The following is a 72,089-nucleotide window of genomic DNA, read 5'->3' on the forward strand; positions in this document are numbered from 1 at the left end:
CGACACACACGTGATTCAGTTTACAAAGTAGTGCTTTGCTTTTCTGTTCTTTCGTTGGAAACTTGTTCCTGTGCAGTTCAGTCCGATATATCACTTTTCCTTTTTCCTGTTATAATAATTGAACGTGCGACACATATGTGAATTAGTTTACAAAGTTGGGCTTTGCGTTTCTGTTCTTTCGATGGAAACTTTTTTCTGTGCCATACAGTGCAATATTACACTTTTCAGTTTTCCTGTTATAATAATTGAACGGGCGACACGTATGTGAATTAGTTTACAAAGTTGTGCTTTGCCTTTCTGTTCTTTCGATGGAAACTTGTTTCTGTGCCGTACAGTGCGAGATAACACTTTTCAGTTTTCCTGTATTCGAAATTGAGCGAGCGACACACACGTGATTCAGTTTACAAAGTAGTGCTTTGCTTTTCTGTTCTTTCGTTGGAAACTTGTTCCTGTGCAGTTCAGTGCGATATATCACTTTTCAGTTTTCCTGTTATAATAATTGAACGGGCGACACGTATGTGAATTAGTTTACAAAGTTGTGCTTTGCGTTTCTGTTCTTTCGATGGAAACATGTTTCTGTGCCGTACAGTGCGAGATAACACTTTTCAGTTTTCTTGTATTCCAAATTGAGCGAGCGACACACACGTGATTCTGTTTACAAAGTAGTACTTTGCTTTTCTGTTCTTTCGTTGAAAACTTGTTCCTGTGCAGTTCAGTGCGAGATTACACTTTTCAGTTTTCCTGTTATAATAATTGAACGGGCGACACATATGTGAATTAGTTTACCAAGTTGTGCTTTGCGTTTCCGTTCTTTCGATGGAAACTTGTTTCTGTGCCGTACAGTGCGAGATAACACTTTTCAGTTTTCCTGTATTCCAAATTGAGCGAGCGACACACACGTGATTCAGTTTACAAAGTAGTGCTTTGCTTTTCTGTTCTTTCGTTGGAAACTTGTTCCTGTGCTGTTCAGTGCGATATATCACTTTTCAGTTTTCGTGTTATAATAATTGAACGGGCGACACATATATGAATTAGTTTACAAAGTTGGGCTTTGCGTTTCTGTTCTTTAGATGGAAACTTGTTTCTGTGCCATACACTGCAATATTACACTTTTCAGTTTTCCTGTTATAATAATTGAACGGGCGACACGTAAAGAATTAGTTTACAAAGTTGTGCTTTGCCTTTCTGTTCTTTCGATGGAAACTTGTTTCTGTGCCGTACAGTGCGAGATAACACTTTTCAGTTTTCCTGTATTCCAAATCGAGCGAGCGACACACACGTGATTCAGTTTACAAAGTAGTACTTTGCTTTTCTGTTCTTTCGTTGGAAACTTGTTCCTGTGCAGTTCAGTGCGAGATTACACTTTTCAGTTTTCCTGCTATAATAATTGAACGGGCGACACATATGTGAATTAGTTTACAAAGTTGTGCTTTGCGTTTCTGTTCTTTCGATGGAAACTTGTTTCTGTGCCGTACAGTGCGAGATAACACTTTTCAGTTTTCCTGTATTCCAAATTGAGAGAGCGACACACACGTGATTCAGTTTACAAAGTAGTGCTTTGCTTTTCTGTTCTTTCCTTGGAAACTTGTTCCTGTGCAGTTCACTGCGATATATCACTTTTCAGTTTTACTGTTATAATAATTGAACGGGCGACACATATGTGACTTAGTTTACAAAGTTGTGCTTTGCGTTTCTGTTCTTTTGATGGAAACTTGTTTCTGTGCGATACAGTGCGAGATAACACTTTTCAGTTTTCCTGTTATAATAATTGAACGGGCGACACGTATGTGAATTAGTTAACAAAGTTGTGCTTTGCGTTTCTGTTCTTTCGATAGAAACTTGTTTCTGTGCCGTACAGTGCGAGATAACACTTTTCAGTTTTCCTCTATTCCTAATTGAGCGAGCGACACACACGTGATTCAGTTTACAAAGTAGTGCTTTGCTTTTCTGTTCTTTCGTTGGAAACTTGTTTCTGTGCAGTTCAGTCCGATATATCACTTTTCAGTTTTCCTGTTATAATAATTGAACGGGCGACACATATGTGAATTAGTTTACAAAGTTGGGCTTTGCGTTTCTGTTATTTCGATGGAAACTTATTTCTGTGCCATACACTGCGAGATAACACTTTTCAGTTTTCCTGTATTCCAAATTGAGCGAGCGACACACACGTGATTCAGTTTACAAAGTAGTGGTTTGCTTTTCTGTTCTTTCGTTGGAAACTTGTTCCTGTGCAGTTCAGTGCGATATATCACTTTTCAGTTTTCCTGTTACAATAATTGAACGGGCGACACATATGTGAATTAGTTTGTGAACTAGTTTACAAAGTTGTGCTTTGCGTTTCTGTTCTTTCGATGGAAACTTGTTTCTGTGCCGTACAGTGCGAGATAACACTTTTCAGTTTTCCTGTAGTCCAAATTGAGCGAGCGACACACACGTGATTCAGTTTACAAAAGAGTGCTTTGCTTTTCTGTTCTTTCGTTGGAAACTTGTTCCTGTGCAGTTCAGTGGGAGATTACACTTTTCAGTTTTCCTGTTATAATAATTGAACGGGCGACACATATGTGAATTAGTTTACAAACTTGGGCTTTGCGTTTCTGTTCTTTCGATGGAAACTTGTTTCTGTGCCGTACAGTGCGAGATAACACTTTTCAGTTTCCTGTATTCCAAATTGAGCGAGCGACACACACGTGATTCAGTTTACAAAGTAGTGCTTTGCTTTTCTGTTCTTTCGTTGGAAACTTGTTCCTGTGCAGTTCAGTGCGAGATTACACTTTTCAATTTTCCTGTTATAATAATTGAACGGGCGACACATATGTGAATTAGTTTACAATGTTGTGCTTTGCGTTTCTGTTCTTTCGGTGGAAACTTGTTTCTGTGCCGTACAGTGCGAGATAACACTTTTCAGTTTTCCTGTATTCCAAATTTAGCGAGCGACACACACGTGATTCAGTTTACAAAGTAGTGCTTTGCTTTTCTCTTCTTTCGTTGGAAACTTGTTCCTGTGCAGTTCAGTGCGAGATTACACTTTTCAGTTTTCCTGTTATAATAATTGAACGGGCGACACGTATGTGAATTAGTTTACAAAGTTGTGCTTTGCGTTTCTGTTCTTTCGATGGAAACTTGTTTCTGTGCCGTACAGTGCGAGATAACACTTTTCAGTTTTCCTGTATTCCAAATTGAGCGAGCGACACACACGTGATTCAGTTTACAAAGTAGTGCTTTGCTTTTCTGTTCTTTCGTTGGAAACTTGTTCCTGTGCAGTTCAGTGCGATATATGACTTTTCAGTTTTCCTGTTATAATAATTGAACGGGCGACACATTGTGAATTAGTTTACAAAGTTGTGCTTTGCGTTTCTGTTCTTTCGATGGAAACTTGTTTCTGTGCCTTACAGTGCGAGATAACACTTTTCAGTTTTCCTGTATTCCAAATTGTGCGATCGACACACACGTGATTCAGTTTACAAAGTAGTGCTTTGCTTTTCTGTTCTTTCGTTGGAAACTTGTTCCTGTGCAGTTCAGTGAGAGATTACACTTTTCAATTTTCCTGTTATACTAATTGAACGGGCAACACGTATGTGATTTAGTTTACCAAGTTCTGCTTTGCGTTTCAGTTCTTTCGATGGAAACTTGTTTCTGTGCCGTACAGTGCGAGATAACACTTTTCAGTTTTCCTGTATTCCAAATTGAGCGAGCGACACACACGTGATTCAGTTTACAAAGTAGTGCTTTGCTTTTCTGTTCTTTCGTTGGAAACTTGTTCCTGTGCAGTTCAGTGCGATATATCACTTTTCAGTTTTCCTGTTATAATAATTGAACGGGCGACACGTATGTGAATTAGTTTACAAAGTTGTGCTTTGCGTTCCTGTTCTTTCGATGGAAACTTGTTTCTGTGCCTTACAGTGCGAGATAACACTTTTCAGTTTTCCTGTATTCCAAATTGAGCGAGCGACACACACGTGATTCAGTTTACAAAGTAGTGCTTTGCTTTTCTGTTCTTTCATTGGAAACTTGTTCCTGTGCAGTTCAGTGCGAGATTACACTTTTCAGTTTTCCTGTTATAATAATTGAACGGGCGACACATATGTGAATTAGTTTACAAAGTTGTGCTTTGCCTTTCTGTTCTTTCGATGGAAACTTGTTTCTGTGCCGGACAGTGCGAGATAACACTTTTCAGTTTTCCTGTATTCCAAATTGAGCGAGCGACACACACGTGATTCAGTTTACAAAGTAGTGCTTTGCTTTTCTGTTCTTTCGTTGGAAACTTGTTCCTGTGCAGTTCAGTGCGAGATTACACTTTTCAGTTTTCCTGTTATAATAATTGAACGGGCGACACATATGTGAATTAGTTTACAAAGTTGTGCTTTGCGTTTCTGTTCTTTTGATGGAAACTTGTTTCTGTGCGATACAGTGCGATATTACACTTTTCAGTTTTCCTGTTATAATAATTGAACAGGCGACACGTATGTGAATTAGTTTACAAAGTTGTGCTTTGCGTTTCTGTTCTTTCGATGGAAACTTGTTTCTGTGCCGTACAGTGTGAGTTAACACTTTTCGGTTTTCCTATATTCCTAATTGAGCGAGCGACACACACGTGATTCTGTTTACAAAGTAGTGCTTTGCTTTTCTGTTCTTCCTTTGGAAACTTATTCTTGTGCAGTTCAGTGCCATTTATCACTTTTCAGTTTTCCTGTTATAATAATTGAACGGGAGACACATATGTGAATTAGTTTACAATGTTGTGCTTTGCGTTTCTGTTCTTTCGATGGAAACTTGTTTCTGTGCCTTACAGTGCGAGATAACACTTTTCAGTTTTCCTGTATTCCAAATTGAGCGAGCGACACACACGTGATTCAGTTTACAAAGTAGTTCTTTGCTTTTCTGTTCCTTCGTTGGAAACTTGTTCCTGTGCAGTTCAGTGCGATATATCACTTTTCAGGTTTCCTGTTATAATAATTGAACGGGCGACACATATGTGAATTAGTTTACAAAGTTGGGCTTTGCGTTTCTGTTCTTTCGATGGAAACTTGTTTCTGTGCCATACAGTGCAATATTACACTTTTCAGTTTTCCTGTTATAATAATTGAACGGGCGACACATATGTGAATTAGTTTACAAAGTTGTGCTTTGCGTTTCTGTTCTTTCGATGGAAACTTGTTTCTGTGCCGTACAGTGCGAGATAACACTTTTCAGTTTTCCTGTATTCCAAATTGAGCGAGCGACACACACGTGATTCAGTTTACAAAGTAGTGCTTTGCTTTTCTCTTCTTTCGTTGGAAACTTGTTCCTGTGCAGTTCAGTGCGAGATTACACTTTTCAGTTTTCCTGTTATAATAATTGAACGGGCGACACATATGTGAACTAGTTTACAAAGTTGTGCTTTGCGTTTCTGTTCTTTCGATGGAAACTTGTTTCTGTGCCGTACAGTGCGAGATAACACTTTTCAGTTTTCCTGTATTCCAAATTGAGCGAGCGACACACACGTGATTCAGTTTACAAAGAAGTGCTTTGCTTTTCTGTTCTTTCGTTGGAAACTTGTTCCTGTGCAGTTCAGTGCGAGATTACACTTTTCAGTTTTCCTGTTATAATAATTGAACGGGCGACACGTATGTGAATTAGTTTACAAAGTTGTGCTTTGCGTTTCTGTTCTTTTGATGGAAACTTGTTTCTGTGCGATACAGTGCGAGATAACACTTTTCAGTTTTCCTGTTATAATAATTGAACGGGCGATACGTATGTGAATTAGTTTACAAAGTTGTGCTTTGCGTTTCTGTTCTTTCGATGGAAACTTGTTTCTGTGCCGTACAGTGCGAGATAACACTTTTCAGTTTTCCTGTATTCCTAATTGAGCGAGCGACACACACGTGATTCAGTTTACAAAGTAGTGCTTTGCTTTTCTGTTCTTTCGTTGGAAACTTGTTCCTCTGCAGTTCAGTGCGATATATAACTTTTCAGTTTTCCTGTTATAATAATTGAACGGGCGACACATATGTGAATTAGTTTACAAAGTTGGGCTTTCGTTTCTGTTATTTCGATGGAAACTTATTTCTGTGCCATACACTGCGAGATAACACTTTTCAGTTTTCCTGTATTCCAAATTGAGCGAGCGACACACACGTGATTCAGTTTACAAAGTAGTGGTTTGCTTTTCTGTTCTTTCGTTGGAAACTTGTTCCTGTGCAGTTCAGTGCGATATATCACTTTTCAGTTTTCCTGTTACAATAATTGAACGGGCGACACATATGTGAATTAGTTTGTGAATTAGTTTTCAAAGTTGTGCTTTGCGTTTCTGTTCTTTCGATGGAAACTTGTTTCTGTGCCGTACAGTGCGAGATAACACTTTTAAGTTTTCCTGTATTCCTAATTGAGCGAGCGACACACACGTGATTCAGTTTACAAAGTAGTGCTTTGCTTTTCTGTTCTTTCGTTGGAAACTTGTTCCTGTGCAGTTCAGTCAGATATATCACTTTTCAGTTTTCCTGTTATAATAATTGAACGGGCGACACGTATGTGAATTAGTTTACAAAGTTGTGCTTTGCGTTTCTGTTCTTTCGAAGGAAACTTGTTTCTGTGCCGAACAGTGCGAGATAACACTTTTCAGTTTTCCTGTATTCCAAATTGAGCGAGCGACACACACGTGATTTAGTTTACAAAGTAGTGCTTTGCTTTTCTGTTCTTTCGTAGGAAACTTGTTCCTGTGCAGTTCAGTGCGAGATTACAGTTTTCAGTTTTCCTGTTATAATAATTGAACGGGCGACACATATGTGAATTAGTTTACAAAGTTTGCTTTGCGTTTCTGTTCTTTCGATGGAAACTTGTTTCTGTGCCGTACAGTGCGAGATAACACTTTTCAGTTTTCCTGTATTCCAAATTGAGCGAGCGACACACACGTGATTCAGTTTACAAAGTAGTGCTTTGCTTTTCTGTTCTTTCGTTGGAAACTTGTTCCTGTGCAGTTCAGTGCGAGATTACACTTTTCAGTTTTCCTGTTATAATAATTGAACGGGCGACACATATGTGAATTAGTGTACAAAGTTGTGCTTTGCGTTTCTGTTCTTTCGATGGAAACTTATTTCTGTGCCGTACAGTGCGAGATAACACTTTTCAGTTTTCCTGTATTCCAAATTGAGCGAGCGACACACACGTGATTCAGTTTACAAAGTAGTGCTTTGCTTTTCTCTTCTTTCATTGGAAACATGTTCCTGTGCAGTTCAGTGCTATATATCACTTTTCAGTTTTCCTGTTATAATAATTGAACGGGCGACACATATGTGAATTAGTTTACAAACTTGTGCTTTGCGTTTCTGTTCTTTCGATGGAAACTTGTTTCTGTGCCGTACAGTGCGAGATAACACTTTTCAGTTTTCCTGTATTCCAAATTGAGCGAGCGACACACACGTGATTCAGTTTACAAAGTAGTGCTTTGCTTTTCTGTTCTTTCGTTGGAAACTTGTTCCTGTGCAGTTCAGTGTGATATATCACTTTTCAGTTTTCCTGTTATAATAATTGAACGGGCGACACGTATGTGAATTAGTTTACAAAGTTGTGCTTTGCGTTTCTGTTCTTTCGATGGAAACTTGTTTCTGTGCCGTACAGTGCGAGATAACACTTTTCAGTTTTCCTGTATTCCTAATTGAGCGAGCGACACACACGTGATTCAGTTTATAAAGTAGTGCTTTGCTTTTCTGTTCTTAAGTTGGAAACTTGTTCCTGTGCAGTTCAGTGCGATATATCACTTTTCAGTTTTCCTGTTATAATAATTGAACGGGCGACACGTATGTGAATTAGTTTACAAAGTTGTGCTTTGCGTTTCTGTTCTTTCGATGGAAACTTGTTTCTGTGCCGTACAGTGCGAGATAACACTTTTCAGTTTTCCTGTATTCCAAATTGAGCGAGTGACACACACGTGATTCAGTTTACAAAGTAGTGGTTTGCTTTTCTGTTCTTTCGTTGGAAACTTGTTCCTGTGCAGTTCAGTGCGATATATCACTTTTCAGTTTTCCTGTTACAATAATTGAACGGGCGACACATATGTGAATTAGTTTGTGAATTAGTTTTCAAAGTTGTGCTTTGCGTTTCTGTTCTTTCGATGGAAACTTGTTTCTGTGCCGTACAGTGCGATATAACACTTTTCAGTTTTCCTATATTCCAAATTGAGCGAGCGACACACACGTGATTCAGTTTACAAAGTAGTGCTTTGCTTTTCTGTTCTTTCCTTGGAAACTTGTTCCTGTGCAGTTCAGTGCGATATATCACTTTTCAATTTTCCTGTTATAATAATTGAACGGGCGACACGTATATGAATTAGTTAACAAAGTTGGGCTTTGCGTTTCTTTTATTTCGATGGAAACTTATTTCTGTGCCATACAGTGCGAGATTACACTTTTCAGTTTTTCTGTTATAATAATTGAAGGGGCGACACATATGTGAATTAGTTTACAAAGTTGTGCTTTGCCTTTCTGTTCTTTCGATGGAAACTTGTTTCTGTGCCGTACAGTGCGAGATAACACTTTTCAGTTTTCCTGTATTCCAAATTGAGCGAGCGACACACACGTGATTCAGTTTACAAAGTAGTGCTTTGCTTTTCTGTTCTTTCGTTGGAAACTTGTTCCTGTGCAGTTCAGTGCGAGATTACACTTTTCAGTTTTCCTGTTATAATAATTGAACGGGCGACACATATGTGAACTAGTGTACAAAGTTGTGCTTTGCGTTTCTGTTCTTTCGATGGAAACTTGTTTCTGTGCCGTACAGTGCGAGATAACACTTTTCAGTTTTCCTGTATTCCAAATTGAGCGAGCGACACACACGTGATTCAGTTTACAAAGAAGTGCTTTGCTTTTCTGTTCTTTCGTTGGAAACTTGTTCCTGTGCAGTTCAGTGCGAGATTACACTTTTCAGTTTTCCTGTTATAATAATTGAACGGGCGACACGTATGTGAATTAGTTTACAAAGTTGTGCTTTGCGTTTCTGTTCTTTCGATGGAAACTTGTTTCTGTGCCTTACAGTGCGAGATAACACTTTTCAGTTTTCCTGTATTCCAAATTGAGCGAGCGACACACACGTGATTCAGTTTACAAAGTAGTGCTTTGCTTTTCTGTTCTTTCGTTGGAAACTTGTTCCTGTGCAGTTCAGTGCGATATATCACTTTTCAGTTTTCCTGTTATAATAATTGAACGGGCGACACGTATGTGAATTAGTTTACAAAGTTGTGCTTTGCGTTTCTGTTCTTTCGATGGAAACATGTTTCTGTGCCGTACAGTGCGAGATAACACTTTTCAGTTTTCTTGTATTCCAAATTGAGCGAGCGACACACACGTGATTCTGTTTACAAAGTAGTACTTTGCTTTTCTGTTCTTTCGTTGAAAACTTGTTCCTGTGCAGTTCAGTGCGAGATTACACTTTTCAGTTTTCCTGTTATAATAATTGAACGGGCGACACATATGTGAATTAGTTTACCAAGTTGTGCTTTGCGTTTCCGTTCTTTCGATGGAAACTTGTTTCTGTGCCGTACAGTGCGAGATAACACTTTTCAGTTTTCCTGTATTCCAAATTGAGCGAGCGACACACACGTGATTCAGTTTACAAAGTAGTGCTTTGCTTTTCTGTTCTTTCGTTGGAAACTTGTTCCTGTGCAGTTCAGTGCGATATATCACTTTTCAGTTTTCGTGTTATAATAATTGAACGGGCGACACATATATGAATTAGTTTACAAAGTTGGGCTTTGCGTTTCTGTTCTTTCGATGGAAACTTGTTTCTGTGCCATACACTGCAATATTACACTTTTCAGTTTTCCTGTTATAATAATTGAACGGGCGACACGTAAAGAATTAGTTTACAAAGTTGTGCTTTGCCTTTCTGTTCTTTCGATGGAAACTTGTTTCTGTGCCGTACAGTGCGAGATAACACTTTTCAGTTTTCCTGTATTCCAAATTGAGCGAGCGACACACACGTGATTCAGTTTACAAAGTAGTACTTTGCTTTTCTGTTCTTTCGTTGGAAACTTGTTCCTGTGCAGTTCAGTGCGAGATTACACTTTTCAGTTTTCCTGCTATAATAATTGAACGGGCGACACATATGTGAATTAGTTTACAAAGTTGTGCTTTGCGTTTCTGTTCTTTCGATGGAAACTTGTTTCTGTGCCATACAGTGCGAGATAACACTTTTCAGTTTTCCTGTATTCCAAATTGAGAGAGCGACACACACGTGATTCAGTTTACAAAGTAGTGCTTTGCTTTTCTGTTCTTTCGTTGGAAACTTGTTCCTGTGCAGTTCAGTGCGATATATCACTTTTCAGTTTTACTGTTATAATAATTGAACGGGCGACACATATGTGACTTAGTTTACAAAGTTGTGCTTTGCGTTTCTGTTCTTTTGATGGAAACTTGTTTCTGTGCGATACAGTGCGAGATAACACTTTTCAGTTTTCCTGTTATAATAATTGAACGGGCGACACGTATGTGAATTAGTTTACAAAGTTGTGCTTTGCGTTTCTGTTCTTTCGATGGAAACTTGTTTCTGTGCCGTACAGTGCGAGATAACACTTTTCAGTTTTCCTGTATTCCTAATTGAGCGAGCGACACACACGTGATTCAGTTTACAAAGTAGTGCTTTGCTTTTCTGTTCTTTCGTTGGAAACTTGTTCCTCTGCAGTTCAGTGCGATATATCACTTTTCAGTTTTCCTGTTATAATAATTGAACGGGCGACACATATGTGAATTAGTTTACAAAGTTGGGCTTTGCGTTTCTGTTATTTCGATGGAAACTTATTTCTGTGCCATACACTGCGAGATAACACTTTTCAGTTTTCCTGTATTCCAAATTGAGCGAGCGACACACACGTGATTCAGTTTACAAAGTAGTGGTTTGCTTTTCTGTTCTTTCGTTGGAAACTTGTTCCTGTGCAGTTCAGTGCGATATATCACTTTTCAGTTTTCCTGTTACAATAATTGAACGGGCGACACATATGTGAATTAGTTTGTGAATTAGTTTTCAAAGTTGTGCTTTGCGTTTCTGTTCTTTCGATGGAAACTTGTTTCTGTTCTGTACAGTGCGAGATAACACTTTTCAGTTTTCCTGTATTCCTAATTGAGCGAGCGACACACACGTGATTCAGTTTACAAAGTAGTGCTTTGCTTTTCTGTTCTTTCGTTGGAAACTTGTTCCTGTGCAGTTCAGTCAGATATATCACTTTTCAGTTTTCCTGTTATAATAATTGAACGGGCGACACGTATGTGAATTAGTTTACAAAGTTGTGCTTTGCGTTTCTGTTCTTTCGAAGGAAACTTGTTTCTGTGCCGAACAGTGCGAGATAACACTTTTCAGTTTTCCTGTATTCCAAATTGAGCGAGCGACACACACGTGATTTAGTTTACAAAGTAGTGCTTTGCTTTTCTGTTCTTTCGTAGGAAACTTGTTCCTGTGCAGTTCAGTGCGAGATTACAGTTTTCAGTTTTCCTGTTATAATAATTGAACGGGCGACACATATGTGAATTAGTTTACAAAGTTTGCTTTGCGTTTCTGTTCTTTCGATGGAAACTTGTTTCTGTGCCGTACAGTGCGAGATAACACTTTTCAGTTTTCCTGTATTCCAAATTGAGCGAGCGACACACACGTGATTCAGTTTACAAAGTAGTGCTTTGCTTTTCTGTTCTTTCGTTGGAAACTTGTTCCTGTGCAGTTCAGTGCGATATATCACTTTTCAGTTTTCCTGTTATAATAATTGAACGGGCGACACGTATGTGAATTAGTTTACAAAGTTGTGCTTTGCGTTTCTGTTCTTTCGATGGAAACATGTTTCTGTGCCGTACAGTGCGAGATAACACTTTTCAGTTTTCTTGTATTCCAAATTGAGCGAGCGACACACACGTGATTCTGTTTACAAAGTAGTACTTTGCTTTTCTGTTCTTTCGTTGGAAACTTGTTCCTGTGCAGTTCAGTGCGAGATTACACTTTTCAGTTTTCCTGCTATAATAATTGAACGGGCGACACATATGTGAATTAGTTTACAAAGTTGTGCTTTGCGTTTCTGTTCTTTCGATGGAAACTTGTTTCTGTGCCATACAGTGCGAGATAACACTTTTCAGTTTTCCTGTATTCCAAATTGAGAGAGCGACACACACGTGATTCAGTTTACAAAGTAGTGCTTTGCTTTTCTGTTCTTTCGTTGGAAACTTGTTCCTGTGCAGTTCAGTGCGATATATCACTTTTCAGTTTTACTGTTATAATAATTGAACGGGCGACACATATGTGACTTAGTTTACAAAGTTGTGCTTTGCGTTTCTGTTCTTTTGATGGAAACTTGTTTCTGTGCGATACAGTGCGAGATAACACTTTTCAGTTTTCCTGTTATAATAATTGAACGGGCGACACGTATGTGAATTAGTTTACAAAGTTGTGCTTTGCGTTTCTGTTCTTTCGATGGAAACTTGTTTCTGTGCCGTACAGTGCGAGATAACACTTTTCAGTTTTCCTGTATTCCTAATTGAGCGAGCGACACACACGTGATTCAGTTTACAAAGTAGTGCTTTGCTTTTCTGTTCTTTCGTTGGAAACTTGTTCCTCTGCAGTTCAGTGCGATATATCACTTTTCAGTTTTCCTGTTATAATAATTGAACGGGCGACACATATGTGAATTAGTTTACAAAGTTGGGCTTTGCGTTTCTGTTATTTCGATGGAAACTTATTTCTGTGCCATACACTGCGAGATAACACTTTTCAGTTTTCCTGTATTCCAAATTGAGCGAGCGACACACACGTGATTCAGTTTACAAAGTAGTGGTTTGCTTTTCTGTTCTTTCGTTGGAAACTTGTTCCTGTGCAGTTCAGTGCGATATATCACTTTTCAGTTTTCCTGTTACAATAATTGAACGGGCGACACATATGTGAATTAGTTTGTGAATTAGTTTTCAAAGTTGTGCTTTGCGTTTCTGTTCTTTCGATGGAAACTTGTTTCTGTTCTGTACAGTGCGAGATAACACTTTTCAGTTTTCCTGTATTCCTAATTGAGCGAGCGACACACACGTGATTCAGTTTACAAAGTAGTGCTTTGCTTTTCTGTTCTTTCGTTGGAAACTTGTTCCTGTGCAGTTCAGTCAGATATATCACTTTTCAGTTTTCCTGTTATAATAATTGAACGGGCGACACGTATGTGAATTAGTTTACAAAGTTGTGCTTTGCGTTTCTGTTCTTTCGAAGGAAACTTGTTTCTGTGCCGAACAGTGCGAGATAACACTTTTCAGTTTTCCTGTATTCCAAATTGAGCGAGCGACACACACGTGATTTAGTTTACAAAGTAGTGCTTTGCTTTTCTGTTCTTTCGTAGGAAACTTGTTCCTGTGCAGTTCAGTGCGAGATTACAGTTTTCAGTTTTCCTGTTATAATAATTGAACGCGCGACACATATGTGAATTAGTTTACAAAGTTTGCTTTGCGTTTCTGTTCTTTCGATGGAAACTTGTTTCTGTGCCGTACAGTGCGAGATAACACTTTTCAGTTTTCCTGTATTCCAAATTGAGCGAGCGACACACACGTGATTCAGTTTACAAAGTAGTGCTTTGCTTTTCTGTTCTTTCGTTGGAAACTTGTTCCTGTGCAGTTCAGTGCGATATATCACTTTTCAGTTTTCCTGTTATAATAATTGAACGGGCGACACGTATGTGAATTAGTTTACAAAGTTGTGCTTTGCGTTTCTGTTCTTTCGATGGAAACATGTTTCTGTGCCGTACAGTGCGAGATAACACTTTTCAGTTTTCTTGTATTCCAAATTGAGCGAGCGACACACACGTGATTCTGTTTACAAAGTAGTACTTTGCTTTTCTGTTCTTTCGTTGAAAACTTGTTCCTGTGCAGTTCAGTGCGAGATTACACTTTTCAGTTTTCCTGTTATAATAATTGAACGGGCGACACATATGTGAATTAGTTTACCAAGTTGTGCTTTGCGTTTCCGTTCTTTCGATGGAAACTTGTTTCTGTGCCGTACAGTGCGAGATAACACTTTTCAGTTTTCCTGTATTCCAAATTGAGCGAGCGACACACACGTGATTCAGGTTACAAAGTAGTGCTTTGCTTTTCTGTTCTTTCGTTGGAAACTTGTTCCTGTGCAGTTCAGTGCGATATATCACTTTTCAGTTTTCGTGTTATAATAATTGAACGGGCGACACATATATGAATTAGTTTACAAAGTTGGGCTTTGCGTTTCTGTTCTTTCGATGGAAACTTGTTTCTGTGCCATACACTGCAATATTACACTTTTCAGTTTTCCTGTTATAATAATTGAACGGGCGACACGTAAAGAATTAGTTTACAAAGTTGTGCTTTGCCTTTCTGTTCTTTCGATGGAAACTTGTTTCTGTGCCGTACAGTGCGAGATAACACTTTTCAGTTTTCCTGTATTCCAAATTGAGCGAGCGACACACACGTGATTCAGTTTACAAAGTAGTACTTTGCTTTTCTGTTCTTTCGTTGGAAACTTGTTCCTGTGCAGTTCAGTGCGAGATTACACTTTTCAGTTTTCCTGCTATAATAATTGAACGGGCGACACATATGTGAATTAGTTTACAAAGTTGTGCTTTGCGTTTCTGTTCTTTCGATGGAAACTTGTTTCTGTGCCATACAGTGCGAGATAACACTTTTCAGTTTTCCTGTATTCCAAATTGAGAGAGCGACACACACGTGATTCAGTTTACAAAGTAGTGCTTTGCTTTTCTGTTCTTTCGTTGGAAACTTGTTCCTGTGCAGTTCAGTGCGATATATCACTTTTCAGTTTTACTGTTATAATAATTGAACGGGCGACACATATGTGACTTAGTTTACAAAGTTGTGCTTTGCGTTTCTGTTCTTTTGATGGAAACTTGTTTCTGTGCGATACAGTGCGAGATAACACTTTTCAGTTTTCCTGTTATAATAATTGAACGGGCGACACGTATGTGAATTAGTTTACAAAGTTGTGCTTTGCGTTTCTGTTCTTTCGATGGAAACTTGTTTCTGTGCCGTACAGTGCGAGATAACACTTTTCAGTTTTCCTGTATTCCTAATTGAGCGAGCGACACACACGTGATTCAGTTTACAAAGTAGTGCTTTGCTTTTCTGTTCTTTCGTTGGAAACTTGTTCCTCTGCAGTTCAGTGCGATATATCACTTTTCAGTTTTCCTGTTATAATAATTGAACGGGCGACACATATGTGAATTAGTTTACAAAGTTGGGCTTTGCGTTTCTGTTATTTCGATGGAAACTTATTTCTGTGCCATACACTGCGAGATAACACTTTTCAGTTTTCCTGTATTCCAAATTGAGCGAGCGACACACACGTGATTCAGTTTACAAAGTAGTGGTTTGCTTTTCTGTTCTTTCGTTGGAAACTTGTTCCTGTGCAGTTCAGTGCGATATATCACTTTTCAGTTTTCCTGTTACAATAATTGAACGGGCGACACATATGTGAATTAGTTTGTGAATTAGTTTTCAAAGTTGTGCTTTGCGTTTCTGTTCTTTCGATGGAAACTTGTTTCTGTTCTGTACAGTGCGAGATAACACTTTTCAGTTTTCCTGTATTCCTAATTGAGCGAGCGACACACACGTGATTCAGTTTACAAAGTAGTGCTTTGCTTTTCTGTTCTTTTGTTGGAAACTTGTTCCTGTGCAGTTCAGTCAGATATATCACTTTTCAGTTTTCCTGTTATAATAATTGAACGGGCGACACGTATGTGAATTAGTTTACAAAGTTGTGCTTTGCGTTTCTGTTCTTTCGAAGGAAACTTGTTTCTGTGCCGAACAGTGCGAGATAACACTTTTCAGTTTTCCTGTATTCCAAATTGAGCGAGCGACACACACGTGATTTAGTTTACAAAGTAGTGCTTTGCTTTTCTGTTCTTTCGTAGGAAACTTGTTCCTGTGCAGTTCAGTGCGAGATTACAGTTTTCAGTTTTCCTGTTATAATAATTGAACGGGCGACACATATGTGAATTAGTTTACAAAGTTTGCTTTGCGTTTCTGTTCTTTCGATGGAAACTTGTTTCTGTGCCGTACAGTGCGAGATAACACTTTTCAGTTTTCCTGTATTCCAAATTGAGCGAGCGACACACACGTGATTCAGTTTACAAAGTAGTGCTTTGCTTTTCTGTTCTTTCGTTGGAAACTTGTTCCTGTGCAGTTCAGTGCGAGATTACACTTTTCAGTTTTCCTGTTATAATAATTGAACGGGCGACACATATGTGAATTAGTGTACAAAGTTGTGCTTTGCGTTTCTGTTCTTTCGATGGAAACTTATTTCTGTGCCGTACAGTGCGAGATAACACTTTTCAGTTTTCCTGTATTCCAAATTGAGCGAGCGACACACACGTGATTCAGTTTACAAAGTAGTGCTTTGCTTTTCTCTTCTTTCATTGGAAACATGTTCCTGTGCAGTTCAGTGCTATATATCACTTTTCAGTTTTCCTGTTATAATAATTGAACGGGCGACACATATGTGAATTAGTTTACAAACTTGTGCTTTGCGTTTCTGTTCTTTCGATGGAAACTTGTTTCTGTGCCGTACAGTGCGAGATAACACTTTTCAGTTTTCCTGTATTCCAAATTGAGCGAGCGACACACACGTGATTCAGTTTACAAAGTAGTGCTTTGCTTTTCTGTTCTTTCGTTGGAAACTTGTTCCTGTGCAGTTCAGTGTGATATATCACTTTTCAGTTTTCCTGTTATAATAATTGAACGGGCGACACGTATGTGAATTAGTTTACAAAGTTGTGCTTTGCGTTTCTGTTCTTTCGATGGAAACTTGTTTCTGTGCCGTACAGTGCGAGATAACACTTTTCAGTTTTCCTGTATTCCAAATTGAGCGAGCGACACACACGTGATTCAGTTTATAAAGTAGTGCTTTGCTTTTCTGTTCTTAAGTTGGAAACTTGTTCCTGTGCAGTTCAGTGCGATATATCACTTTTCAGTTTTTCTGTTATAATAATTGAACGGGCGACACGTATGTGAATTAGTTTACAAAGTTGTGCTTTGCGTTTCTGTTCTTTCGATGGAAACTTGTTTCTGTGCCGTACAGTGCGAGATAACACTTTTCAGTTTTCCTGTATTCCAAATTGAGCGAGTGACACACACGTGATTCAGTTTACAAAGTAGTGGTTTGCTTTTCTGTTCTTTCGTTGGAAACTTGTTCCTGTGCAGTTCAGTGCGATATATCACTTTTCAGTTTTCCTGTTACAATAATTGAACGGGCGACACATATGTGAATTAGTTTGTGAATTAGTTTTCAAAGTTGTGCTTTGCGTTTCTGTTCTTTCGATGGAAACTTGTTTCTGTGCCGTACAGTGCGAGATAACACTTTTCAGTTTTCCTATATTCCAAAATGAGCGAGCGACACACACGTGATTCAGTTTACAAAGTAGTGCTTTGCTTTTCTGTTCTTTCCTTGGAAACTTGTTCCTGTGCAGTTCAGTGCGATATATCACTTTTCAATTTTCCTGTTATAATAATTGAACGGGCGACACGTATATGAATTAGTTAACAAAGTTGGGCTTTGCGTTTCTTTTATTTCGATGGAAACTTATTTCTGTGCCATACAGTGCGAGATTACACTTTTCAGTTTTTCTGTTATAATAATTGAACGGGCGACACGTATGTGAATTAGTTTACAAAGTTGTGCTTTGCGTTTCTGTTCTTTCGATGGAAACTTGTTTCTCTGCCTTACAGTGCGAGATAACACTTTTCAGTTTTCCTGTATTCCAAATTGAGCGAGCGACACACACGTGATTCAGTTTACAAAGTAGTGCTTTGCTTTTCTGTTCTTTAGTTGGAAACTTGTTCCTGTGCAGTTCAGTCTGATATATCACTTTTCAGTTTTCCTGTTATAATAATTGAACGGGCAACACGTATGTGAATTAGTTTACAAAGTTGTGCTTTGCGTTTCTGTTCTTTCGAAGGAAACTTGTTTCTGTGCCGTACAGTGCGAGATAACACTTTTCAGTTTTCCTGTATTCCAAATTGAGCGAGCGACACACACGTTATTCAGTTTATAAAGTAGTGCTTTGCTTTTCTGTTCTTAAGTTGGAAACTTGTTCCTGTGCAGTTCAGTGCGATATATCACTTTTCAGTTTTCCTGTTATAATAATTGAACGGGCGACACATATGTGAATTAGTTTACAAAGTTGTGCTTTGCGTTTCTGTTCTTTCGATGGAAACTTGTTTCTGTGCCGTACAGTGCGAGATAACACTTTTCAGTTTTCCTGTATTCCAAATTGAGCGAGTGACACACACGTGATTCAGTTTACAAAGTAGTGGTTTGCTTTTCTGTTCTTTCGTTGGAAACTTGTTCCTGTGCAGTTCAGTGCGATATATCACTTTTCAGTTTTCCTGTTACAATAATTGAACGGGCGACACATATGTGAATTAGTTTGTGAATTAGTTTTCAAAGTTGTGCTTTGCGTTTCTGTTCTTTCGATGGAAACTTGTTTCTGTGCCGTACAGTGCGAGATAACACTTTTCAGTTTTCCTATATTCCAAATTGAGCGAGCGACACACACGTGATTCAGTTTACAAAGTAGTGCTTTGCTTTTCTGTTCTTTCCTTGGAAACTTGTTCCTGTGCAGTTCAGTGCGATATATCACTTTTCAATTTTCCTGTTATAATAATTGAACGGGCGACACGTATATGAATTAGTTAACAAAGTTGGGCTTTGCGTTTCTTTTATTTCGATGGAAACTTATTTCTGTGCCATACAGTGCGAGATTACACTTTTCAGTTTTTCTGTTATAATAATTGAACGGGCGACACGTATGTTAATTAGTTCACAAAGTTGTGCTTTGCGTTTCTGTTCTTTCGATGGAAACTTGTTTCTCTGCCTTACAGTGCGAGATAACACTTTTCAGTTTTCCTGTATTCCAAATTGAGCGAGCGACACACACGTGATTCAGTTTACAAAGTAGTGCTTTGCTTTTCTGTTCTTTAGTTGGAAACTTGTTCCTGTGCAGTTCAGTCTGATATATCACTTTTCAGTTTTCCTGTTATAATAATTGAACGGGCAACACGTATGTGAATTAGTTTACAAAGTTGTGCTTTGCGTTTCTGTTCTTTCGAAGGAAACTTGTTTCTGTGCCGTACAGTGCGAGATAACACTTTCAGTTTTCCTGTATTCCAAATTGAGCGAGCGACACACACGTGATTCAGTTTACAAAGTAGTGCTTTGCTTTTCTGTTCTTTCGTTGGAAACTTGTTCCTGTGCAGTTCAGTGCGAGATTACACATTTCAGTTTTCCTGTTATAATAATTGAACGGGCGACACATATGTGAATTAGTTTGTGAATTAGTTTTCAAAGTTGTGCTTTGCGTTTCTGTTCTTTCGATGGAAACTTGTTTCTGTGCCGTACAGTGCGAGATAACACTTTTCAGTTTTCCTGTATTCCTAATTGAGCGAGCGACACACACGTGATTCAGTTTACAAAGTAGTGCTTTGCTTTTCTGTTCTTTCGTTGGAAACTTGTTCCTGTGCAGTTCAGTCAGATATATCACTTTTCAGTTTTCCTGTTATAATAATTGAACGGGCGACACATATGTGAATTTTTTACAAAGTTGGGCTTTGCGTTTCTGTTCTTTCGATGGAAACTTGTTTCTGTGCCGTACAGTGCGAGATAACACTTTTCAGTTTTCCTGTATTCCTAATTGAGCGAGCGACACACACGTGATTCAGTTTACAAAGTAGTGCTTTGCTTTTCTGTTCTTTCGTTGGAAACTTGTTCCTGTGCAGTTCAGTCAGATATATCACTTTTCAGTTTTCCTGTTATAATAATTGAACGGGCGACACATATGTGAATTTTTTACAAAGTTGGGCTTTGCGTTTCTGTTCTTTCGATGGAAACTTGTTTCTGTGCCATACAGTGCGAGATTACACTTTTCAATTTTCCTGTTATAATAATGGAACGGGCGACACGTATGTGAATTAGTTTACAAAGTTGTGCTTTGCGTTTCTGTTCTTTCGATGGAAACTTGTTTCTGTACCGTACAGTGCAAGATAACACTTTTCAGTTTTCCTGTATTCCAAATTGAGCGAGCGACACACACGTGATTCAGTTTACAAAGTAGTGCTTTGCTTTTCTATTCTTCATTTTGAAACTTATTCTTGTGCAGTTCAGTGCCATTTATCACTTTTCAGTATTCCTGTTATAACAATTGAACGGGCGACACGTATGTGAATTAGTTTACAAAGTTGGGCTTTGCGTTTCTGTTCTTTCGATGGAAACTTGTTTCTGTGCCATACAGTGCGAGATTACACTTTTCAGTTTTCCTGTTATAATAATTGAACGGGCGACACGTATGTGAATTAGTTTATAAAGTTGTGCTTTGCGTTTCTGTTCTTTCGATGGAAACTTTTTTCTGTGCCGTACAGTGCGAGATAACACTTTTCAGTTTTCCTGTATTCCTAATTGAGCAAGCGACACACACGTGATTCAGTTTACAAAGTAGTGCTTTGCTTTTCTGTTCTTTCGTTGGAAACTTGTTCCTGTGCATTTCAGTGCGATATATCACTTTTCAGTTTTCCTGTTACAATAATTGAACGGGCAACATGTATGTGAATTAGTTTACAAAGTTGTGCTTTGCGTTTCTGTTCTTTCGATGGAAACTTGTTTCTGTACCGTACAGTGCGAGATAACACTTTTCAGTTTTCCTGTATTCCTAATTGAGCGAGCGACACACACGTGATTCAGTTTACAAAGTAGTGCTTTGCTTTTCTGTTCTTTCGTTGGAAACTTGTTCCTGTGCAGTTCAGTGCCATATATCACTTTTCAGTTTTCCTGTTATAATAATTGAACGGGCGACACGTATGTGAATTAGTTTACAAATTTGTGCTTTGCGTTTCTGTTCTTTCGATGGAAACTTGTTTCTGTACCGTACAGTGCGAGATAACACTTTTTAGTTTTCCTGTATTCCTAATTGAGCGAGTGACACATACGTGATTCAGTTTACAAAGTAGTGCTTTGCTTTTCTGTTCTTCCTTTGGAAACTTATTCTTGTGCAGTTCAGTGAAATTTATCACTTTTCAGTTTTCCTGTTATAATAATTGAACAGGCGACACATATGTGAATTAGTTTACAAAGTTGTGCTTTGCGTTTCTGTTCTTTCGATGGAAACTTGTTTCTGTGCCGTACAGTGCGAGATAACACTTTTCAGTTTTCCTGTATTCCAAATTGAGCGAGCGACACACACGTGATTCAGTTTACAAAGTAGTGCTTTGCTTTTCTGTTCTTTCGTTGGAAACTTGTTCCTGTGCAGTTCAGTGCGATATATCACTTTTCAGTTTTCATGTTATAATAATTGAACGGGCGACGCATATGTGAATGAGTTTACAAAGTTGGGCTTTGCGTATCTGTTATTTAGATGGAAACTTGTTTCTGTGCCGTACAGTGCGTGATAACACTTTTCAGTTTTCCTGTATTCCAAATTGAGCGAGCGACACACACGTGATTCAGTTTACAAAGTAGTGCTTTGCTTTTCTGTTCTTTCGTTGGAAACTTGTTCCTGTGCAGTTCAGTGCGAGATTACACTTTTCAGTTTTCCTGTTAAAATAATTGAACGGGCGACACATATGTGAATTAGTTTGTGAATTAGTTTTCAAAGTTGTGCTTTGCGTTTCTGTTCTTTCGATGGAAACTTGTTTCTGTGCCGTACAGTGCGAGATAACACTTTTCAGTTTTCCTGTATTCCTAATTGAGCGAGCGACACACACGTGATTCAGTTTACAAAGTAGTGCTTTGCTTTTCTTTTCTTTCGTTGGAAACTTGTTCCTGTGCAGTTCAGTCAGATATATCACTTTTCAGTTTTCCTGTTATAATAATTGAACGGGCGACACATATGTGAATTTTTTACAAAGTTGGGCTTTGCGTTTCTGTTCTTTCGATGGAAACTTGTTTCTGTGCCATACAGTGCCAGATTACACTTTTCAATTTTCCTGTTATACTAATGCAACGGGCGACACGTATGTGAATTAGTTTACAAAGTTATGCTTTGCGTTTCTGTTCATTCGATGGAAACTTGTTTCTGTGCCGTACAGTGCGAGATAACACTTTTCAGTTTTCCTGTATTCCTAATTGAGCGAGCGACACACACGTGATTCAGTTTACAAAGTAGTGCTTTGCTTTTCTGTTCTTTCGTTGGAAACTTGTTCCTGTGCATTTCAGTGCGATATATCACTTTTCAGTTTTCCTGTTATAATAATTGAACGGGCGACACATATGTGAATTTTTTACATAGTTGGGCTTTGCGTTTCTGTTCTTTCGATGGAAACTTGTTTCTGTGCCATACGGTGCGAGATTACACTTTTCAATTTTCCTGTTATAATAATGGAACGGGCGACACGTTGTGAATTAGTTTACAAAGTTGTGCTTTGCGTTTCTGTTCTTTCGATGGAAACTTGTTTCTGTACCGTACAGTGCAAGATAACACTTTTCAGTTTTCCTGTATTCCAAATTGAGCGAGCGACACACACGTGATTCAGTTTACAAAGTAGTGCTTTGCTTTTCTATTCTTCATTTTGAAACTTATTCTTGTTCAGTTCAGTGCCATTTATCACTTTTCAGTATTCCTGTTATAACAATTGAACGGGCGACACGTATGTGAATTAGTTTACAAAGTTGGGCTTTGCGTTTCTGTTCTTTCGATGGAAACTTGTTTCTGTGCCATACAGTGCGAGATTACACTTTTCAGTTTTCCTGTTATAATAATTGAACGGGCGACACGTATGTGAATTAGTTTATAAAGTTGTGCTTTGCGTTTCTGTTCTTTCGATGGAAACTTTTTTCTGTGCCGTACAGTGCGAGATAACACTTTTCAGTTTTCCTGTATTCCTAATTGAGCGAGCGACACACACGTGATTCAGTTTACAAAGTAGTGCTTTGCTTTTCTGTTCTTTCGTTGGAAACTTGTTCCTGTGCATTTCAGTGCGATATATCACTTTTCAGTTTTCCTGTTACAATAATTGAACGGGCGACATGTATGTGAATTAGTTTACAAAGTTGTGCTTTGCGTTTCTGTTCTTTCGATGGAAACTTGTTTCTGTACCGTACAGTGCGAGATAACACTTTTCAGTTTTCCTGTATTCCTAATTGAGCGAGCGACACACACGTGATTCAGTTTACAAAGTAGTGCTTTGCTTTTCTGTTCTTTCGTTGGAAACTTGTTCCTGTGCAGTTCAGTGCCATATATCACTTTTCAGTTTTCCTGTTATAATAATTGAACGGGCGACACGTATGTGAATTAGTTTACAAATTTGTGCTTTGCGTTTCTGTTCTTTCGATGGAAACTTGTTTCTGTACCGTACAGTGCGAGATAACACTTTTTAGTTTTCCTGTATTCCTAATTGAGCGAGTGACACATACGTGATTCAGTTTACAAAGTAGTGCTTTGCTTTTCTGTTCTTCCTTTGGAAACTTATTCTTGTGCAGTTCAGTGAAATTTATCACTTTTCAGTTTTCCTGTTATAATAATTGAACAGGCGACACATATGTGAATTAGTTTACAAAGTTGTGCTTTGCGTTTCTGTTCTTTCGATGGAAACTTGTTTCTGTGCCGTACAGTGCGAGATAACACTTTTCAGTTTTCCTGTATTCCAAATTGAGCGAGCGACACACACGTGATTCAGTTTACAAAGTAGTGCTTTGCTTTTCTGTTCTTTCGTTGGAAACTTGTTCCTGTGCAGTTCAGTGCGATATATCACTTTTCAGTTTTCATGTTATAATAATTGAACGGGCGACACATATGTGAATGAGTTTACAAAGTTGGGCTTTGCGTTTCTGTTATTTCGATGGAAACTTATTTCTGTGCCATACACTGCGAGATTACACTTTTCAGTTTTCCTGTTATAATAATTGAACGGGCGACACGTATGTGAATTAGTTTACAAAGTTGTGCTTTGCGTATCTGTTATTTAGATGGAAACTTGTTTCTGTGCCGTACAGTGCGTGATAACACTTTTCAGTTTTCCTGTATTCCAAATTGAGCGAGCGACACACACGTGATTCAGTTTACAAAGTAGTGCTTTGCTTTTCTGTTCTTTCGTTGGAAACTTGTTCCTGTGCAGTTCAGTGCGAGATTACACTTTTCAGTTTTCCTGTTATAATAATTGAACGGGCGACACATATGTGAATTAGTTTGTGAATTAGTTTTCAAAGTTGTGCTTTGCGTTTCTGTTCTTTCGATGGAAACTTGTTTCTGTGCCGTACAGTGCGAGATAACACTTTTCAGTTTTCCTGTATTCCTAATTGAGCGAGCGACACACACGTGATTCAGTTTACAAAGTAGTGCTTTGCTTTTCTGTTCTTTCGTTGGAAACTTGTTCCTGTGCAGTTCAGTCAGATATATCACTTTTCAGTTTTCCTGTTATAATAATTGAACGGGCGACACATATGTGAATTTTTTACAAAGTTGGGCTTTGCGTTTCTGTTCTTTCGATGGAAACTTGTTTCTGTGCCGTACAGTGCGAGATAACACTTTTCAGTTTTCCTGTATTCCAAATTGAGCGAGCGACACACACGTGATTCAGTTTACAAAGTAGTGCTTTGCTTTTCTGTTCTTTCGTTGGAAACTTGTTCCTGTGCAGTTCAGTGCGATATATCACTTTTCAGTTTTCCTGTTATAATAATTGAACGGGCGACACATATGTGAATTAGTTTGTGAATTAGTTTTCAAAGTTGTGCTTTGCGTTTCTGTTCTTTCGATGGAAACTTGTTTCTGTGCCGTACAGTGCGAGATAACACTTTTCAGTTTTCCTGTATTCCTAATTGAGCGAGCGACACACACGTGATTCAGTTTACAAAGTAGTGCTTTGCTTTTCTGTTCTTTCGTTGGAAACTTGTTCCTGTGCAGTTCAGTCAGATATATCACTTTTCAGTTTTCCTGTTATAATAATTGAACGGGCGACACATATGTGAATTTTTTACAAAGTTGGGCTTTGCGTTTCTGTTCTTTCGATGGAAACTTGTTTCTGTGCCATACAGTGTGAGATTACACTTTTCAATTTTCCTGTTATACTAATGGAACGGGCGACACGTATGTGAATTAGTTTACAAAGTTATGCTTTGCGTTTCTGTTCATTCGATGGAAACTTGTTTCTGTGCCGTACAGTGCGAGATAACACTTTTCAGTTTTCCTGTATTCCTAATTGAGCGAGCGACACACACGTGATTCAGTTTACAAAGTAGTGCTTTGCTTTTCTGTTCTTTCGTTGGAAACTTGTTCCTGTGCATTTCAGTGCGAGATTACACTTTTCAGTTTTCCTGTTATAATAATTGAACGGGCGACACATATGTGAATTTTTTACATAGTTGGGCTTTGCGTTTCTGTTCTTTCGATGGAAACTTGTTTCTGTGCCATACGGTGCGAGATTACACTTTTCAATTTTCCTGTTATAATAATGGAACGGGCGACACGTATGTGAATTAGTTTACAAAGTTGTGCTTTGCCTTTCTGTTCTTTCGATGGAAACTTGTTTCTGTGCCGTACAGTGCGAGATAACACTTTTCAGTTTTCCTGTATTCCAAATTGAGCGAGCGACACACACGTGATTCAGTTTACAAAGTAGTGCTTTTCTTTTCTATTCTTCATTTTGAAACTTATTCTTGTGCAGTTCAGTGCCATTTATCACTTTTCAGTATTCCTGTTATAACAATTGAACGGGCGACACGTATGTGAATTAGTTTACAAAGTTGGGCTTTGCGTTTCTGTTCTTTCGATGGAAACTTGTTTCTGTGCCATACAGTGCGAGATTACACTTTTCAGTTTTCCTGTTATAATAATTGAACGGGCGACACGTATGTGAATTAGTTTATAAAGTTGTGCTTTGCGTTTCTGTTCTTTCGATGGAAACTTTTTTCTGTGCCGTACAGTGCGAGATAACACTTTTCAGTTTTCCTGTATTCCTAATTGAGCGAGCGACACACACGTGATTCAGTTTACAAAGTAGTGCTTTGCTTTTCTGTTCTTTCGTTGGAAACTTGTTCCTGTGCATTTCAGTGCGATATATCACTTTTCAGTTTTCCTGTTACAATAATTGAACGGGCGACATGTATGTGAATTAGTTTACAAAGTTGTGCTTTGCGTTTCTGTTCTTTCGATGGAAACTTGTTTCTGTACCGTACAGTGCGAGATAACACTTTTCAGTTTTCCTGTATTCCTAATTGAGCGAGCGACACACACGTGATTCAGTTTACAAAGTAGTGCTTTGCTTTTCTGTTCTTTCGTTGGAAACTTGTTCCTGTGCAGTTCAGTGCCATATATCACTTTTCAGTTTTCCTGTTATAATAATTGCACGGGCTACACGTATGTGAATTAGTTTACAAAGTTGTGCTTTGCGTTTCTGTTCTTTCGATGGAAACTTGTTTCTGTACCGTACAGTGCGAGATAACACTTTTTAGTTTTCCTGTATTCCTAATTGAGCGAGTGACACATACGTGATTCAGTTTACAAAGTAGTGCTTTGCTTTTCTGTTCTTCCTTTGGAAACTTATTCTTGTGCAGTTCAGTGAAATTTATCACTTTTCAGTTTTCCTGTTATAATAATTGAACAGGCGACACATATGTGAATTAGTTTACAAAGTTGTGCTTTGCGTTTCTGTTCTTTCGATGGAAACTTGTTTCTGTGCCGTACAGTGCGAGATAACACTTTTCAGTTTTCCTGTATTCCAAATTGAGCGAGCGACACACACGTGATTCAGTTTACAAAGTAGTGCTTTGCTTTTCTGTTCTTTCGTTGGAAACTTGTTCCTGTGCAGTTCAGTGCGATATATCACTTTTCAGTTTTCATGTTATAATAATTGAACGGGCGACGCATATGTGAATGAGTTTACAAAGTTGGGCTTTGGGTTTCTGTTATTTCGATGGAAACTTATTTCTGTGCCGTACACTGCGAGATTACACTTTTCAGTTTTCCTGTTATAATAATTGAACGGGCGACACGTATGTGAATTAGTTTACAAAGTTGTGCTTTGCGTATCTGTTATTTAGATGGAAACATGTTTCTGTGCCGTACAGTGCGTGATAACACTTTTCAGTTTTCCTGTATTCCAAATTGAGCGAGCGACACACACGTGATTCAGTTTACAAAGTAGTGCTTTGCTTTTCTGTTCTTTCGTTGGAAACTTGTTCCTGTGCAGTTCAGTGCGAGATTACACTTTTCAGTTTTCCTGTTATAATAATTGAACGGGCGACACATATGTGAATTAGTTTGTGAATTAGTTTTCAAAGTTGTGCTTTGCGTTTCTGTTCTTTCGATGGAAACTTGTTTCTGTGCCGTACAGTGCGAGATAACACTTTTCAGTTTTCCTGTATTCCTAATTGAGCGAGCGACACACACGTGATTCAGTTTACAAAGTAGTGCTTTGCTTTTCTGTTCTTTCGTTGGAAACTTGTTCCTGTGCAGTTCAGTCAGATATATCACTTTTCAGTTTTCCTGTTATAATAATTGAACGGGCGACACATATGTGAATTTTTTACAAAGTTGGGCTTTGCGTTTCTGTTCGTTCGATGGAAACTTGTTTCTGTGCCGTACAGTGCGAGATAACACTTTTCAGTTTTCCTGTATTCCAAATTGAGCGAGCGACACACACGTGATTCAGTTTACAAAGTAGTGCTTTGCTTTTCTGTTCTTTCGTTGGAAACTTGTTCCTGTGCAGTTCAGTGCGATATATCACTTTTCAGTTTTCCTGTTATAATAATTGAACGGGCGACACATACGTGAATTAGTTTGTGAATTAGTTTTCAAAGTTGTGCTTTGCGTTTCTGTTCTTTCGATGGAAACTTGTTTCTGTGCCGTACAGTGCGAGATAACACTTTTCAGTTTTCCTGTATTCCTAATTGAGCGAGCGACACACACGTGATTCAGTTTACAAAGTAGTGCTTTGCTTTTCTGTTCTTTCGTTGGAATCTTGTTCCTGTGCAGTTCAGTCAGATATATCACTTTTCAGTTTTCCTGTTATAATAATTGAACGGGCGACACATATGTGAATTTTTTACAAAGTTGGGCTTTGCGTTTCTGTTCTTTCGATGGAAACTTGTTTCTGTGCCATACAGTGCGAGATTACACTTTTCAATTTTCCTGTTATACTAATGGAACGGGCGACACGTATGTGAATTAGTTTACAAAGTTATGCTTTGCGTTTCTGTTCATTCGATGGAAACTTGTTTCTGTGCCGTACAGTGCGAGATAACACTTTTCAGTTTTCCTGTATTCCAAATTGAGCGAGCGACACACACGTGATTCAGTTTACAAAGTAGTGCTTTGCTTTTCTGTTCTTTCGTTGGAAACTTGTTCCTGTGCAGTTCAGTGCGATATATGACTTTTCAGTTTTCCTGTTATAATAATTGAACGGGCGACACATTGTGAATTAGTTTACAAAGTTGTGCTTTGCGTTTCTGTTCTTTCGATGGAAACTTGTTTCTGTGCCTTACAGTGCGAGATAACACTTTTCAGTTTTCCTGTATTCCAAATTGTGCGATCGACACACACGTGATTCAGTTTACAAAGTAGTGCTTTGCTTTTCTGTTCTTTCGTTGGAAACTTGTTCCTGTGCAGTTCAGTGCGATATATGACTTTTCAGTTTTCCTGTTATAATAATTGAACGGGCGACACGTATGTGAATTAGTTTACAAAGTTGTGCTTTGCGTATCTGTTATTTAGATGGAAACATGTTTCTGTGCCGTACAGTGCGTGATAACACTTTTCAGTTTTCCTGTATTCCAAATTGAGCGAGCGACACACACGTGATTCAGTTTACAAAGTAGTGCTTTGCTTTTCTGTTCTTTCGTTGGAAACTTGTTCCTGTGCAGTTCAGTGCGAGATTACACTTTTCAGTTTTCCTGTTATAATAATTGAACGGGCGACACATATGTGAATTAGTTTGTGAATTAGTTTTCAAAGTTGTGCTTTGCGTTTCTGTTCTTTCGATGGAAACTTGTTTCTGTGCCGTACAGTGCGAGATAACACTTTTCAGTTTTCCTGTATTCCTAATTGAGCGAGCGACACACACGTGATTCAGTTTACAAAGTAGTGCTTTGCTTTTCTGTTCTTTCGTTGGAAACTTGTTCCTGTGCAGTTCAGTCAGATATATCACTTTTCAGTTTTCCTGTTATAATAATTGAACGGGCGACACATATGTGAATTTTTTACAAAGTTGGGCTTTGCGTTTCTGTTCGTTCGATGGAAACTTGTTTCTGTGCCGTACAGTGCGAGATAACACTTTTCAGTTTTCCTGTATTCCAAATTGAGCGAGCGACACACACGTGATTCAGTTTACAAAGTAGTGCTTTGCTTTTCTGTTCTTTCGTTGGAAACTTGTTCCTGTGCAGTTCAGTGCGATATATCACTTTTCAGTTTTCCTGTTATAATAATTGAACGGGCGACACATACGTGAATTAGTTTGTGAATTAGTTTTCAAAGTTGTGCTTTGCGTTTCTGTTCTTTCGATGGAAACTTGTTTCTGTGCCGTACAGTGCGAGATAACACTTTTCAGTTTTCCTGTATTCCTAATTGAGCGAGCGACACACACGTGATTCAGTTTACAAAGTAGTGCTTTGCTTTTCTGTTCTTTCGTTGGAATCTTGTTCCTGTGCAGTTCAGTCAGATATATCACTTTTCAGTTTTCCTGTTATAATAATTGAACGGGCGACACATATGTGAATTTTTTACAAAGTTGGGCTTTGCGTTTCTGTTCTTTCGATGGAAACTTGTTTCTGTGCCATACAGTGCGAGATTACACTTTTCAATTTTCCTGTTATACTAATGGAACGGGCGACACGTATGTGAATTAGTTTACAAAGTTATGCTTTGCGTTTCTGTTCATTCGATGGAAACTTGTTTCTGTGCCGTACAGTGCGAGATAACACTTTTCAGTTTTCCTGTATTCCAAATTGAGCGAGCGACACACACGTGATTCAGTTTACAAAGTAGTGCTTTGCTTTTCTGTTCTTTCGTTGGAAACTTGTTCCTGTGCAGTTCAGTGCGATATATGACTTTTCAGTTTTCCTGTTATAATAATTGAACGGGCGACACATTGTGAATTAGTTTACAAAGTTGTGCTTTGCGTTTCTGTTCTTTCGATGGAAACTTGTTTCTGTGCCTTACAGTGCGAGATAACACTTTTCAGTTTTCCTGTATTCCAAATTGAGCGAGCGACACACACGTGATTCAGTTTACAAAGTAGTGCTTTGCTTTTCTGTTCTTTCGTTGGAAACTTGTTCCTGTGCAGTTCAGTGCGAGATTACACTTTTCAGTTTTCCTGTTATAATAATTGAACGGGCGACACATATGTGAATTAGTTTGTGAATTAGTTTTCAAAGTTGTGCTTTGCGTTTCTGTTCTTTCGATGGAAACTTGTTTCTGTGCCGTACAGTGCGAGATAACACTTTTCAGTTTTCCTGTATTCCTAATTGAGCGAGCGACACACACGTGATTCAGTTTACAAAGTAGTGCTTTGCTTTTCTGTTCTTTCGTTGGAAACTTGTTCCTGTGCAGTTCAGTCAGATATATCACTTTTCAGTTTTCCTGTTATAATAATTGAACGGGCGACACATATGTGAATTTTTTACAAAGTTGGGCTTTGCGTTTCTGTTCTTTCGATGGAAACTTGTTTCTGTGCCGTACAGTGCGAGATAACACTTTTCAGTTTTCCTGTATTCCAAATTGAGCGAGCGACACACACGTGATTCAGTTTACAAAGTAGTGCTTTGCTTTTCTGTTCTTTCGTTGGAAACTTGTTCCTGTGCAGTTCAGTGCGATATATCACTTTTCAGTTTTCCTGTTATAATAATTGAACGGGCGACACATATGTGAATTAGTTTGTGAATTAGTTTTCAAAGTTGTGCTTTGCGTTTCTGTTCTTTCGATGGAAACTTGTTTCTGTGCCGTACAGTGCGAGATAACACTTTTCAGTTTTCCTGTATTCCTAATTGAGCGAGCGACACACACGTGATTCAGTTTACAAAGTAGTGCTTTGCTTTTCTGTTCTTTCGTTGGAAACTTGTTCCTGTGCAGTTCAGTCAGATATATCACTTTTCAGTTTTCCTGTTATAATAATTGAACGGGCGACACATATGTGAATTTTTTACAAAGTTGGGCTTTGCGTTTCTGTTCTTTCGATGGAAACTTGTTTCTGTGCCATACAGTGTGAGATTACACTTTTCAATTTTCCTGTTATACTAATGGAACGGGCGACACGTATGTGAATTAGTTTACAAAGTTATGCTTTGCGTTTCTGTTCATTCGATGGAAACTTGTTTCTGTGCCGTACAGTGCGAGATAACACTTTTCAGTTTTCCTGTATTCCTAATTGAGCGAGCGACACACACGTGATTCAGTTTACAAAGTAGTGCTTTGCTTTTCTGTTCTTTCGTTGGAAACTTGTTCCTGTGCATTTCAGTGCGAGATTACACTTTTCAGTTTTCCTGTTATAATAATTGAACGGGCGACACATATGTGAATTTTTTACATAGTTGGGCTTTGCGTTTCTGTTCTTTCGATGGAAACTTGTTTCTGTGCCATACGGTGCGAGATTACACTTTTCAATTTTCCTGTTATAATAATGGAACGGGCGACACGTATGTGAATTAGTTTACAAAGTTGTGCTTTGCCTTTCTGTTCTTTCGATGGAAACTTGTTTCTGTGCCGTACAGTGCGAGATAACACTTTTCAGTTTTCCTGTATTCCAAATTGAGCGAGCGACACACACGTGATTCAGTTTACAAAGTAGTGCTTTTCTTTTCTATTCTTCATTTTGAAACTTATTCTTGTGCAGTTCAGTGCCATTTATCACTTTTCAGTATTCCTGTTATAACAATTGAACGGGCGACACGTATGTGAATTAGTTTACAAAGTTGGGCTTTGCGTTTCTGTTCTTTCGATGGAAACTTGTTTCTGTGCCATACAGTGCGAGATTACACTTTTCAGTTTTCCTGTTATAATAATTGAACGGGCGACACGTATGTGAATTAGTTTATAAAGTTGTGCTTTGCGTTTCTGTTCTTTCGATGGAAACTTTTTTCTGTGCCGTACAGTGCGAGATAACACTTTTCAGTTTTCCTGTATTCCTAATTGAGCGAGCGACACACACGTGATTCAGTTTACAAAGTAGTGCTTTGCTTTTCTGTTCTTTCGTTGGAAACTTGTTCCTGTGCATTTCAGTGCGATATATCACTTTTCAGTTTTCCTGTTACAATAATTGAACGGGCGACATGTATGTGAATTAGTTTACAAAGTTGTGCTTTGCGTTTCTGTTCTTTCGATGGAAACTTGTTTCTGTACCGTACAGTGCGAGATAACACTTTTCAGTTTTCCTGTATTCCTAATTGAGCGAGCGACACACACGTGATTCAGTTTACAAAGTAGTGCTTTGCTTTTCTGTTCTTTCGTTGGAAACTTGTTCCTGTGCAGTTCAGTGCCATATATCACTTTTCAGTTTTCCTGTTATAATAATTGCACGGGCTACACGTATGTGAATTAGTTTACAAAGTTGTGCTTTGCGTTTCTGTTCTTTCGATGGAAACTTGTTTCTGTACCGTACAGTGCGAGATAACACTTTTTAGTTTTCCTGTATTCCTAATTGAGCGAGTGACACATACGTGATTCAGTTTACAAAGTAGTGCTTTGCTTTTCTGTTCTTCCTTTGGAAACTTATTCTTGTGCAGTTCAGTGAAATTTATCACTTTTCAGTTTTCCTGTTATAATAATTGAACAGGCGACACATATGTGAATTAGTTTACAAAGTTGTGCTTTGCGTTTCTGTTCTTTCGATGGAAACTTGTTTCTGTGCCGTACAGTGCGAGATAACACTTTTCAGTTTTCCTGTATTCCAAATTGAGCGAGCGACACACACGTGATTCAGTTTACAAAGTAGTGCTTTGCTTTTCTGTTCTTTCGTTGGAAACTTGTTCCTGTGCAGTTCAGTGCGATATATCACTTTTCAGTTTTCATGTTATAATAATTGAACGGGCGACGCATATGTGAATGAGTTTACAAAGTTGGGCTTTGGGTTTCTGTTATTTCGATGGAAACTTATTTCTGTGCCATACACTGCGAGATTACACTTTTCAGTTTTCCTGTTATAATAATTGAACGGGCGACACGTATGTGAATTAGTTTACAAAGTTGTGCTTTGCGTATCTGTTATTTAGATGGAAACATGTTTCTGTGCCGTACAGTGCGTGATAACACTTTTCAGTTTTCCTGTATTCCAAATTGAGCGAGCGACACACACGTGATTCAGTTTACAAAGTAGTGCTTTGCTTTTCTGTTCTTTCGTTGGAAACTTGTTCCTGTGCAGTTCAGTGCGAGATTACACTTTTCAGTTTTCCTGTTATAATAATTGAACGGGCGACACATATGTGAATTAGTTTGTGAATTAGTTTTCAAAGTTGTGCTTTGCGTTTCTGTTCTTTCGATGGAAACTTGTTTCTGTGCCGTACAGTGCGAGATAACACTTTTCAGTTTTCCTGTATTCCTAATTGAGCGAGCGACACACACGTGATTCAGTTTACAAAGTAGTGCTTTGCTTTTCTGTTCTTTCGTTGGAAACTTGTTCCTGTGCAGTTCAGTCAGATATATCACTTTTCAGTTTTCCTGTTATAATAATTGAACGGGCGACACATATGTGAATTTTTTACAAAGTTGGGCTTTGCGTTTCTGTTCTTTCGATGGAAACTTGTTTCTGTGCCATACAGTGCGAGATTACACTTTTCAATTTTCCTGTTATACTAATGGAACGGGCGACACGTATGTGAATTAGTTTACAAAGTTATGCTTTGCGTTTCTGTTCATTCGATGGAAACTTGTTTCTGTGCCGTACAGTGCGAGATAACACTTTTCAGTTTTCCTGTATTCCAAATTGAGCGAGCGACACACACGTGATTCAGTTTACAAAGTAGTGCTTTGCTTTTCTGTTCTTTCGTTGGAAACTTGTTCCTGTGCAGTTCAGTGCGATATATGACTTTTCAGTTTTCCTGTTATAATAATTGAACGGGCGACACATTGTGAATTAGTTTACAAAGTTGTGCTTTGCGTTTCTGTTCTTTCGATGGAAACTTGTTTCTGTGCCTTACAGTGCGAGATAACACTTTTCAGTTTTCCTGTATTCCAAATTGTGCGATCGACACACACGTGATTCAGTTTACAAAGTAGTGCTTTGCTTTTCTGTTCTTTCGTTGGAAACTTGTTCCTGTGCAGTTCAGTGCGATATATGACTTTTCAGTTTTCCTGTTATAATAATTGAACGGGCGACACGTATGTGAATTAGTTTACAAAGTTGTGCTTTGCGTATCTGTTATTTAGATGGAAACATGTTTCTGTGCCGTACAGTGCGTGATAACACTTTTCAGTTTTCCTGTATTCCAAATTGAGCGAGCGACACACACGTGATTCAGTTTACAAAGTAGTGCTTTGCTTTTCTGTTCTTTCGTTGGAAACTTGTTCCTGTGCAGTTCAGTGCGAGATTACACTTTTCAGTTTTCCTGTTATAATAATTGAACGGGCGACACATATGTGAATTAGTTTGTGAATTAGTTTTCAAAGTTGTGCTTTGCGTTTCTGTTCTTTCGATGGAAACTTGTTTCTGTGCCGTACAGTGCGAGATAACACTTTTCAGTTTTCCTGTATTCCTAATTGAGCGAGCGACACACACGTGATTCAGTTTACAAAGTAGTGCTTTGCTTTTCTGTTCTTTCGTTGGAAACTTGTTCCTGTGCAGTTCAGTCAGATATATCACTTTTCAGTTTTCCTGTTATAATAATTGAACGGGCGACACATATGTGAATTTTTTACAAAGTTGGGCTTTGCGTTTCTGTTCGTTCGATGGAAACTTGTTTCTGTGCCGTACAGTGCGAGATAACACTTTTCAGTTTTCCTGTATTCCAAATTGAGCGAGCGACACACACGTGATTCAGTTTACAAAGTAGTGCTTTGCTTTTCTGTTCTTTCGTTGGAAACTTGTTCCTGTGCAGTTCAGTGCGATATATCACTTTTCAGTTTTCCTGTTATAATAATTGAACGGGCGACACATACGTGAATTAGTTTGTGAATTAGTTTTCAAAGTTGTGCTTTGCGTTTCTGTTCTTTCGATGGAAACTTGTTTCTGTGCCGTACAGTGCGAGATAACACTTTTCAGTTTTCCTGTATTCCTAATTGAGCGAGCGACACACACGTGATTCAGTTTACAAAGTAGTGCTTTGCTTTTCTGTTCTTTCGTTGGAATCTTGTTCCTGTGCAGTTCAGTCAGATATATCACTTTTCAGTTTTCCTGTTATAATAATTGAACGGGCGACACATATGTGAATTTTTTACAAAGTTGGGCTTTGCGTTTCTGTTCTTTCGATGGAAACTTGTTTCTGTGCCATACAGTGCGAGATTACACTTTTCAATTTTCCTGTTATACTAATGGAACGGGCGACACGTATGTGAATTAGTTTACAAAGTTATGCTTTGCGTTTCTGTTCATTCGATGGAAACTTGTTTCTGTGCCGTACAGTGCGAGATAACACTTTTCAGTTTTCCTGTATTCCAAATTGAGCGAGCGACACACACGTGATTCAGTTTACAAAGTAGTGCTTTGCTTTTCTGTTCTTTCGTTGGAAACTTGTTCCTGTGCAGTTCAGTGCGATATATGACTTTTCAGTTTTCCTGTTATAATAATTGAACGGGCGACACATTGTGAATTAGTTTACAAAGTTGTGCTTTGCGTTTCTGTTCTTTCGATGGAAACTTGTTTCTGTGCCTTACAGTGCGAGATAACACTTTTCAGTTTTCCTGTATTCCAAATTGTGCGATCGACACACACGTGATTCAGTTTACAAAGTAGTGCTTTGCTTTTCTGTTCTTTCGTTGTAAACTTGTTCCTGTGCAGTTCAGTGAGAGATTACACTTTTCAATTTTCCTGTTATACTAATTGAACGGGCAACACGTATGTGAATTAGTTTACCAAGTTCTGCTTTGCGTTTCAGTTCTTTCGATGGAAACTTGTTTCTGTGCCGTACAGTGCGAGATAACACTTTTCAGTTTTCCTGTATTCCAAATTGAGCGAGCGACACACACGTGATTCAGTTTACAAAGTAGTGCTTTGCTTTTCTGTTCTTTCGTTGGAAACTTGTTCCTGTGCTGTTCAGTGCGATATATCACTTTTCAGTTTTCCTGTTATAATAATTGAACGGGCGACACGTATGTGAATTAGTTTACAAAGTTGTGCTTTGCGTTTCTGTTCTTTCGATGGAAACTTGTTTCTGTGCCGTACAGTGCGAGATAACACTTTTCAGTTTTCCTGTATTCCAAATTGAGCGAGCGACACACACGTGATTCAGTTTACAAAGTAGTGCTTTGCTTTTCTGTTCTTTCGTTGGAAACTTGTTCCTGTGCAGTTCAGTCCGATATATCACTTTTCCTTTTTCCTGTTATAATAATTGAACGTGCGACACATATGTGAATTAGTTTACAAAGTTGGGCTTTGCGTTTCTGTTCTTTCGATGGAAACTTTTTTCTGTGCCATACAGTGCAATATTACACTTTTCAGTTTTCCTGTTATAATAATTGAACGGGCGACACGTATGTGAATTAGTTTACAAAGTTGTGCTTTGCCTTTCTGTTCTTTCGATGGAAACTTGTTTCTGTGCCGTACAGTGCGAGATAACACTTTTCAGTTTTCCTGTATTCGAAATTGAGCGAGCGACACACACGTGATTCAGTTTACAAAGTAGTGCTTTGCTTTTCTGTTCTTTCGTTGGAAACTTGTCCCTGTGCAGTTCAGTGCGATATATCACTTTTCAGTTTTCCTGTTATAATAATTGAACGGGCGACACGTATGTGAATTAGTTTACAAAGTTGTGCTTTGCGTTTCTGTTCTTTCGATGGAAACATGTTTCTGTGCCGTACAGTGCGAGATAACACTTTTCAGTTTTCTTGTATTCCAAATTGAGCGAGCGACACACACGTGATTCTGTTTACAAAGTAGTACTTTGCTTTTCTGTTCTTTCGTTGAAAACTTGTTCCTGTGCAGTTCAGTGCGAGATTACACTTTTCAGTTTTCCTGTTATAATAATTGAACGGGCAACACATATGTGAATTAGTTTACCAAGTTGTGCTTTGCGTTTCCGTTCTTTCGATGGAAACTTGTTTCTGTGCCGTACAGTGCGAGATAACACTTTTCAGTTTTCCTGTATTCCAAATTGAGCGAGCGACACACACGTGATTCAGTTTACAAAGTAGTGCTTTGCTTTTCTGTTCTTTCGTTGGAAACTTGTTCCTGTGCTGTTCAGTGCGATATATCACTTTTCAGTTTTCGTGTTATAATAATTGAACGGGCGACACATATATGAATTAGTTTACAAAGTTGGGCTTTGCGTTTCTGTTCTTTCGATGGAAACTTGTTTCTGTGCCATACACTGCAATATTACACTTTTCAGTTTTCCTGTTATAATAATTGAACGGGCGACACGTAAAGAATTAGTTTACAAAGTTGTGCTTTGCCTTTCTGTTCTTTCGATGGAAACTTGTTTCTGTGCCGTACAGTGCGAGATAACACTTTTCAGTTTTCCTGTATTCCAAATCGAGCGAGCGACACACACGTGATTCAGTTTACAAAGTAGTACTTTGCTTTTCTGTTCTTTCGTTGGAAACTTGTTCCTGTGCAGTTCAGTGCGAGATTACACTTTTCAGTTTTCCTGCTATAATAATTGAACGGGCGACACATATGTGAATTAGTTTACAAAGTTGTGCTTTGCGTTTCTGTTCTTTCGATGGAAACTTGTTTCTGTGCCGTACAGTGCGAGATAACACTTTTCAGTTTTCCTGTATTCCAAATTGAGAGAGCGACACACACGTGATTCAGTTTACAAAGTAGTGCTTTGCTTTTCTGTTCTTTCCTTGGAAACATGTTCCTGTGCAGTTCACTGCGATATATCACTTTTCAGTTTTACTGTTATAATAATTGAACGGGCGACACATATGTGACTTAGTTTACAAAGTTGTGCTTTGCGTTTCTGTTCTTTTGATGGAAACTTGTTTCTGTGCGATACAGTGCGAGATAACACTTTTCAGTTTTCCTGTTATAATAATTGAACGGGCGACACGTATGTGAATTAGTTAACAAAGTTGTGCTTTGCGTTTCTGTTCTTTCGATAGAAACTTGTTTCTGTGCCGTACAGTGCGAGATAACACTTTTCAGTTTTCCTGTATTCCTAATTGAGCGAGCGACACACACGTGATTCAGTTTACAAAGTAGTGCTTTGCTTTTCTGTTCTTTCGTTGGAAACTTGTTCCTGTGCAGTTCAGTCCGATATATCACTTTTCAGTTTTCCTGTTATAATAATTGAACGGGCGACACATATGTGAATTAGTTTACAAAGTTGGGCTTTGCGTTTCTGTTATTTCGATGGAAACTTATTTCTGTGCCATACACTGCGAGATAACACTTTTCAGTTTTCCTGTATTCCAAATTGAGCGAGCGACACACACGTGATTCAGTTTACAAAGTAGTGGTTTGCTTTTCTGTTCTTTCGTTGGAAACTTGTTCCTGTGCAGTTCAGTGCGATATATCACTTTTCAGTTTTCCTGTTACAATAATTGAACGGGCGACACATATGTGAATTAGTTTGTGAATTAGTTTTCAAAGTTGTGCTTTGCGTTTCTGTTCTTTCAATGGAAACTTGTTTCTGTGCCGTACAGTGCGAGATAACACTTTTCAGTTTTCCTGTATTCCTAATTGAGCGAGCGACACACACGTGATTCAGTTTACAAAGTAGTGCTTTGCTTTTCTGTTCTTTCGTTGGAAACTTGTTCCTGTGCAGTTCAGTCAGATATATCACTTTTCAGTTTTCCTGTTATAATAATTGAACGGGCGACACATATGTGAATTAGTTTACAAAGTTGGGCTTTGTGTTTCTGTTCTTTCGATGGAAACTTGTTTCTGTGCCTTACAGTGCGAGATAACACTTTTCAGTTTTCCTGTATTCCAAATTGAGCAAGCGACACACACGTGACTCAGTTTACAAAGTAGTACTTTGCTTTTCTGTTCTTTCGTTGGAAACTTGTTCCTGTGCAGTTCAGTGCGAGATTACACTTTTCAGTTTTCCTGTTATAATAATTGAACGGGCAAGACGTATGTGAATTAGTTTACAAAGTTGTGCTTTGCGTTTCTGTTCTTTCGATGGAAACTTGTTTCTGTGCCTTACAGTGCGAGATAACACTTTTCAGTTTTCCTGTATTCCAAATTGAGCGAGCGACACACACGTGATTCATTTTACAAAGTAGTGCTTTGCTTTTCTGTTCTTTCGTTGGAAACTTGTTCCTGTGTAGTTCAGTGCGAGATTACACTTTTCAGTTTTCCTGTTATAATAATTGAACGGGCGACACATATGTGAACTAGTTTACAAAGTTGTGCTTTGCGTTTCTGTTCTTTCGATGGAAACTTGTTTCTGTGCCGTACAGTGCGAGATAACACTTTTCAGTTTTCCTGTAGTCCAAATTGAGCGAGCGACACACACGTGATTCAGTTTACAAAAGAGTGCTTTGCTTTTCTGTTCTTTCGTTGGAAACTTGTTCCTGTGCAGTTCAGTGGGAGATTACACTTTTCAGTTTTCCTGTTATAATAATTGAACGGGCGACACATATGTGAATTAGTTTACAAACTTGGGCTTTGCGTTTCTGTTCTTTCGATGGAAACTTGTTTCTGTGCCGTACAGTGCGAGATAACACTTTTCAGTTTCCTGTATTCCAAATTGAGCGAGCGACACACACGTGATTCAGTTTACAAAGTAGTGCTTTGCTTTTCTGTTCTTTCGTTGGAAACTTGTTCCTGTGCAGTTCAGTGCGAGATTACACTTTTCAATTTTCCTGTTATAATAATTGAACGGGCGACACATATGTGAATTAGTTTACAATGTTGTGCTTTGCGTTTCTGTTCTTTCGGTGGAAACTTGTTTCTGTGCCGTACAGTGCGAGATAACACTTTTCAGTTTTCCTGTATTCCAAATTTAGCGAGCGACACACACGTGATTCAGTTTACAAAGTAGTGCTTTGCTTTTCTCTTCTTTCGTTGGAAACTTGTTCCTGTGCAGTTCAGTGCGAGATTACACTTTTCAGTTTTCCTGTTATAATAATTGAACGGGCGACACGTATGTGAATTAGTTTACAAAGTTGTGCTTTGCGTTTCTGTTCTTTCGATGGAAACTTGTTTCTGTGCCGTACAGTGCGAGATAACACTTTTCAGTTTTCCTGTATTCCAAATTGAGCGAGCGACACACACGTGATTCAGTTTACAAAGTAGTGCTTTGCTTTTCTGTTCTTTCGTTGGAAACTTGTTCCTGTGCAGTTCAGTGCGATATATGACTTTTCAGTTTTCCTGTTATAATAATTGAACGGGCGACACATTGTGAATTAGTTTACAAAGTTGTGCTTTGCGTTTCTGTTCTTTCGATGGAAACTTGTTTCTGTGCCTTACAGTGTGAGATAACACTTTTCAGTTTTCCTGTATTCCAAATTGTGCGATCGACACACACGTGATTCAGTTTACAAAGTAGTGCTTTGCTTTTCTGTTCTTTCGTTGGAAACTTGTTCCTGTGCAGTTCAGTGAGAGATTACACTTTTCAATTTTCCTGTTATACTAATTGAACGGGCAACACGTATGTGATTTAGTTTACCAAGTTCTGCTTTGCGTTTCAGTTCTTTCGATGGAAACTTGTTTCTGTGCCGTACAGTGCGAGATAACACTTTTCAGTTTTCCTGTATTCCAAATTGAGCGAGCGACACACACGTGATTCAGTTTACAAAGTAGTGCTTTGCTTTTCTGTTCTTTCGTTGGAAACTTGTTCCTGTGCAGTTCAGTGCGATATATCACTTTTCAGTTTTCCTGTTATAATAATTGAACGGGCGACACGTATGTGAATTAGTTTACAAAGTTGTGCTTTGCGTTTCTGTTCTTTCGATGGAAACTTGTTTCTGTGCCTTACAGTGCGAGATAACACTTTTCAGTTTTCCTGTATTCCAAATTGAGCGAGCGACACACACGTGATTCAGTTTACAAAGTAGTGCTTTGCTTTTCTGTTCTTTCATTGGAAACTTGTTCCTGTGCAGTTCAGTGCGAGATTACACTTTTCAGTTTTCCTGTTATAATAATTGAAAGGGCGACACATATGTGAATTAGTTTACAAAGTTGTGCTTTGCCTTTCTGTTCTTTCGATGGAAACTTGTTTCTGTGCCATACAGTGCGAGATAACACTTTTCAGTTTTCCTGTATTCCAAATTGAGCGAGCGACACACACGTGATTCAGTTTACAAAGTAGTGCTTTGCTTTTCTGTTCTTTCGTTGGAAACTTGTTCCTGTGCAGTTCAGTGCGAGATTACACTTTTCAGTTTTCCTGTTATAATAATTGAACGGGCGACACATATGTGAATTAGTTTACAAAGTTGTGCTTTGCGTTTCTGTTCTTTTGATGGAAACTTGTTTCTGTGCGATACAGTGCGATATTACACTTTTCAGTTTTCCTGTTATAATAATTGAACAGGCGACACGTATGTGAATTAGTTTACAAAGTTGTGCTTTGCGTTTCTGTTCTTTCGATGGAAACTTGTTTCTGTGCCGTACAGTGTGAGTTAACACTTTTCGGTTTTCCTATATTCCTAATTGAGCGAGCGACACACACGTGATTCTGTTTACAAAGTAGTGCTTTGCTTTTCTGTTCTTCCTTTGGAAACTTATTCTTGTGCAGTTCAGTGCCATTTATCACTTTTCAGTTTTCCTGTTATAATAATTGAACGGGAGACACATATGTGAATTAGTTTACAATGTTGTGCTTTGCGTTTCTGTTCTTTCGATGGAAACTTGTTTCTGTGCCTTACAGTGCGAGATAACACTTTTCAGTTTTCCTGTATTCCAAATTGAGCGAGCGACACACACGTGATTCAGTTTACAAAGTAGTTCTTTGCTTTTCTGTTCCTTCGTTGGAAACTTGTTCCTGTGCAGTTCAGTGCGATATATCACTTTTCAGGTTTCCTGTTATAATAATTGAACGGGCGACACATATGTGAATTAGTTTACAAAGTTGGGCTTTGCGTTTCTGTTCTTTCGATGGAAACTTGTTTCTGTGCCATACAGTGCAATATTACACTTTTCAGTTTTCCTGTTATAATAATTGAACGGGCGACACATATGTGAATTAGTTTACAAAGTTGTGCTTTGCCTTTCTGTTCTTTCGATGGAAACTTGTTTCTGTGCCGTACAGTGCGAGATAACACTTTTCAGTTTTCCTGTATTCCAAATTGAGCGAGCGACACACACGTGATTCAGTTTACAAAGTAGTGCTTTGCTTTTCTCTTCTTTCGTTGGAAACTTGTTCCTGTGCAGTTCAGTGCGAGATTACACTTTTCAGTTTTCCTGTTATAATAATTGAACGGGCGACACATATGTGAACTAGTTTACAAAGTTGTGCTTTGCGTTTCTGTTCTTTCGATGGAAACTTGTTTCTGTGCCGTACAGTGCGAGATAACACTTTTCAGTTTTCCTGTATTCCAAATTGAGCGAGCGACACACACGTGATTCAGTTTACAAAGAAGTGCTTTGCTTTTCTGTTCTTTCGTTGGAAACTTGTTCCTGTGCAGTTCAGTGCGAGATTACACTTTTCAGTTTTCCTGTTATAATAATTGAACGGGCGACACGTATGTGAATTAGTTTACAAAGTTGTGCTTTGCGTTTCTGTTCTTTCGATGGAAACATGTTTCTGTGCCGTACAGTGCGAGATAACACTTTTCAGTTTTCTTGTATTCCAAATTGAGCGAGCGACACACACGTGATTCTGTTTACAAAGTAGTACTTTGCTTTTCTGTTCTTTCGTTGAAAACTTGTTCCTGTGCAGTTCAGTGCGAGATTACACTTTTTAGTTTTCCTGTTATAATAATTGAACGGGCGACACATATGTGAATTAGTTTACCAAGTTGTGCTTTGCGTTTCCGTTCTTTCGATGGAAACTTTTTTCTGTGCCGTACAGTGCGAGATAACACTTTTCAGTTTTCCTGTATTCCAAATTGAGCGAGCGACACACACGTGATTCAGTTTACAAAGTAGTGCTTTGCTTTTCTGTTCTTTCGTTGGAAACTTGTTCCTGTGCAGTTCAGTGCGATATATCACTTTTCAGTTTTCGTGTTATAATAATTGAACGGGCGACACATATATGAATTAGTTTACAAAGTTGGTCTTTGCGTTTCTGTTCTTTCGATGGAAACTTGTTTCTGTGCCATACACTGCAATATTACACTTTTCAGTTTTCCTGTTATAATAATTGAACGGGCGACACGTAAAGAATTAGTTTACAAAGTTGTGCTTTGCCTTTCTGTTCTTTCGATGGAAACTTGTTTCTGTGCCGTACAGTGCGAGATAACACTTTTCAGTTTTCCTGTATTCCAAATTGAGCGAGCGACACACACGTGATTCAGTTTACAAAGTAGTACTTTGCTTTTCTGTTCTTTCGTTGGAAACTTGTTCCTGTGCAGTTCAGTGCGAGATTACACTTTTCAATTTTCCTGCTATAATAATTGAACGGGCGACACATATGTGAATTAGTTTACAAAGTTGTGCTTTGCGTTTCTGTTCTTTCGATGGAAACTTGTTTCTGTGCCATACAGTGCGAGATAACACTTTTCAGTTTTCCTGTATTCCAAATTGAGAGAGCGACACACACGTGATTCAGTTTACAAAGTAGTGCTTTGCTTTTCTGTTCTTTCGTTGGAAACTTGTTCCTGTGCAGTTCAGTGCGATATATCACTTTTCAGTTTTACTGTTATAATAATTGAACGGGCGACACATATGTGACTTAGTTTACAAAGTTGTGCTTTGCGTTTCTGTTCTTTTGATGGAAACTTGTTTCTGTGCGATACAGTGCGAGATAACACTTTTCAGTTTTCCTGTTATAATAATTGAACGGGCGATACGTATGTGAATTAGTTTACAAAGTTGTGCTTTGCGTTTCTGTTCTTTCGATGGAAACTTGTTTCTGTGCCGTACAGTGCGAGATAACACTTTTCAGTTTTCCTGTATTCCTAATTGAGCGAGCGACACACACGTGATTCAGTTTACAAAGTAGTGCTTTGCTTTTCTGTTCTTTCGTTGGAAACTTGTTCCTCTGCAGTTCAGTGCGATATATCACTTTTCAGTTTTCCTGTTATAATAATTGAACGGGCGACACATATGTGAATTAGTTTACAAAGTTGGGCTTTGCGTTTCTGTTATTTCGATGGAAACTTATTTCTGTGCCATACACTGCGAGATAACACTTTTCAGTTTTCCTGTATTCCAAATTGAGCGAGCGACACACACGTGATTCAGTTTACAAAGTAGTGGTTTGCTTTTCTGTTCTTTCGTTGGAAACTTGTTCCTGTGCAGTTCAGTGCGATATATCACTTTTCAGTTTTCCTGTTACAATAATTGAACGGGCGACACATATGTGAATTAGTTTGTGAATTAGTTTTCAAAGTTGTGCTTTGCGTTTCTGTTCTTTCGATGGAAACTTGTTTCTGTGCCGTACAGTGCGAGATAACACTTTTAAGTTTTCCTGTATTCCTAATTGAGCGAGCGACACACACGTGATTCAGTTTACAAAGTAGTGCTTTGCTTTTCTGTTCTTTCGTTGGAAACTTGTTCCTGTGCAGTTCAGTCAGATATATCACTTTTCAGTTTTCCTGTTATAATAATTGAACGGGCGACACGTATGTGAATTAGTTTACAAAGTTGTGCTTTGCGTTTCTGTTCTTTCGAAGGAAACTTGTTTCTGTGCCGAACAGTGCGAGATAACACTTTTCAGTTTTCCTGTATTCCAAATTGAGCGAGCGACACACACGTGATTTAGTTTACAAAGTAGTGCTTTGCTTTTCTGTTCTTTCGTAGGAAACTTGTTCCTGTGCAGTTCAGTGCGAGATTACAGTTTTCAGTTTTCCTGTTATAATAATTGAACGGGCGACACATATGTGAATTAGTTTACAAAGTTTGCTTTGCGTTTCTGTTCTTTCGATGGAAACTTGTTTCTGTGCCGTACAGTGCGAGATAACACTTTTCAGTTTTCCTGTATTCCAAATTGAGCGAGCGACACACACGTGATTCAGTTTACAAAGTAGTGCTTTGCTTTTCTGTTCTTTCGTTGGAAACTTGTTCCTGTGCAGTTCAGTGCGAGATTACACTTTTCAGTTTTCCTGTTATAATAATTGAACGGGCGACACATATGTGAATTAGTGTACAAAGTTGTGCTTTGCGTTTCTGTTCTTTCGATGGAAACTTATTTCTGTGCCGTACAGTGCGAGATAACACTTTTCAGTTTTCCTGTATTCCAAATTGAGCGAGCGACACACACGTGATTCAGTTTACAAAGTAGTGCTTTGCTTTTCTCTTCTTTCATTGGAAACATGTTCCTGTGCAGTTCAGTGCTATATATCACTTTTCAGTTTTCCTGTTATAATAATTGAACGGGCGACACATATGTGAATTAGTTTACAAACTTGTGCTTTGCGTTTCTGTTCTTTCGATGGAAACTTGTTTCTGTGCCGTACAGTGCGAGATAACACTTTTCAGTTTTCCTGTACTCCAAATTGAGCGAGCGACACACACGTGATTCAGTTTACAAAGTAGTGCTTTGCTTTTCTGTTCTTTCGTTGGAAACTTGTTCCTGTGCAGTTCAGTGTGATATATCACTTTTCAGTTTTCCTGTTATAATAATTGAACGGGCGACACGTATGTGAATTAGTTTACAAAGTTGTGCTTTGCGTTTCTGTTCTTTCGATGGAAACTTGTTTCTGTGCCGTACAGTGCGAGATAACACTTTTCAGTTTTCCTGTATTCCTAATTGAGCGAGCGACACACACGTGATTCAGTTTATAAAGTAGTGCTTTGCTTTTCTGTTCTTAAGTTGGAAACTTGTTCCTGTGCAGTTCAGTGCGATATATCACTTTTCAGTTTTCCTGTTATAATAATTGAACGGGCGACACGTATGTGAATTAGTTTACAAAGTTGTGCTTTGCGTTTCTGTTCTTTCGATGGAAACTTGTTTCTGTGCCGTACAGTGCGAGATAACACTTTTCAGTTTTCCTGTATTCCAAATTGAGCGAGTGACACACACGTGATTCAGTTTACAAAGTAGTGGTTTGCTTTTCTGTTCTTTCGTTGGAAACTTGTTCCTGTGCAGTTCAGTGCGATATATCACTTTTCAGTTTTCCTGTTACAATAATTGAACGGGCGACACATATGTGAATTAGTTTGTGAATTAGTTTTCAAAGTTGTGCTTTGCGTTTCTGTTCTTTCGATGGAAACTTGTTTCTGTGCCGTACAGTGCGAGATAACACTTTTCAGTTTTCCTATATTCCAAATTGAGCGAGCGACACACACGTGATTCAGTTTACAAAGTAGTGCTTTGCTTTTCTGTTCTTTCCTTGGAAACTTGTTCCTGTGCAGTTCAGTGCGATATATCACTTTTCAATTTTCCTGTTATAATAATTGAACGGGCGACACGTATATGAATTAGTTAACAAAGTTGGGCTTTGCGTTTCTTTTATTTCGATGGAAACTTATTTCTGTGCCATACAGTGCGAGATTACACTTTTCAGTTTTTCTGTTATAATAATTGAAGGGGCGACACATATGTGAATTAGTTTACAAAGTTGTGCTTTGCCTTTCTGTTCTTTCGATGGAAACTTCTTTCTGTGCCGTACAGTGCGAGATAACACTTTTCAGTTTTCCTGTATTCCAAATTGAGCGAGCGACACACACGTGATTCAGTTTACAAAGTAGTGCTTTGCTTTTCTCTTCTTTCGTTGGAAACTTGTTCCTGTGCAGTTCAGTGCGAGATTACACTTTTCAGTTTTCCTGTTATAATAATTGAACGGGCGACACATATGTGAAGTAGTGTACAAAGTTGTGCTTTGCGTTTCTGTTCTTTCGATGGAAACTTGTTTCTGTGCCGTACAGTGCGAGATAACACTTTTCAGTTTTCCTGTATTCCAAATTGAGCGAGCGACACACACGTGATTCAGTTTACAAAGAAGTGCTTTGCTTTTCTGTTCTTTCGTTGGAAACTTGTTCCTGTGCAGTTCAATGCGAGATTACACTTTTCAGTTTTCCTGTTATAATAATTGAACGGGCGACACGTATGTGAATTAGTTTACAAAGTTGTGCTTTGCGTTTCTGTTCTTTCGATGGAAACTTGTTTCTGTGCCTTACAGTGCGAGATAACACTTTTCAGTTTTCCTGTATTCCAAATTGAGCGAGCGACACACACGTGATTCAGTTTACAAAGTAGTGCTTTGCTTTTCTGTTCTTTCGTTGGAAACTTGTTCCTGTGCAGTTCAGTGCGATATATCACTTTTCAGTTTTCCTGTTATAATAATTGAACGGGCGACACGTATGTGAATTAGTTTACAAAGTTGTGCTTTGCGTTTCTGTTCTTTCGATGGAAACATGTTTCTGTGCCGTACAGTGCGAGATAACACTTTTCAGTTTTCTTGTATTCCAAATTGAGCGAGCGACACACACGTGATTCTGTTTACAAAGTAGTACTTTGCTTTTCTGTTCTTTCGTTGAAAACTTGTTCCTGTGCAGTTCAGTGCGAGATTACACTTTTCAGTTTTCCTGTTATAATAATTGAACGGGCGACACATATGTGAATTAGTTTACCAAGTTGTGCTTTGCGTTTCCGTTCTTTCGATGGAAACTTGTTTCTGTGCCGTACAGTGCGAGATAACACTTTTCAGTTTTCCTGTATTCCAAATTGAGCGAGCGACACACACGTGATTCAGTTTACAAAGTAGTGCTTTGCTTTTCTGTTCTTTCGTTGGAAACTTGTTCCTGTGCAGTTCAGTGCGATATATCACTTTTCAGTTTTCGTGTTATAATAATTGAACGGGCGACACATATATGAATTAGTTTACAAAGTTGGGCTTTGCGTTTCTGTTCTTTCGATGGAAACTTGTTTCTGTGCCATACACTGCAATATTACACTTTTCAGTTTTCCTGTTATAATAATTGAACGGGCGACACGTAAAGAATTAGTTTACAAAGTTGTGCTTTGCCTTTCTGTTCTTTCGATGGAAACTTGTTTCTGTGCCGTACAGTGCGAGATAACACTTTTCAGTTTTCCTGTATTCCAAATTGAGCGAGCGACACACACGTGATTCAGTTTACAAAGTAGTACTTTGCTTTTCTGTTCTTTCGTTGGAAACTTGTTCCTGTGCAGTTCAGTGCGAGATTACACTTTTCAGTTTTCCTGCTATAATAATTGAACGGGCGACACATATGTGAATTAGTTTACAAAGTTGTGCTTTGCGTTTCTGTTCTTTCGATGGAAACTTGTTTCTGTGCCATACAGTGCGAGATAACACTTTTCAGTTTTCCTGTATTCCAAATTGAGAGAGCGACACACACGTGATTCAGTTTACAAAGTAGTGCTTTGCTTTTCTGTTCTTTCGTTGGAAACTTGTTCCTGTGCAGTTCAGTGCGATATATCACTTTTCAGTTTTACTGTTATAATAATTGAACGGGCGACACATATGTGACTTAGTTTACAAAGTTGTGCTTTGCGTTTCTGTTCTTTTGATGGAAACTTGTTTCTGTGCGATACAGTGCGAGATAACACTTTTCAGTTTTCCTGTTATAATAATTGAACGGGCGACACGTATGTGAATTAGTTTACAAAGTTGTGCTTTGCGTTTCTGTTCTTTCGATGGAAACTTGTTTCTGTTCTGTACAGTGCGAGATAACACTTTTCAGTTTTCCTGTATTCCTAATTGAGCGAGCGACACACACGTGATTCAGTTTACAAAGTAGTGCTTTGCTTTTCTGTTCTTTCGTAGGAAACTTGTTCCTGTGCAGTTCAGTGCGAGATTACAGTTTTCAGTTTTCCTGTTATAATAATTGAACGGGCGACACATATGTGAATTAGTTTACAAAGTTTGCTTTGCGTTTCTGTTCTTTCGATGGAAACTTGTTTCTGTGCCGTACAGTGCGAGATAACACTTTTCAGTTTTCCTGTATTCCAAATTGAGCGAGCGACACACACGTGATTCAGTTTACAAAGTAGTGCTTTGCTTTTCTGTTCTTTCGTTGGAAACTTGTTCCTGTGCAGTTCAGTGCGAGATTACACTTTTCAGTTTTCCTGTTATAATAATTGAACGGGCGACACATATGTGAATTAGTGTACAAAGTTGTGCTTTGCGTTTCTGTTCTTTCGATGGAAACTTATTTCTGTGCCGTACAGTGCGAGATAACACTTTTCAGTTTTCCTGTATTCCAAATTGAGCGAGCGACACACACGTGATTCAGTTTACAAAGTAGTGCTTTGCTTTTCTCTTCTTTCATTGGAAACATGTTCCTGTGCAGTTCAGTGCTATATATCACTTTTCAGTTTTCCTGTTATAATAATTGAACGGGCGACACGTATATGAATTAGTTAACAAAGTTGGGCTTTGCGTTTCTTTTATTTCGATGGAAACTTATTTCTGTGCCATACAGTGCGAGATTACACTTTTCAGTTTTTCTGTTATAATAATTGAACGGGCGACACGTATGTGAATTAGTTTACAAAGTTGTGCTTTGCGTTTCTGTTCTTTCGATGGAAACTTGTTTCTCTGCCTTACAGTGCGAGATAACACTTTTCAGTTTTCCTGTATTCCAAATTGAGCGAGCGACACACACGTGATTCAGTTTACAAAGTAGTGCTTTGCTTTTCTGTTCTTTAGTTGGAAACTTGTTCCTGTGCAGTTCAGTCTGATATATCACTTTTCAGTTTTCCTGTTATAATAATTGAACGGGCAACACGTATGTGAATTAGTTTACAAAGTTGTGCTTTGCGTTTCTGTTCTTTCGAAGGAAAATTGTTTCTGTGCCGTACACTGCGAGATAACACTTTTCAGTTTTCCTGTATTCCAAATTGAGCGAGCGACACACACGTTATTCAGTTTATAAAGTAGTGCTTTGCTTTTCTGTTCTTAAGTTGGAAACTTGTTCCTGTGCAGTTCAGTGCGATATATCACTTTTCAGTTTTCCTGTTATAATAATTGAACGGGCGACACGTATGTGAATTAGTTTACAAAGTTGTGCTTTGCGTTTCTGTTCTTTCGATGGAAACTTGTTTCTGTGCCGTACAGTGCGAGATAACACTTTTCAGTTTTCCTGTATTCCAAATTGAGCGAGTGACACACACGTGATTCAGTTTACAAAGTAGTGGTTTGCTTTTCTGTTCTTTCGTTGGAAACTTGTTCCTGTGCAGTTCAGTGCGATATATCACTTTTCAGTTTTCCTGTTACAATAATTGAACGGGCGACACATATGTGAATTAGTTTGTGAATTAGTTTTCAAAGTTGTGCTTTGCGTTTCTGTTCTTTCGATGGAAACTTGTTTCTGTGCCGTACAGTGCGAGATAACACTTTTCAGTTTTCCTATATTCCAAATTGAGCGAGCGACACACACGTGATTCAGTTTACAAAGTAGTGCTTTGCTTTTCTGTTCTTTCCTTGGAAACTTGTTCCTGTGCAGTTCAGTGCGATATATCACTTTTCAATTTTCCTGTTATAATAATTGAACGGGCGACACGTATATGAATTAGTTAACAAAGTTGGGCTTTGCGTTTCTTTTATTTCGATGGAAACTTATTTCTGTGCCATACAGTGCGAGATTACACTTTTCAGTTTTTCTGTTATAATAATTGAACGGGCGACACGTATGTGAATTAGTTTACAAAGTTGTGCTTTGCGTTTCTGTTCTTTCGATGGAAACTTGTTTCTCTGCCTTACAGTGCGAGATAACACTTTTCAGTTTTCCTGTATTCCAAATTGAGCGAGCGACACACACGTGATTCAGTTTACAAAGTAGTGCTTTGCTTTTCTGTTCTTTAGTTGGAAACTTGTTCCTGTGCAGTTCAGTCTGATATATCACTTTTCAGTTTTCCTGTTATAATAATTGAACAGGCAACACGTATGTGAATTAGTTTACAAAGTTGTGCTTTGCGTTTCTGTTCTTTCGAAGGAAACTTGTTTCTGTGCCATACAGTGCGAGATAACACTTTCAGTTTTCCTGTATTCCAAATTGAGCGAGCGACACACACGTGATTCAGTTTACAAAGTAGTGCTTTGCTTTTCTGTTCTTTCGTTGGAAACTTGTTCCTGTGCAGTTCAGTGCGAGATTACACATTTCAGTTTTCCTGTTATAATAATTGAACGGGCGACACATATGTGAATTAGTTTGTGAATTAGTTTTCAAAGTTGTGCTTTGCGTTTCTGTTCTTTCGATGGAAACTTGTTTCTGTGCCGTACAGTGCGAGATAACACTTTTCAGTTTTCCTGTATTCCTAATTGAGCAAGCGACACACACGTGATTCAGTTTACAAAGTAGTGCTTTGCTTTTCTGTTCTTTCGTTGGAAACTTGTTCCTGTGCAGTTCAGTCAGATATATCACTTTTCAGTTTTCCTGTTATAATAATTGAACGGGCGACACATATGTGAATTTTTTACAAAGTTGGGCTTTGCGTTTCTGTTCTTTCGATGGAAACTTGTTTCTGTGCCATACAGTGCGAGATTACACTTTTCAATTTTCCTGTCATACTAATGGAACGGGCGACACGTATGTGAATTAGTTTACAAAGTTATGCTTTGCGTTTCTGTTCATTCGATGGAAACTTGTTTCTGTGCCGTACAGTGCGAGATAACACTTTTCAGTTTTCCTGTATTCCTAATTGAGCGAGCGACACACACGTGATTCAGTTTACAAAGTAGTGCTTTGCTTTTCTGTTCTTTCGTTGGAAACTTGTTCCTGTGCATTTCAGTGCGATATATCACTTTTCAGTTTTCCTGTTATAATAATTGAACGGGCGACACATATGTGAATTTTTTACATAGTTGGGCTTTGCGTTTCTGTTCTTTCGATGGAAACTTGTTTCTGTGCCATACAGTGCGAGATTACACTTTTCAATTTTCCTGTTATAATAATGGAACGGGCGACACGTATGTGAATTAGTTTACAAAGTTGTGCTTTGCGTTTCTGTTCTTTCGATGGAAACTTGTTTCTGTACCGTACAGTGCAAGATAACACTTTTCAGTTTTCCTGTATTCCAAATTGAGCGAGCAACACACACGTGATTCAGTTTACAAAGTAGTGCTTTGCTTTTCTATTCTTCATTTTGAAACTTATTCTTGTGCAGTTCAGTGCCATTTATCACTTTTCAGTATTCCTGTTATAACAATTGAACGGGCGACACGTATGTGAATTAGTTTACAAAGTTGGGCTTTGCGTTTCTGTTCTTTCGATGGAAACTTGTTTCTGTGCCATACAGTGCGAGATTACACTTTTCAGTTTTCCTGTTATAATAATTGAACGGGCGACACGTATGTGAATTAGTTTATAAAGTTGTGCTTTGCGTTTCTGTTCTTTCGATGGAAACTTTTTTCTGTGCCGTACAGTGCGAGATAACACTTTTCAGTTTTCCTGTATTCCTAATTGAGCGAGCGACACACACGTGATTCAGTTTACAAAGTAGTGCTTTGCTTTTCTGTTCTTTCGTTGGAAACTTGTTCCTGTGCATTTCAGTGCGATATATCACTTTTCAGTTTTCCTGTTACAATAATTGAACGGGCGACATGTATGTGAATTAGTTTACAAAGTTGTGCTTTGCGTTTCTGTTCTTTCGATGGAAACTTGTTTCTGTACCGTACAGTGCGAGATAACACTTTTCAGTTTTCCTGTATTCCTAATTGAGCGAGCGACACACACGTGATTCAGTTTACAAAGTAGTGCTTTGCTTTTCTGTTCTTTCGTTGGAAACTTGTTCCTGTGCAGTTCAGTGCCATATATCACTTTTCAGTTTTCCTGTTATAATAATTGAACGGGCGACACGTATGTGAATTAGTTTACAAATTTGTGCTTTGCGTTTCTGTTCTTTCGATGGAAACTTGTTTCTGTACCGTACAGTGCGAGATAACACTTTTCAGTTTTCCTGTATTCCTAATTGAGCGAGCGACACACACGTGATTCAGTTTACAAAGTAGTGCTTTGCTTTTCTGTTCTTCCTTTGGAAACTTATTCTTGTGCAGTTCAGTGAAATTTATCACTTTTCAGTTTTCCTGTTATAATAATTGAACAGGCGACACATATGTGAATTAGTTTACAAAGTTGTGCTTTGCGTTTCTGTTCTTTCGATGGAAACTTGTTTCTGTGCCGTACAGTGCGAGATAACACTTTTCAGTTTTCCTGTATTCCAAATTGAGCGAGCGACACACACGTGATTCAGTTTACAAAGTAGTGCTTTGCTTTTCTGTTCTTTCGTTGGAAACTTGTTCCTGTGCAGTTCAGTGCGATATATCACTTTTCAGTTTTCATGTTATAATAATTGAACGGGCGACGCATATGTGAATGAGTTTACAAAGTTGGGCTTTGCGTATCTGTTATTTAGATGGAAACTTGTTTCTGTGCCGTACAGTGCGTGATAACACTTTTCAGTTTTCCTGTATTCCAAATTGAGCGAGTGACACACACGTGATTCAGTTTACAAAGTAGTGCTTTGCTTTTCTGTTCTTTCGTTGGAAACTTGTTCCTGTGCAGTTCAGTGCGAGATTACACTTTTCAGTTTTCCTGTTATAATAATTGAACGGGCGACACATATGTGAATTAGTTTGTGAATTAGTTTTCAAAGTTGTGCTTTGCGTTTCTGTTCTTTCGATGGAAACTTGTTTCTGTGCCGTACAGTGCGAGATAACACTTTTCAGTTTTCCTGTATTCCTAATTGAGCGAGCGACACACACGTGATTCAGTTTACAAAGTAGTGCTTTGCTTTTCTGTTCTTTCGTTGGAAACTTGTTCCTGTGCAGTTCAGTCAGATATATCACTTTTCAGTTTTCCTGTTATAATAATTGAACGGGCGACACGTATGTGAATTAGTTTACAAAGTTGTGCTTTGCGTTTCTGTTCTTTCGAAGGAAACTTGTTTCTGTGCCGAACAGTGCGAGATAACACTTTTCAGTTTTCCTGTATTCCAAATTGAGCGAGCGACACACACGTGATTTAGTTTACAAAGTAGTGCTTTGCTTTTCTGTTCTTTCGTAGGAAACTTGTTCCTGTGCAGTTCAGTGCGAGATTACAGTTTTCAGTTTTCCTGTTATAATAATTGAACGGGCGACACATATGTGAATTAGTTTACAAAGTTTGCTTTGCGTTTCTGTTCTTTCGATGGAAACTTGTTTCTGTGCCGTACAGTGCGAGATAACACTTTTCAGTTTTCCTGTATTCCAAATTGAGCGAGCGACACACACGTGATTCAGTTTACAAAGTAGTGCTTTGCTTTTCTGTTCTTTCGTTGGAAACTTGTTCCTGTGCAGTTCAGTGCGAGATTACACTTTTCAGTTTTCCTGTTATAATAATTGAACGGGCGACACATATGTGAATTAGTGTACAAAGTTGTGCTTTGCGTTTCTGTTCTTTCGATGGAAACTTATTTCTGTGCCGTACAGTGCGAGATAACACTTTTCAGTTTTCCTGTATTCCAAATTGAGCGAGCGACACACACGTGATTCAGTTTACAAAGTAGTGCTTTGCTTTTCTCTTCTTTCATTGGAAACATGTTCCTGTGCAGTTCAGTGCTATATATCACTTTTCAGTTTTCCTGTTATAATAATTGAACGGGCGACACATATGTGAATTAGTTTACAAACTTGTGCTTTGCGTTTCTGTTCTTTCGATGGAAACTTGTTTCTGTGCCGTACAGTGCGAGATAACACTTTTCAGTTTTCCTGTACTCCAAATTGAGCGAGCGACACACACGTGATTCAGTTTACAAAGTAGTGCTTTGCTTTTCTGTTCTTTCGTTGGAAACTTGTTCCTGTGCAGTTCAGTGTGATATATCACTTTTCAGTTTTCCTGTTATAATAATTGAACGGGCGACACGTATGTGAATTAGTTTACAAAGTTGTGCTTTGCGTTTCTGTTCTTTCGATGGAAACTTGTTTCTGTGCCGTACAGTGCGAGATAACACTTTTCAGTTTTCCTGTATTCCTAATTGAGCGAGCGACACACACGTGATTCAGTTTATAAAGTAGTGCTTTGCTTTTCTGTTCTTAAGTTGGAAACTTGTTCCTGTGCAGTTCAGTGCGATATATCACTTTTCAGTTTTCCTGTTATAATAATTGAACGGGCGACACGTATGTGAATTAGTTTACAAAGTTGTGCTTTGCGTTTCTGTTCTTTCGATGGAAACTTGTTTCTGTGCCGTACAGTGCGAGATAACACTTTTCAGTTTTCCTGTATTCCAAATTGAGCGAGTGACACACACGTGATTCAGTTTACAAAGTAGTGGTTTGCTTTTCTGTTCTTTCGTTGGAAACTTGTTCCTGTGCAGTTCAGTGCGATATATCACTTTTCAGTTTTCCTGTTACAATAATTGAACGGGCGACACATATGTGAATTAGTTTGTGAATTAGTTTTCAAAGTTGTGCTTTGCGTTTCTGTTCTTTCGATGGAAACTTGTTTCTGTGCCGTACAGTGCGAGATAACACTTTTCAGTTTTCCTATATTCCAAATTGAGCGAGCGACACACACGTGATTCAGTTTACAAAGTAGTGCTTTGCTTTTCTGTTCTTTCCTTGGAAACTTGTTCCTGTGCAGTTCAGTGCGATATATCACTTTTCAATTTTCCTGTTATAATAATTGAACGGGCGACACGTATATGAATTAGTTAACAAAGTTGGGCTTTGCGTTTCTTTTATTTCGATGGAAACTTATTTCTGTGCCATACAGTGCGAGATTACACTTTTCAGTTTTTCTGTTATAATAATTGAAGGGGCGACACATATGTGAATTAGTTTACAAAGTTGTGCTTTGCCTTTCTGTTCTTTCGATGGAAACTTCTTTCTGTGCCGTACAGTGCGAGATAACACTTTTCAGTTTTCCTGTATTCCAAATTGAGCGAGCGACACACACGTGATTCAGTTTACAAAGTAGTGCTTTGCTTTTCTCTTCTTTCGTTGGAAACTTGTTCCTGTGCAGTTCAGTGCGAGATTACACTTTTCAGTTTTCCTGTTATAATAATTGAACGGGCGACACATATGTGAAGTAGTGTACAAAGTTGTGCTTTGCGTTTCTGTTCTTTCGATGGAAACTTGTTTCTGTGCCGTACAGTGCGAGATAACACTTTTCAGTTTTCCTGTATTCCAAATTGAGCGAGCGACACACACGTGATTCAGTTTACAAAGAAGTGCTTTGCTTTTCTGTTCTTTCGTTGGAAACTTGTTCCTGTGCAGTTCAATGCGAGATTACACTTTTCAGTTTTCCTGTTATAATAATTGAACGGGCGACACGTATGTGAATTAGTTTACAAAGTTGTGCTTTGCGTTTCTGTTCTTTCGATGGAAACTTGTTTCTGTGCCTTACAGTGCGAGATAACACTTTTCAGTTTTCCTGTATTCCAAATTGAGCGAGCGACACACACGTGATTCAGTTTACAAAGTAGTGCTTTGCTTTTCTGTTCTTTCGTTGGAAACTTGTTCCTGTGCAGTTCAGTGCGATATATCACTTTTCAGTTTTCCTGTTATAATAATTGAACGGGCGACACGTATGTGAATTAGTTTACAAAGTTGTGCTTTGCGTTTCTGTTCTTTCGATGGAAACATGTTTCTGTGCCGTACAGTGCGAGATAACACTTTTCAGTTTTCTTGTATTCCAAATTGAGCGAGCGACACACACGTGATTCTGTTTACAAAGTAGTACTTTGCTTTTCTGTTCTTTCGTTGAAAACTTGTTCCTGTGCAGTTCAGTGCGAGATTACACTTTTCAGTTTTCCTGTTATAATAATTGAACGGGCGACACATATGTGAATTAGTTTACCAAGTTGTGCTTTGCGTTTCCGTTCTTTCGATGGAAACTTGTTTCTGTGCCGTACAGTGCGAGATAACACTTTTCAGTTTTCCTGTATTCCAAATTGAGCGAGCGACACACACGTGATTCAGTTTACAAAGTAGTGCTTTGCTTTTCTGTTCTTTCGTTGGAAACTTGTTCCTGTGCAGTTCAGTGCGATATATCACTTTTCAGTTTTCGTGTTATAATAATTGAACGGGCGACACATATATGAATTAGTTTACAAAGTTGGGCTTTGCGTTTCTGTTCTTTCGATGGAAACTTGTTTCTGTGCCATACACTGCAATATTACACTTTTCAGTTTTCCTGTTATAATAATTGAACGGGCGACACGTAAAGAATTAGTTTACAAAGTTGTGCTTTGCCTTTCTGTTCTTTCGATGGAAACTTGTTTCTGTGCCGTACAGTGCGAGATAACACTTTTCAGTTTTCCTGTATTCCAAATTGAGCGAGCGACACACACGTGATTCAGTTTACAAAGTAGTACTTTGCTTTTCTGTTCTTTCGTTGGAAACTTGTTCCTGTGCAGTTCAGTGCGAGATTACACTTTTCAGTTTTCCTGCTATAATAATTGAACGGGCGACACATATGTGAATTAGTTTACAAAGTTGTGCTTTGCGTTTCTGTTCTTTCGATGGAAACTTGTTTCTGTGCCATACAGTGCGAGATAACACTTTTCAGTTTTCCTGTATTCCAAATTGAGAGAGCGACACACACGTGATTCAGTTTACAAAGTAGTGCTTTGCTTTTCTGTTCTTTCGTTGGAAACTTGTTCCTGTGCAGTTCAGTGCGATATATCACTTTTCAGTTTTACTGTTATAATAATTGAACGGGCGACACATATGTGACTTAGTTTACAAAGTTGTGCTTTGCGTTTCTGTTCTTTTGATGGAAACTTGTTTCTGTGCGATACAGTGCGAGATAACACTTTTCAGTTTTCCTGTTATAATAATTGAACGGGCGACACGTATGTGAATTAGTTTACAAAGTTGTGCTTTGCGTTTCTGTTCTTTCGATGGAAACTTGTTTCTGTTCTGTACAGTGCGAGATAACACTTTTCAGTTTTCCTGTATTCCTAATTGAGCGAGCGACACACACGTGATTCAGTTTACAAAGTAGTGCTTTGCTTTTCTGTTCTTTCGTAGGAAACTTGTTCCTGTGCAGTTCAGTGCGAGATTACAGTTTTCAGTTTTCCTGTTATAATAATTGAACGGGCGACACATATGTGAATTAGTTTACAAAGTTTGCTTTGCGTTTCTGTTCTTTCGATGGAAACTTGTTTCTGTGCCGTACAGTGCGAGATAACACTTTTCAGTTTTCCTGTATTCCAAATTGAGCGAGCGACACACACGTGATTCAGTTTACAAAGTAGTGCTTTGCTTTTCTGTTCTTTCGTTGGAAACTTGTTCCTGTGCAGTTCAGTGCGAGATTACACTTTTCAGTTTTCCTGTTATAATAATTGAACGGGCGACACATATGTGAATTAGTGTACAAAGTTGTGCTTTGCGTTTCTGTTCTTTCGATGGAAACTTATTTCTGTGCCGTACAGTGCGAGATAACACTTTTCAGTTTTCCTGTATTCCAAATTGAGCGAGCGACACACACGTGATTCAGTTTACAAAGTAGTGCTTTGCTTTTCTCTTCTTTCATTGGAAACATGTTCCTGTGCAGTTCAGTGCTATATATCACTTTTCAGTTTTCCTGTTATAATAATTGAACGGGCGACACGTATATGAATTAGTTAACAAAGTTGGGCTTTGCGTTTCTTTTATTTCGATGGAAACTTATTTCTGTGCCATACAGTGCGAGATTACACTTTTCAGTTTTTCTGTTATAATAATTGAACGGGCGACACGTATGTGAATTAGTTTACAAAGTTGTGCTTTGCGTTTCTGTTCTTTCGATGGAAACTTGTTTCTCTGCCTTACAGTGCGAGATAACACTTTTCAGTTTTCCTGTATTCCAAATTGAGCGAGCGACACACACGTGATTCAGTTTACAAAGTAGTGCTTTGCTTTTCTGTTCTTTAGTTGGAAACTTGTTCCTGTGCAGTTCAGTCTGATATATCACTTTTCAGTTTTCCTGTTATAATAATTGAACGGGCAACACGTATGTGAATTAGTTTACAAAGTTGTGCTTTGCGTTTCTGTTCTTTCGAAGGAAAATTGTTTCTGTGCCGTACACTGCGAGATAACACTTTTCAGTTTTCCTGTATTCCAAATTGAGCGAGCGACACACACGTTATTCAGTTTATAAAGTAGTGCTTTGCTTTTCTGTTCTTAAGTTGGAAACTTGTTCCTGTGCAGTTCAGTGCGATATATCACTTTTCAGTTTTCCTGTTATAATAATTGAACGGGCGACACGTATGTGAATTAGTTTACAAAGTTGTGCTTTGCGTTTCTGTTCTTTCGATGGAAACTTGTTTCTGTGCCGTACAGTGCGAGATAACACTTTTCAGTTTTCCTGTATTCCAAATTGAGCGAGTGACACACACGTGATTCAGTTTACAAAGTAGTGGTTTGCTTTTCTGTTCTTTCGTTGGAAACTTGTTCCTGTGCAGTTCAGTGCGATATATCACTTTTCAGTTTTCCTGTTACAATAATTGAACGGGCGACACATATGTGAATTAGTTTGTGAATTAGTTTTCAAAGTTGTGCTTTGCGTTTCTGTTCTTTCGATGGAAACTTGTTTCTGTGCCGTACAGTGCGAGATAACACTTTTCAGTTTTCCTATATTCCAAATTGAGCGAGCGACACACACGTGATTCAGTTTACAAAGTAGTGCTTTGCTTTTCTGTTCTTTCCTTGGAAACTTGTTCCTGTGCAGTTCAGTGCGATATATCACTTTTCAATTTTCCTGTTATAATAATTGAACGGGCGACACGTATATGAATTAGTTAACAAAGTTGGGCTTTGCGTTTCTTTTATTTCGATGGAAACTTATTTCTGTGCCATACAGTGCGAGATTACACTTTTCAGTTTTTCTGTTATAATAATTGAACGGGCGACACGTATGTGAATTAGTTTACAAAGTTGTGCTTTGCGTTTCTGTTCTTTCGATGGAAACTTGTTTCTCTGCCTTACAGTGCGAGATAACACTTTTCAGTTTTCCTGTATTCCAAATTGAGCGAGCGACACACACGTGATTCAGTTTACAAAGTAGTGCTTTGCTTTTCTGTTCTTTAGTTGGAAACTTGTTCCTGTGCAGTTCAGTCTGATATATCACTTTTCAGTTTTCCTGTTATAATAATTGAACAGGCAACACGTATGTGAATTAGTTTACAAAGTTGTGCTTTGCGTTTCTGTTCTTTCGAAGGAAACTTGTTTCTGTGCCATACAGTGCGAGATAACACTTTCAGTTTTCCTGTATTCCAAATTGAGCGAGCGACACACACGTGATTCAGTTTACAAAGTAGTGCTTTGCTTTTCTGTTCTTTCGTTGGAAACTTGTTCCTGTGCAGTTCAGTGCGAGATTACACATTTCAGTTTTCCTGTTATAATAATTGAACGGGCGACACATATGTGAATTAGTTTGTGAATTAGTTTTCAAAGTTGTGCTTTGCGTTTCTGTTCTTTCGATGGAAACTTGTTTCTGTGCCGTACAGTGCGAGATAACACTTTTCAGTTTTCCTGTATTCCTAATTGAGCAAGCGACACACACGTGATTCAGTTTACAAAGTAGTGCTTTGCTTTTCTGTTCTTTCGTTGGAAACTTGTTCCTGTGCAGTTCAGTCAGATATATCACTTTTCAGTTTTCCTGTTATAATAATTGAACGGGCGACACATATGTGAATTTTTTACAAAGTTGGGCTTTGCGTTTCTGTTCTTTCGATGGAAACTTGTTTCTGTGCCATACAGTGCGAGATTACACTTTTCAATTTTCCTGTCATACTAATGGAACGGGCGACACGTATGTGAATTAGTTTACAAAGTTATGCTTTGCGTTTCTGTTCATTCGATGGAAACTTGTTTCTGTGCCGTACAGTGCGAGATAACACTTTTCAGTTTTCCTGTATTCCTAATTGAGCGAGCGACACACACGTGATTCAGTTTACAAAGTAGTGCTTTGCTTTTCTGTTCTTTCGTTGGAAACTTGTTCCTGTGCATTTCAGTGCGATATATCACTTTTCAGTTTTCCTGTTATAATAATTGAACGGGCGACACATATGTGAATTTTTTACATAGTTGGGCTTTGCGTTTCTGTTCTTTCGATGGAAACTTGTTTCTGTGCCATACAGTGCGAGATTACACTTTTCAATTTTCCTGTTATAATAATGGAACGGGCGACACGTATGTGAATTAGTTTACAAAGTTGTGCTTTGCGTTTCTGTTCTTTCGATGGAAACTTGTTTCTGTACCGTACAGTGCAAGATAACACTTTTCAGTTTTCCTGTATTCCAAATTGAGCGAGCAACACACACGTGATTCAGTTTACAAAGTAGTGCTTTGCTTTTCTATTCTTCATTTTGAAACTTATTCTTGTGCAGTTCAGTGCCATTTATCACTTTTCAGTATTCCTGTTATAACAATTGAACGGGCGACACGTATGTGAATTAGTTTACAAAGTTGGGCTTTGCGTTTCTGTTCTTTCGATGGAAACTTGTTTCTGTGCCATACAGTGCGAGATTACACTTTTCAGTTTTCCTGTTATAATAATTGAACGGGCGACACGTATGTGAATTAGTTTATAAAGTTGTGCTTTGCGTTTCTGTTCTTTCGATGGAAACTTTTTTCTGTGCCGTACAGTGCGAGATAACACTTTTCAGTTTTCCTGTATTCCTAATTGAGCGAGCGACACACACGTGATTCAGTTTACAAAGTAGTGCTTTGCTTTTCTGTTCTTTCGTTGGAAACTTGTTCCTGTGCATTTCAGTGCGATATATCACTTTTCAGTTTTCCTGTTACAATAATTGAACGGGCGACATGTATGTGAATTAGTTTACAAAGTTGTGCTTTGCGTTTCTGTTCTTTCGATGGAAACTTGTTTCTGTACCGTACAGTGCGAGATAACACTTTTCAGTTTTCCTGTATTCCTAATTGAGCGAGCGACACACACGTGATTCAGTTTACAAAGTAGTGCTTTGCTTTTCTGTTCTTTCGTTGGAAACTTGTTCCTGTGCAGTTCAGTGCCATATATCACTTTTCAGTTTTCCTGTTATAATAATTGAACGGGCGACACGTATGTGAATTAGTTTACAAATTTGTGCTTTGCGTTTCTGTTCTTTCGATGGAAACTTGTTTCTGTACCGTACAGTGCGAGATAACACTTTTCAGTTTTCCTGTATTCCTAATTGAGCGAGCGACACACACGTGATTCAGTTTACAAAGTAGTGCTTTGCTTTTCTGTTCTTCCTTTGGAAACTTATTCTTGTGCAGTTCAGTGAAATTTATCACTTTTCAGTTTTCCTGTTATAATAATTGAACAGGCGACACATATGTGAATTAGTTTACAAAGTTGTGCTTTGCGTTTCTGTTCTTTCGATGGAAACTTGTTTCTGTGCCGTACAGTGCGAGATAACACTTTTCAGTTTTCCTGTATTCCAAATTGAGCGAGCGACACACACGTGATTCAGTTTACAAAGTAGTGCTTTGCTTTTCTGTTCTTTCGTTGGAAACTTGTTCCTGTGCAGTTCAGTGCGATATATCACTTTTCAGTTTTCATGTTATAATAATTGAACGGGCGACGCATATGTGAATGAGTTTACAAAGTTGGGCTTTGCGTATCTGTTATTTAGATGGAAACTTGTTTCTGTGCCGTACAGTGCGTGATAACACTTTTCAGTTTTCCTGTATTCCAAATTGAGCGAGTGACACACACGTGATTCAGTTTACAAAGTAGTGCTTTGCTTTTCTGTTCTTTCGTTGGAAACTTGTTCCTGTGCAGTTCAGTGCGAGATTACACTTTTCAGTTTTCCTGTTATAATAATTGAACGGGCGACACATATGTGAATTAGTTTGTGAATTAGTTTTCAAAGTTGTGCTTTGCGTTTCTGTTCTTTCGATGGAAACTTGTTTCTGTGCCGTACAGTGCGAGATAACACTTTTCAGTTTTCCTGTATTCCTAATTGAGCGAGCGACACACACGTGATTCAGTTTACAAAGTAGTGCTTTGCTTTTCTGTTCTTTCGTTGGAAACTTGTTCCTGTGCAGTTCAGTCAGATATATCACTTTTCAGTTTTCCTGTTATAATAATTGAACGGGCGACACATATGTGAATTTTTTACAAAGTTGGGCTTTGCGTTTCTGTTCTTTCGATGGAAACTTGTTTCTGTGCCGTACAGTGCGAGATAACACTTTTCAGTTTTCCTGTATTCCAAATTGAGCGAGCGACACACACGTGATTCAGTTTACAAAGTAGTGCTTTGCTTTTCTGTTCTTTCGTTGGAAACTTGTTCCTGTGCAGTTCAGTGCGATATATCACTTTTCAGTTTTCCTGTTATAATAATTGAACGGGCGACACATATGTGAATTAGTTTGTGAATTAGTTTTCAAAGTTGTGCTTTGCGTTTCTGTTCTTTCGATGGAAACTTGTTTCTGTGCCGTACAGTGCGAGATAACACTTTTCAGTTTTCCTGTATTCCTAATTGAGCGAGCGACACACACGTGATTCAGTTTACAAAGTAGTGCTTTGCTTTTCTGTTCTTTCGTTGGAAACTTGTTCCTGTGCAGTTCAGTCAGATATATCACTTTTCAGTTTTCCTGTTATAATAATTGAACGGGCGACACATATGTGAATTTTTTACAAAGTTGGGCTTTGCGTTTCTGTTCTTTCGATGGAAACTTGTTTCTGTGCCATACAGTGCGAGATTACACTTTTCAATTTTCCTGTTATACTAATGGAACGGGCGACACGTATGTGAATTAGTTTACAAAGTTATGCTTTGCGTTTCTGTTCATTCGATGGAAACTTGTTTCTGTGCCGTACAGTGCGAGATAACACTTTTCAGTTTTCCTGTATTCCTAATTGAGCGAGCGACACACACGTGATTCAGTTTACAAAGTAGTGCTTTGCTTTTCTGTTCTTTCGTTGGAAACTTGTTCCTGTGCATTTCAGTGCGATATATCACTTTTCAGTTTTCCTGTTATAATAATTGAACGGGCGACACATATGTGAATTTTTTACATAGTTGGGCTTTGCGTTTCTGTTCTTTCGATGGAAACTTGTTTCTGTGTCATACGGTGCGAGATTACACTTTTCAATTTTCCTGTTATAATAATGGAACGGGCGACACGTATGTGAATTAGTTTACAAAGTTGTGCTTTGCGTTTCTGTTCTTTCGATGGAAACTTGTTTCTGTACCGTACAGTGCAAGATAACACTTTTCAGTTTTCCTGTATTCCAAATTGAGCGAGCGACACACACGTGATTCAGTTTACAAAGTAGTGCTTTTCTTTTCTATTCTTCATTTTGAAACTTATTCTTGTGCAGTTCAGTGCCATTTATCACTTTTCAGTATTCCTGTTATAACAATTGAACGGGCGACACGTATGTGAATTAGTTTACAAAGTTGGGCTTTGCGTTTCTGTTCTTTCGATGGAAACTTGTTTCTGTGCCATACAGTGCGAGATTACACTTTTCAGTTTTCCTGTTATAATAATTGAACGGGCGACACGTATGTGAATTAGTTTATAAAGTTGTGCTTTGCGTTTCTGTTCTTTCGATGGAAACTTTTTTCTGTGCCGTACAGTGCGAGATAACACTTTTCAGTTTTCCTGTATTCCTAATTGAGCGAGCGACACACACGTGATTCAGTTTACAAAGTAGTGCTTTGCTTTTCTGTTCTTTCGTTGGAAACTTGTTCCTGTGCATTTCAGTGCGATATATCACTTTTCAGTTTTCCTGTTACAATAATTGAACGGGCGACATGTATGTGAATTAGTTTACAAAGTTGTGCTTTGCGTTTCTGTTCTTTCGATGGAAACTTGTTTCTGTACCGTACAGTGCGAGATAACACTTTTCAGTTTTCCTGTATTCCTAATTGAGCGAGCGACACACACGTGATTCAGTTTACAAAGTAGTGCTTTGCTTTTCTGTTCTTTCGTTGGAAACTTGTTCCTGTGCAGTTCAGTGCCATATATCACTTTTCAGTTTTCCTGTTATAATAATTGCACGGGCTACACGTATGTGAATTAGTTTACAAAGTTGTGCTTTGCGTTTCTGTTCTTTCGATGGAAACTTGTTTCTGTACCGTACAGTGCGAGATAACACTTTTTAGTTTTCCTGTATTCCTAATTGAGCGAGTGACACATACGTGATTCAGTTTACAAAGTAGTGCTTTGCTTTTCTGTTCTTCCTTTGGAAACTTATTCTTGTGCAGTTCAGTGAAATTTATCACTTTTCAGTTTTCCTGTTATAATAATTGAACAGGCGACACATATGTGAATTAGTTTACAAAGTTGTGCTTTGCGTTTCTGTTCTTTCGATGGAAACTTGTTTCTGTGCCGTACAGTGCGAGATAACACTTTTCAGTTTTCCTGTATTCCAAATTGAGCGAGCGACACACACGTGATTCAGTTTACAAAGTAGTGCTTTGCTTTTCTGTTCTTTCGTTGGAAAATTGTTCCTGTGCAGTTCAGTGCGATATATCACTTTTCAGTTTTCATGTTATAATAATTGAACGGGCGACGCATATGTGAATGAGTTTACAAAGTTGGGCTTTGGGTTTCTGTTATTTCGATGGAAACTTATTTCTGTGCCATACACTGCGAGATTACACTTTTCAGTTTTCCTGTTATAATAATTGAACGGGCGACACGTATGTGAATTAGTTTACAAAGTTGTGCTTTGCGTATCTGTTATTTAGATAGAAACATGTTTCTGTGCCGTACAGTGCGTGATAACACTTTTCAGTTTTCCTGTATTCCAAATTGAGCGAGCGACACACACGTGATTCAGTTTACAAAGTAGTGCTTTGCTTTTCTGTTCTTTCGTTGGAAACTTGTTCCTGTGCAGTTCAGTGCGAGATTACACTTTTCAGTTTTCCTGTTATAATAATTGAACGGGCGACACATATGTGAATTAGTTTGTGAATTAGTTTTCAAAGTTGTGCTTTGCGTTTCTGTTCTTTCGATGGAAACTTGTTTCTGTGCCGTACAGTGCGAGATAACACTTTTCAGTTTTCCTGTATTCCTAATTGAGCGAGCGACACACACGTGATTCAGTTTACAAAGTAGTGCTTTGCTTTTCTGTTCTTTCGTTGGAAACTTGTTCCTGTGCAGTTCAGTCAGATATATCACTTTTCAGTTTTCCTGTTATAATAATTGAACGGGCGACACATATGTGAATTTTTTACAAAGTTGGGCTTTGCGTTTCTGTTCGTTCGATGGAAACTTGTTTCTGTGCCATACAGTGCGAGATAACACTTTTCAGTTTTCCTGTATTCCAAATTGAGCGAGCGACACACACGTGATTCAGTTTACAAAGTAGTGCTTTGCTTTTCTGTTCTTTCGTTGGAAACTTGTTCCTGTGCAGTTCAGTGCGATATATCACTTTTCAGTTTTCCTGTTATAATAATTGAACGGGCGACACATACGTGAATTAGTTTGTGAATTAGTTTTCAAAGTTGTGCTTTGCGTTTCTGTTCTTTCGATGGAAACTTGTTTCTGTGCCGTACAGTGCGAGATAACACTTTTCAGTTTTCCTGTATTCCTAATTGAGCGAGCGACACACACGTGATTCAGTTTACAAAGTAGTGCTTTGCTTTTCTGTTCTTTCGTTGGAAACTTGTTCCTGTGCAGTTCAGTCAGATATATCACTTTTCAGTTTTCCTGTTATAATAATTGAACGGGCGACACATATGTGAATTTTTTACAAAGTTGGGCTTTGCGTTTCTGTTCTTTCGATGGAAACTTGTTTCTGTGCCATACAGTGCGAGATTACACTTTTCAATTTTCCTGTTATACTAATGGAACGGGCGACACGTATGTGAATTAGTTTACAAAGTTATGCTTTGCGTTTCTGTTCATTCGATGGAAACTTGTTTCTGTGCCGTACAGTGCGAGATAACACTTTTCAGTTTTCCTGTATTCCTAATTGAGCGAGCGACACACACGTGATTCAGTTTACAAAGTAGTGCTTTGCTTTTCTGTTCTTTCGTTGGAAACTTGTTCCTGTGCATTTCAGTGCGATATATCACTTTTCAGTTTTCCTGTTATAATAATTGAACGGGCGACACATATGTGAATTTTTTACATAGTTGGGCTTTGCGTTTCTGTTCTTTCGATGGAAACTTGTTTCTGTGTCATACGGTGCGAGATTACACTTTTCAATTTTCCTGTTATAATAATGGAACGGGCGACACGTATGTGAATTAGTTTACAAAGTTGTGCTTTGCGTTTCTGTTCTTTCGATGGAAACTTGTTTCTGTACCGTACAGTGCAAGATAACACTTTTCAGTTTTCCTGTATTCCAAATTGAGCGAGCGACACACACGTGATTCAGTTTACAAAGTAGTGCTTTTCTTTTCTATTCTTCATTTTGAAACTTATTCTTGTGCAGTTCAGTGCCATTTATCACTTTTCAGTATTCCTGTTATAACAATTGAACGGGCGACACGTATGTGAATTAGTTTACAAAGTTGGGCTTTGCGTTTCTGTTCTTTCGATGGAAACTTGTTTCTGTGCCATACAGTGCGAGATTACACTTTTCAGTTTTCCTGTTATAATAATTGAACGGGCGACACGTATGTGAATTAGTTTATAAAGTTGTGCTTTGCGTTTCTGTTCTTTCGATGGAAACTTTTTTCTGTGCCGTACAGTGCGAGATAACACTTTTCAGTTTTCCTGTATTCCTAATTGAGCGAGCGACACACACGTGATTCAGTTTACAAAGTAGTGCTTTGCTTTTCTGTTCTTTCGTTGGAAACTTGTTCCTGTGCATTTCAGTGCGATATATCACTTTTCAGTTTTCCTGTTACAATAATTGAACGGGCGACATGTATGTGAATTAGTTTACAAAGTTGTGCTTTGCGTTTCTGTTCTTTCGATGGAAACTTGTTTCTGTACCGTACAGTGCGAGATAACACTTTTCAGTTTTCCTGTATTCCTAATTGAGCGAGCGACACACACGTGATTCAGTTTACAAAGTAGTGCTTTGCTTTTCTGTTCTTTCGTTGGAAACTTGTTCCTGTGCAGTTCAGTGCCATATATCACTTTTCAGTTTTCCTGTTATAATAATTGCACGGGCTACACGTATGTGAATTAGTTTACAAAGTTGTGCTTTGCGTTTCTGTTCTTTCGATGGAAACTTGTTTCTGTACCGTACAGTGCGAGATAACACTTTTTAGTTTTCCTGTATTCCTAATTGAGCGAGTGACACATACGTGATTCAGTTTACAAAGTAGTGCTTTGCTTTTCTGTTCTTCCTTTGGAAACTTATTCTTGTGCAGTTCAGTGAAATTTATCACTTTTCAGTTTTCCTGTTATAATAATTGAACAGGCGACACATATGTGAATTAGTTTACAAAGTTGTGCTTTGCGTTTCTGTTCTTTCGATGGAAACTTGTTTCTGTGCCGTACAGTGCGAGATAACACTTTTCAGTTTTCCTGTATTCCAAATTGAGCGAGCGACACACACGTGATTCAGTTTACAAAGTAGTGCTTTGCTTTTCTGTTCTTTCGTTGGAAAATTGTTCCTGTGCAGTTCAGTGCGATATATCACTTTTCAGTTTTCATGTTATAATAATTGAACGGGCGACGCATATGTGAATGAGTTTACAAAGTTGGGCTTTGGGTTTCTGTTATTTCGATGGAAACTTATTTCTGTGCCATACACTGCGAGATTACACTTTTCAGTTTTCCTGTTATAATAATTGAACGGGCGACACGTATGTGAATTAGTTTACAAAGTTGTGCTTTGCGTATCTGTTATTTAGATAGAAACATGTTTCTGTGCCGTACAGTGCGTGATAACACTTTTCAGTTTTCCTGTATTCCAAATTGAGCGAGCGACACACACGTGATTCAGTTTACAAAGTAGTGCTTTGCTTTTCTGTTCTTTCGTTGGAAACTTGTTCCTGTGCAGTTCAGTGCGAGATTACACTTTTCAGTTTTCCTGTTATAATAATTGAACGGGCGACACATATGTGAATTAGTTTGTGAATTAGTTTTCAAAGTTGTGCTTTGCGTTTCTGTTCTTTCGATGGAAACTTGTTTCTGTGCCGTACAGTGCGAGATAACACTTTTCAGTTTTCCTGTATTCCTAATTGAGCGAGCGACACACACGTGATTCAGTTTACAAAGTAGTGCTTTGCTTTTCTGTTCTTTCGTTGGAAACTTGTTCCTGTGCAGTTCAGTCAGATATATCACTTTTCAGTTTTCCTGTTATAATAATTGAACGGGCGACACATATGTGAATTTTTTACAAAGTTGGGCTTTGCGTTTCTGTTCGTTCGATGGAAACTTGTTTCTGTGCCATACAGTGCGAGATAACACTTTTCAGTTTTCCTGTATTCCAAATTGAGCGAGCGACACACACGTGATTCAGTTTACAAAGTAGTGCTTTGCTTTTCTGTTCTTTCGTTGGAAACTTGTTCCTGTGCAGTTCAGTGCGATATATCACTTTTCAGTTTTCCTGTTATAATAATTGAACGGGCGACACATACGTGAATTAGTTTGTGAATTAGTTTTCAAAGTTGTGCTTTGCGTTTCTGTTCTTTCGATGGAAACTTGTTTCTGTGCCGTACAGTGCGAGATAACACTTTTCAGTTTTCCTGTATTCCTAATTGAGCGAGCGACACACACGTGATTCAGTTTACAAAGTAGTGCTTTGCTTTTCTGTTCTTTCGTTGGAATCTTGTTCCTGTGCAGTTCAGTCAGATATATCACTTTTCAGTTTTCCTGTTATAATAATTGAACGGGCGACACATATGTGAATTTTTTACAAAGTTGGGCTTTGCGTTTCTGTTCTTTCGATGGAAACTTGTTTCTGTGCCATACAGTGCGAGATTACACTTTTCAATTTTCCTGTTATACTAATGGAACGGGCGACACGTATGTGAATTAGTTTACAAAGTTATGCTTTGCGTTTCTGTTCATTCGATGGAAACTTGTTTCTGTGCCGTACAGTGCGAGATAACACTTTTCAGTTTTCCTGTATTCCTAATTGAGCGAGCGACACACACGTGATTCAGTTTACAAAGTAGTGCTTTGCTTTTCTGTTCTTTCGTTGGAAACTTGTTCCTGTGCATTTCAGTGCGATATATCACTTTTCAGTTTTCCTGTTATAATAATTGAACGGGCGACACATATGTGAATTTTTTACATAGTTGGGCTTTGCGTTTCTGTTCTTTCGATGGAAACTTGTTTCTGTGCCATACGGTGCGAGATTACACTTTTCAATTTTCCTGTTATAATAATGGAACGGGCGACACGTATGTGAATTAGTTTACAAAGTTGTGCTTTGCGTTTCTGTTCTTTCGATGGAAACTTGTTTCTGTGCCCTACAGTGCGAGATAACACTTTTCAGTTTTCCTGTATTCCTAATTGAGCGAGCGACACACACGTGATTCAGTTTACAAAGTAGTGCTTTGCTTTTCTGTTCTTTCGTTGGAAACTTGTTCCTGTGCATTTCAGTGCGATATATCACTTTTCAGTTTTCCTGTTACAATAATTGAACGGGCGACATGTATGTGAATTAGTTTACAAAGTTGTGCTTTGCGTTTCTGTTCTTTCGATGGAAACTTGTTTCTGTACCGTACAGTGCAAGATAACACTTTTCAGTTTTCCTGTATTCCAAATTGAGCGAGCGACACACACGTGATTCAGTTTACAAAGTAGTGCTTTGCTTTTCTATTCTTCATTTTGAAACTTATTCTTGTGCAGTTCAGTGCCATTTATCACTTTTCAGTATTCCTGTTATAACAATTGAACGGGCGACACGTATGTGAATTAGTTTACAAAGTTGGGCTTTGCGTTTCTGTTCTTTCGATGGAAACTTGTTTCTGTGCCATACAGTGCGAGATTACACTTTTCAGTTTTCCTGTTATAATAATTGAACGGGCGACACGTATGTGAATTAGTTTATAAAGTTGTGCTTTGCGTTTCTGTTCTTTCGATGGAAACTTTTTTCTGTGCCGTACAGTGCGAGATAACACTTTTCAGTTTTCCTGTATTCCTAATTGAGCGAGCGACACACACGTGATTCAGTTTACAAAGTAGTGCTTTGCTTTTCTGTTCTTTCGTTGGAAACTTGTTCCTGTGCATTTCAGTGCGATATATCACTTTTCAGTTTTCCTGTTACAATAATTGAACGGGCGACATGTATGTGAATTAGTTTACAAAGTTGTGCTTTGCGTTTCTGTTCTTTCGATGGAAACTTGTTTCTGTACCGTACAGTGCAAGATAACACTTTTCAGTTTTCCTGTATTCCTAATTGAGCGAGCGACACACACGTGATTCAGTTTACAAAGTAGTGCTTTGCTTTTCTGTTCTTTCGTTGGAAACTTGTTCCTGTGCAGTTCAGTGCCATATATCACTTTTCAGTTTTCCTGTTATAATAATTGAACGGGCGACACGTATGTGAATTAGTTTACAAATTTGTGCTTTGCGTTTCTGTTCTTTCGATGGAAACTTGTTTCTGTACCGTACAGTGCGAGATAACACTTTTTAGTTTTCCTGTATTCCTAATTGAGCGAGTGACACATACGTGATTCAGTTTACAAAGTAGTGCTTTGCTTTTCTGTTCTTCCTTTGGAAACTTATTCTTGTGCAGTTCAGTGAAATTTATCACTTTTCAGTTTTCCTGTTATAATAATTGAACAGGCGACACATATGTGAATTAGTTTACAAAGTTGTGCTTTGCGTTTCTGTTCTTTCGATGGAAACTTGTTTCTGTGCCGTACAGTGCGAGATAACACTTTTCAGTTTTCCTGTATTCCAAATTGAGCGAGCGACACACACGTGATTCAGTTTACAAAGTAGTGCTTTGCTTTTCTGTTCTTTCGTTGGAAACTTGTTCCTGTGCAGTTCAGTGCGATATATCACTTTTCAGTTTTCATGTTATAATAATTGAACGGGCGACACATATGTGAATGAGTTTACAAAGTTGGGCTTTGCGTTTCTGTTATTTCGATGGAAACTTATTTCTGTGCCATACACTGCGAGATTACACTTTTCAGTTTTCCTGTTATAATAATTGAACGGGCGACACGTATGTGAATGAGTTTACAAAGTTGTGCTTTGCGTATCTGTTATTTAGATGGAAACTTGTTTCTGTGCCGTACAGTGCGTG

Source organism: Meriones unguiculatus, chromosome X (assembly GCF_030254825.1).
Source record: "Meriones unguiculatus strain TT.TT164.6M chromosome X, Bangor_MerUng_6.1, whole genome shotgun sequence".
In the NCBI taxonomy this organism is placed as follows: Eukaryota; Metazoa; Chordata; class Mammalia; order Rodentia; family Muridae; genus Meriones; species Meriones unguiculatus.